General features: G+C 35.0%; 1 protein-coding gene across 1 annotated transcript; it reads left to right on the top strand.

The window, feature by feature from the left end:
- Positions 1 to 30,874: 30,874 nt before the first annotated feature.
- On the top strand, positions 30,875 to 71,823 carry LOC127838539 (LIM/homeobox protein Lhx3-like). The gene is made up of 6 exons (XM_052366358.1): positions 30,875 to 31,925; positions 35,730 to 35,932; positions 50,459 to 51,069; positions 67,413 to 67,551; positions 69,763 to 69,921; positions 70,697 to 71,823. The coding sequence occupies exons 1-6, from the start codon at positions 31,756 to 31,758 to the stop codon at positions 70,852 to 70,854; spliced, it is 1,440 nt and encodes a 479-aa protein (XP_052222318.1). The 5' UTR covers positions 30,875 to 31,755; the 3' UTR covers positions 70,855 to 71,823.
- The last annotated feature ends 266 nt before the right edge of the window (positions 71,824 to 72,089 follow it).

The following is a 72,089-nucleotide window of genomic DNA, read 5'->3' as shown; positions in this document are numbered from 1 at the left end:
TGTCGCGCAAAATATAGTGCGTCGCCGCGACTGTCGCGCAAAATATCGTGTATCGCTTCGTGTATCGTGTGTCGCCCTTGATGAAAGAAGGGCGAGATTATAGATGACACTATCCGGATTCCGTACAAACGAGCGTCCAGACTGTTTGCCATGCGTCTTTAAAGTCCGTTACCGCGCTGTACTAAAACGTTGGCTTTTGTTGTAGTTCTTCTACGAAACGCCACAGGTAGACATCAAGTAAGAAAATTGTCAACGTAGGTACGGCCGGATGCGATGTCATGCAGTTGATCCTGAAACTGTTTAATTCATTAAGGGTATTAAACGTTTAAAAAAGTTGTTTCGATCATCTGACTGTTGGTATATATACTATTTTGCGTCTTACATTTACTTAAAATACATGCATAAACTCAATTGTATCACTGACTTCAGAATCTACAATTATTGTTGAATTGCAATTAAAAGTCGTCACTTTCTTAATTCCAAGAGAAAGTGCTGTAGGAGTTACCAGTTCCATTATATTCGAGAAATGTCTGAAATCGGAACGATATGGCTACAGGCAAGTTTTATGGCCATATAAGGGTCATTTAAGGGTCGAACATTTCCCGTTATTTATTGCCGATTACGACCATTTCTCTGCCTACGAATAACCGAATGGATCCCATTATCCAAGTTTAAGATCTCATTTGTTTCTCGTTGCAATAACATGAAATGAAATCCAATTGGATTTCGAATTTTCGGGACTTTTTATGCCACCTAACAATGAGGGAACAGGGTTTCGATCAATGTAAAGGTTTATTTATTTGACAGGCATAATTTGGGCGAGCAATAATACTAACTGTTTATTTTTGTTAATTGTTCAGTTATTTAACAAGATCGCGTCAATTCATCTTTTAGAATTACATAATGAATACATGTACGTGTACACAATTGCATGTGTGCATTTTCAAAAACGAACTGATTGTTAACAATATATACATGTACTGTGAATGTTGTATTATACGTAAAGGTAATGGAAAACGACGTTTATGTTGCAATACTTAATGCATTGAAGATGAATGCAAATACATTTAATTGCCCTCTTGTTACTGCGATATAAATAAAAAAAGAAATAATAATAATTTAAAAACCGACTTGAATACAAAATAGTTTAATGCAAGAAATTAATATACATGTAGTCCTCTTCGTCCTCGTACACACCTCTTACGATACACGAGTTTCGTGTTTCAATATTGAACTTTCTGCACAACAGCCTTGAAGTGTTCATTCTCCATGGTGGGGCGCAAACTTCATAGTAAATATACATCTATTGTATTTATACACTCAGAGGTACTTCTTAACCCATTTATGCCTGGTGGACTCTCCCGTCCTTCTAAATTGGATCAATTTATTTCCAAAATTAGGGATGTTTAGTATATTTATTTCTAGTTTTAGAAATTTCTTACAAATATTCCTTTCAGCAAACAGCGTAGACCCTGATGAGACGCCGTATCATGCGGCGTCTCATCTGGGTCTATGCTGTTTGCCAAGTCCTTTTTTTCTTGACGCATGGATGGGATTAATATGTGATAACAATTTTCTGACAAGCTGCATTAAAATCTCTGACAAGCTACACCTTACCGCTCTTACTCTTCTTGACCAAGTGAGGGTGTCCTCGCTCTGCACGTGTCATTTAATGTCCGTGGACAATATATGTATGATTTTGAAGATAATTCCTGTCGTACGACAATGTGATCGAAAACAAACATATTTTTGTGTTCAGATTATGGTTGAAAACGCACAGCAGCAAGTACCAAGCAGAAAAACAGCATCATCAGCAAAAGTTAAATAGCGATTTCATTCTCAACAGTGAAATGCAGTGAAACAAAATGATGAATAATATAACGAAATAATGATTATATGAAAATAAATAAATGTATCAACAAGTTTGTAAATAAAATTATTATAAATTTACCTCTTTTTAGTCAACAACTGCAACTTAAATGTATGTATAAACACAGGCATTATAATAAAGGATGCAATTTTTGCATGATTACTCGATATAGATGTATTATTTCTATCTGTCCGTTAATCAGTTATATTTGTCGTTTTTCAAGGTAAGTTATCAATTTTATCGGCATATCTGTGCTAAACATTTTTTGAAATATCTTGATGTTTTTATTCTTAATATTTGATTTATTTAACTGAGTTATAAAAAGAACTAATCACCGTTTGCTTGACCATGCATAAATACCACGCCATCAATTTATATGAATTTTTGATAGACACTTGAGCATTTACTAAAGTCGATTCGAAATAAGATTTCACGATGATATATACAAGTAAACATGATGACATTTGTACATTGGGATAAATCACTATAAACGGTACGGTCCGCATTTAATCCGACTGACAGGGGATATTAGCGCATGATTAAGTGCTAGTGATAAACCGTCCCAGCTTTATGTGTTATTAATTGATCACAAATCAATCACTATTTAAAAATATGTTCAAAATATAAAAAAAAGCGTAATCCATTTGACAGAATATATTTAGAAGTTGATTTACGGGTAGTTCTTCATAGGCCGTGTGAGCATAATGCGATATTCATTATTTACAGTTCAATGCATTCCACTAATTTGGCGTCGCAAATACCGAACTGTTAAGTGTGAAGACATTTCACGATGGAAGTTTTGAATCGTATGTATTCATTAAAGTTTTGGATCGTTTGTATTCATGAAAATTTAGGATCGTATGCTTTCATGAATGTTTTGGATCGTGTGTATTCATGACAGTTTGTAATCGTATGTTTTCATGACAGTTTTGTTCGTATGCATTCATGCAAGTTTCGGATCGTAAGTATTCATGGAGGTTTTGGATCGTATGTATTCATTAAAGTTTTGGGTCGTATGTATTCATGAAAGTTTTAGATCGTATAAAGTCACGAAAGTTTTGGATCGTATGTATTCATGCAAGTTTTTGATCGTATTCATTCATGAAAGCTTTGGATCGTATGTATAAATGGTCGAACAAATGAGAAAAAAAGACAAATACTGGTATGTGTTGAACATTATTTTATCTATTCTGTTTATCGATCCTTACAGAAAATTCATAAAAGTGCATAAACACACATTAACATAAAAATTATAAATAACATAAAATATAAATTTTTGCGTTTGTTAAAACCTAAACGTTATTTTTTTAAACAATATATTATGTAGAAAAGGCTTATAGTTGTGTGTTTTTTTTTTCACACAACTGTTTCGTACAGGGCCCTATTGGCTGTACTCTTAGATGCTGTTTAACGTTTCTTTGTAACATTTTAATGTCCTTGACGATTGTTAGGTCTGTATTAAGACACAGCGGAAGACAATGGAAGATCATGTTGGCATGCAACCTAGGATGAGACAATGCGGTAGTCAGGCGGCGTAAATAACTAACATTTGCTGGCAATAAACGGAAAATTACCGAGAACATGGCGGTGCTTATTGCAGAGTCGTCAGTGAAAACGAAACGAAATCAAGAAATGTCTAAAGACAGCAGTGCTGATTAAGAAATTATACGTTACTAGGCGCTCGTAAAAGTAATCTCGCAAGTTTTGCACGCACGAAGAAATCGCAAGGCAAATGAAAAGTCGGTATTTAATCATACTTTTATAAGATTAGACACAGATGCAGAATGAGGCGAGACATATAAACGAACTCACCTTTTTATCATTGTATAATTATTTTAATGGTATATTAAAAGTGGTTCATTGCTACTCAATAACATACAGACGGAGCAACAAGCAGACATACGGACATAATGTTATATCGACCTAAACTTCACTTTTTTGTAATGTATTAATAGTTTAACTTATATCTATATACCCTACTGGCAAATGAAAAACAAGCTCGCTTTATTTACAAATGGTAAACATGCGACTATGCTGCAAACAGAATAATTATTATGTAAATAAAATTATGTCCTATACAATAACGATATTTAACACGAAACTTTGACCGTTTTCCTAGTATAACAATAATAACAGAATTAGTATCGAAAAATAACGAAACTACGCAATTTCATCTTTTAATGACAATATAATACAACGAAAACGAGTTGAAACAACCGAGGATGACCCCAACAGACCTGATTAACATCTGATCTTATTAAGACCATCAAAAATCACTTGCAGGCTCTTCAACAGCAGCCTTGTATCAATAAACGCTCGTGGATGAGGCAAAAGTACCAATTACCTCATTCATTAAGCCCCATAATAATAGGATAATAGTTAAAGTGCTCTCTGTTAATAATTTATATCTGCAATTGAAAGATCAGGGTGGACTTTTACGTCGACTTTGGAACTGGGTTTAACACACGTGAATAAATTAAACCATTTATGCCTTGCGTCTAGAAAAAAGGCCTTGACAAACAGCGTAGACCCATATGAGACGCCGCATGATGCGGCGTCTCATCAGGGTCTGCGCTGTTTGCTTAAAGGAATTTCTGTATGAAATATTCTAAATATAGAAATAAATATACTAGACATTCCTAATTTTGGAAATAAATTGATCCAATTTAGAAGGATCGGAGAGTCCACTAGGCATAAATGGGTTAAGATTTTGAAACAAGGCAAAGTGGCGTTTCATATACATGTAGTTACGTTACATGAGTAGTTTCTTGCTCGAGCGCTTTCACCTGAGTACATGCTTGTTGTCATGTTTAACGTTCACATAATTATGCTCAAAAGTCTCGTTGTTTAGCATTTTGCTTAAAGAGTGTTTCCTGTAATCAAAATAGAACTCCTTGCCCAAAGGTGGACACAGTTTCCAATAACAGTACATTGTATTTCTTATTAACCCACGATGATATGTTATTTAAAGATACATGAACAATAACTCGTTCAATACTGGATAATACAACATAATGACATAAAACATAGAGAATGATTCAAGGGGTTAGGGGTCACAGCCTTTGAACAGTCAATGCAAAACATTGTTTGGGAGGGGGGGGTCCGAAGCGGTAAATTGACCGCTGGCAGCATACAAGGGGTGACCGTTTAATTCAGGTGCAATAATGCTTGTTTTTCGTCGCGGGGAATCTTGACTGCCGGTAATTCCAAGTGACAGCAGATGCCAGGTGAATGCAAAGTCAGGTTGGTCTGTATATGTAAATTAAATAAATGTAACTTCTGGTTGTGTAATGCTCCTTTTATTGAACTTCTTTTACTTTCAAAAGTGTAAAATATTTATATGCAAATGGACGAATGCCCAGGCTTTTGGTTAAATTTCCAAGAAACTCTGGAGTAAGTTATATTTACTTTACTAGCCAAGTGATCATTCTATTCACATAATGGTTGAAACTTTATTTCATATCCGCAACTTACGTTTCTCTTAGATTAAATGAAGAGTTCCCTGAAAAGAGACTGATTAGTAATAACTAATAAGCGTTTTGAATTCACTCTTTTGGAGACACTATGAAGATACGATCTTTCCCCGATCACTGTCTCTTCAAGCATGAATATTTGTTCTGAATTCTGAACAAAGACACTTATTATCGGTCGTCCAGTTGTCAAACCATTAATGGCGACATTGCAGTTGTGGAGCAATTAAAGATTCGAGAGTGATTTAATCTGATGAAGTGATAATCTAACTGTCCCGCATTGACATTCATAATGGCCAGTGTATTGTAAAACGTTAAAGAATGGTGTCTATAATGTTGACTAAGAAGGTAAAAATGTTGCTCGGGATATTCATTACAAATGTTGCTGTTTTCTTAATTGGTTTCTACATAGTTATGCAAAGAAATTGTGACCTGTTGTAACAAAACGTGCTTATAATGTACGCACCTGTTGCGACATTACATGATTATTTCTTGCTCTAAAAATGTGTTATGCAAACGGCTCGCAATTTTCGCCTTCCCTATATGGTAAGAGCCATGCTTGGAACCAGTCGAATCTTTGCGCGGAGATATCGTACAATTGTGCCTAATCGTCTTAAAGTCAATGAGAAGTAATGCTTCGTACATTTATGATTTGAGCCGCGCTCTGAAACAAACGGGCTTCATGGATACCTCTTAAAGTGACTTGTTCACAGATTTTGACATGTTTTGAAAGATTTCATTAAGTGCTTTAAATATATAAATGTAATCATCGTAGCTAAAATGCTCCAGTATAAAACAAGAAAAAAAAGTTATCCAAACCTGGGCTCGAACCACTTACCCTTTGAGCAAAAGACTAGCGCTTAAACCACTCGAGTATCCGTGCTGATACTGCATATCTTGTATTTGATTCTGAATGTTAGTAATGCAGGAAGTGTCACAAAATATAACGATAACAACAGAACTCTCTAAATTATTCAATCATTTCGCGTTTGGAACGGTTTATAATGTTCAGGCTTTTAAATCGTAATAAGATGCATTCAATAGACATTTTAGACCACGGTAAACGTTCAGTATTATTGTTTCCGCGCAAATAAGATAGTTATAACGAATATTTGCAAATTGGAAACATTTTTGTCATTTTTTTTATTTACCAAAACGTGAACAGGTCTATTTCAAGTGTCGTTTCAGATTAGCGTATGCAGCCCGCACAAGGTAATCCAGGACAACACTTGCCGCTTGGACAGGAATTAAGTTTAGAAGAGACTTCCTTAAAACAAAAATTCCATAAAAGCATTAAAGCGTCGTCTCGCATTAGCCTGTGCTGACTGCATAGGCTAATCTTGGACGACACTTAACGCAATTGCATCAAGCCCGGTTTTCCCGGAGCGCGTCTCATTTGAATATACAAGTGCAATTGTGAGTTTGAAATCGTCGTAACAACTTTTATATAAGTGGCACGTTGGTTAGTTATTTATATTCGGCCTGCACGTGCTAGACGTTTTGCACTGAATTTCGCTTGAAATGCCCATGACTTCATTAATATGTATGTATCAATTGTTATAATGACTTATTAAAGTGTAATATGCTTTAATGATGATTTGTCAAGTTGTCTCTGTTATATCATATTCAAAGTCATCGCTTTACTGTTTTGGCTTGATAGCTGTCATATGCACAGAGAAAGAAATACAGGAGAAAAGTGCAGAACACTGTATTTCTTTTTTACCCAAAATAAACGTACTGTATTGAATCAGTTGAAATATTGTACCAATAATAGTCATTGATAGCAAACCAGGTTTTAAATACATTTCATACGACACATATGAACAAGATCAGCACAGTAAACGCCAACTGTCGTCAAGTTTGTACCGAATGCCTCGACGTATGGTTTCTCTTGTGTCCGAAATGCTAATTTTGGAATAGTTTTGACAACGAACAAAGACTTTCAGATGAGATATGATTTAGCAATTGCAACAATGGATTTTGTGGAAACAAGATCGATAAGTAGCAATATCTTTGAGATTGACCACGAAGATACCGTCAAATCCACATAATTCTTCTGGTGACAACAATCTATACTGCCAGCTCATGTATTGCTTTTTTGTCTGGTTATTTGTCATTGATGAAACGTTGATTTATGAGTTTCTGTTTATATTTTCTGGAAGTGAGTTCTTGGTCGGTCAAAAAATCGATTTTACACGAGATATATTTAATATATCTGAAACGCATTTATACTGTTTTAACCCAATAGGCGTGCACGAATTATTGTTCAACCAAAATATCCCCCATACAATATCTCGCCCTATTTCTGCAAACAGGTACCATGTGTTGTTTAAATTTAATGTCACATGGTCCCTTTTTGCACCCATTGGGCTATGAGTATAAAACATGTATTTACTGACTATGGTGGTGGTGGTGGCGGTTGTGGTGTGGTGGTGTAGTGGTGGTGGTGGTGGTGGTGGTGGTGGTGGTGGTGGGTGGTGGTGGTGGTGGTGGTGGGTGGTGGTGGTGGTGGTGGTGGTGGTTGTAGTAGTAGTAGTAGTAGTAGTAGTAGTAGTAGTAGTAGTAGTAGTAGTAGTAGTAGTAGTAGTAGTTGTTAGTAGTAGTAGTAGTAGTAGTAGTAGTAGTAGTAGTAGTAGTAGTAGTAGTCGTCGTAGTCGTTAGTAGTAGTAGTAGTAGTAGTAGTTAGTTAGTCGTAGTAGTAGTAGTAGTAGTAGTAGTAGTAGTAGTAGTAGTAGTAGTAGTAGTAGTAGTAGTAGTAGTAGTCGTAGTAGTAGTAGTTTGTAGAGCTTTGCATAGACTACAGACTACAAATCCGAGATTCTATAACCAGTTCAGCCACATCGTTTGAATATTGGTGAAATTATTTATACGGCAATCGATGTAAGTGTTCTTAAAACTTTTATAAAGCTTACCAAAATGTTGCCATGCTTAATGACCGCCGTGATATGACTGACAGACTAATCAATACCTCGGAAAGTCCAAACATAAAAACTACTATTTCTTTTAGAGGTTTACTTTCGTTCGCGGTACATTGCATACGGTCTATTGGCTATCATTGATGTTGCTGCAAGTGCCACTATTATAACTAGTTTTTTTGTACAACCAAAAGTCCACAATGCGTACAATACAGTCAATAAATTATTGTTTTCTTCGTCTCAATTTTGATTATATGGACAATCACCAGCGTCTGTATGGATTGCCAGAGCTTTAATGAAACTAAACACAAAACGACATCCGTATCCATAAAATAGCACCCGCTACCTCTCGCCAAACACCCTAAAGACTCGTTCCCAAGACTTCGGCACGAAGTCGATGTCAGTAATATTTAGCACGTGCTAAACCGGAACCGCATAACACGCGCACTCGCAATTTCATGTTCAGGAATAATATTCCCTATCGCTCGAATTATGCTCCGATCGATTGTTCTGACAACTCGGATATTAGAAGATTCCCTTGCCTGTCTTGAAAGTATGCTAGTAAAAACGTTCCCGCCTTGTCGGCACGCGAAGAAGTGTCTTTTTTTCCATTTTTTATCGTCTTTTGTTTATGTTTCCACATGTGCAACCATAAGAAAAAATTGTAATTACATAAAAAGTACGTTTTTACACCATAGTCACGGCGAATTATATGGACCGTTCTCTGTGAAAAGGGGGTTTAATGCATGTGCATAAAATTTGGTCTCATATCAACCTTTGCAGGAATGGTACAATCTGTCTCGTAACCGTATTAAATATGTGTTATATAACATGGTCAAAACTGTCATCCGCTCCCATACCTTGTTTCGATATCGTCCGACATGATATGATAGACATACGGGAAGTAAGTATTATTGCCTGTGTGCAAACTCATACAATGTACATGTGTATGCATGGGTAATGATTGCTATTATTATTTTAATTTTATTATAACTATTGAATTGGTATTTTTCGAATTTAAATACTTTGCAATATAAAAATGTTAAGAAAATGAAATATTTTTGCAAATCATTAAGTGTAACACTAGTTTGTACAGGATACTTTAATGTATAGTTTTTAACGTATTATCAGAACGCTTTCATTTAATATACTTATTTGATTGTTCATTTAAAACGAGGTTTTCAATTAGGCTGCATTGTATACTTAAAACTCCTAATGGCAATAATGCAATTGAATTGCATTGTAGTAATCTGACTTAAAAATAAGACATGTAAAACGATTGGTATATTTGTTTGCCCAGTCTTAAAGTGATAATTAGTAATAGGAAATCTGAAAAAAATCACATGCATATTAAAAATTTAATATTGTAAATGTTGTCTTTATTTAGCAAACCTGCTTGGATCATTTAATCAGATTAAATTGAGTAACTCCACTTGTGACATGGTCTCATAACGCCCGAGTAGTCCAGTTGTGAGGATAAAAGACAACTGTCAAAATAAGACAAGTATTTGACATGATTTGTACACAGTATATTGAATAGTTATTCATCAGAAAACACAGCTATTTGATTTCTCCCCATATTTGTCAAATATCAAATCAAATAAATTTTATTTTGAGTCGGCAAGACATATAACAAGTAACATTAGCTGCAAAGCTTTTGAACCGACTAAACAACAAATGTAAACAGTAAAACATGAGTAAAACAGCTAAAAAGAAAAGTCATATACATGTTTAAGGGTGAAACGCAGATTCGGACAATAATTACATGCAACATTGAACTAAATTTGACAATATTTGACTTTCCTGCTGGTATTGCACATGTGGGGGCGGAAAAAGACTGTGGCATGCATATAGGGGCTAACTGTATTATCATAACACTAATGCACACAAAAGCTGGACCAGCAGCAGAGTCAGTGTATGACATAATATAATTTCAATAGAATACAAAAGCACATCAAAAATCATATCAAAGCAAAAATAAAATCGAATAAAATAGGAGGCAATTAAAACTGTGTAGGAAGCTGCTGATCTAGACCTGCAAGTAGGTCTAAAAACTGCAATAAGACGGCAACGTAAGAAACTGAATTCAAAAAGAAACACGAAAGTGCGACAGATAAAAAAGTGCTAAAGACGAATATCACCTCGAATCAGATTCGAGATGAACTGATCAGCAGCTTTCTCACAACAAAATCAGAATAAACGCATGAAACAAACTATAAGCAAGCAACAAAATAGAAGCAAGAAACAACTATATGCAAACTAAAAGCAAACTAGAAGCAAGCACAGGCAATCAAAATAAAATACTTAATAATACATAAGCAAAGCAAAGACAGCAAAAGCAACTAATCACAGTGTTGCATGCAGCTCCAGAAAAAAATGTTCCTAAGTAACTTTACAGGCAGAACATTTACATTCTTTGCCATTCCAGTGCATCATTAAGCCTTTGAATAGGTAAAAGTTACTAGCTTTTCTGTAGCTTTCTGGTAAGGCATTCCATAGAGCTGGAGCCGCATGCCGGAAACTGTTAATACCATACTTAGTAGTCTTGACTTGGGGAATCTCAAGAAGATTGGTATATCTGAAATGATAACGAGATTCACGTTTGATAACCAGGTCATTTAGAACATGTGGAGATATACTATTTATAAGTTTTAAATGTTTCAAGGGCCATACCTCTGGTTCTTCTAATATATAGACTAGGCAAATTAGCTTTTGTCAGTAATTGGTCATACGTACTGTTGTAATCGTCGTATACAAAGCGAAGAGCTCTCTCTTGTGTTTTTTCAATTGTATCTGTGTTGCTTTTAGAGAAGAAATGCCAAGTAAGAGGGAAGAAACTGAAATTTGAGAGGATAAATGAATGGAAAATGGTCAATCTACTGAGACGACAGTGGTTTTTCCGTATTTTTTTCAAAATGTTAAGCTGTTGTGCTGCCTTACTACAGATGCTACTTATGTGGTTATCAAAATTTAGGTTTGAGTCTAAGTTTACTCCAAGAAGTTTGACAACATCATCACATTTAATGTTTGTGTTTCTTATATCGAAAGAGGGTTTTTTGGAAGCGGTACTTTTCCAATAGCTATAGTTTGAAACTTGTCGGGATTAGTTTAGCAGTCACATAAACAACCAAGCTATGTAATATGGGATTTTTACACCCATTATTGCTGCTTCTTCCTGTATTTGCGCGATGATTATCTGAGATATTAACTCTATGATTCTATATTCTCAAATCTTTTCTATAAAGAAGGAATGTAGTTGACAATTGTTAATAGTTTTATTTGATCGTTCGTCAAAAAGTTGTAATTCTGTTACTCTTGTATCTTCAATGCAATTGAGTAATTAAATAGTAATTAAATTGAATGCGTTTTAATTCCCTTTTATTATTGTTTAATTTGAGTTACAATGCTATGACGTTAAATTTTATTTACACTTAAATGTATTATGAATATTGCTGGGCCAAGTGTGAGGTTGAGCGCTCTATAACCAGGTTTAAACCCCCAATGCTTTGCATTGACCGTTCCAAGGCGGTGACCCCAGCTTTATTCATATTTTGTGTTTATGTTGGTTTGTATTGTGCTGTATCGTGCTGTTTTGTACTGTTTGGGCAATCGGTCACTTGCCTTAAATAAAGGACCAACTAATTGTTTTTAATGAAAATTCAATACTGCTCCAGCAGCTGGAGTTTCACTTCTTTATATTGCATACAATTAAAAGTAAACCAGTCTATTAGGACATTGCTTTCTTCTTGAAGAACTTTTACAAGGTAATCAAAATTTGTGGAACAATAGGAAAGTGTGTTAGCATCAGCATAGTTATAGAGTGTGCCCTTGTGAATAAAATAAAATATATAATTAACGAAGACATTAAATAGGAGAGGCCCGAGTATGGAGCACTGAGGCACGCCCTTGATAATATGAGCCCAGGAGCGTACAGAACTACATATTTTTATTTGTTGTTTCCTATGGGATAGATAAGAGGTTAAAATATCAATAGAGTTTTTAGAAAGACCGTAACATTTAAGTTTGCATAAGAGGATGTCATGGGGCAGGCAGTCGAAGGCCTTAGACAGATCCATCAGAACCGCAGCAACATATTGGTTGGAGTCTAATGCAGATTTCCAATCCTCGACAAGTTTCAAGAGTGTTGTTTGGCATCCATGTCCTTTTCGAAAAGCACATAAAAAGTTATTGAAAATCTTATCAAAGTGGATGGTAAGTTGATTAGCCAAATCCTTTTCGAAAATTTTTGAGGGAGTAGGTAATATACTCACAGGTCTATAGTTAGATTTAACTAGGGGATCATCTTTCTTGTAGACTGGGGTTACCTGTGCTTGCTTTAGTCGATCAGGGAATATACCAGAGTCAATAGAATTGTTTACAAAGTATGTATAAAAACTATTAGAAAGGGACCAGTGACTGTGAACCTAATTTTAAGAATTTTATAGATATTGTGTCAATTCCAGTAGCTTTTTTCGAATTAAACTTCCGTAAAATATTTGAGACAGTTGATTGTTCCACATGTGAAAAATTAAATGAATTTGGGGAAATATTTTGCTCTTGTATTTTGTCTATACTTGGATGGTTACGTTCATCAAAGGTAAAATCTTTTCCAATGTCTTTCGCAACATTTACATAGAAGTCATTGAAATTGTCAGCTACGTCAATATTATCCGAAATTGTCTTTTGATTTTCATTGAGTATGATTGATTTTGCTCTGATTATTTTTACACTTGTTAGACATATAAGGTTTTATTGTTTCCCAAAAATCTTTAGATTTACAGCCACCAGTACACCTTTCCTGAAAAAATATATTCATAGATTTACGTTCAGGTTTATTTACTATATTTCTATTTTTACGATACTGTTACCCGGATTTCGAATTTTTCATTTTGGTATACTTGTTATCAGACATTTTTTTAGTGTAAATAGCTTTTCTCAATTCCTTATTCATATAAGGTAACTGTACAGGCTTTCCGTATGTTTGTTTAAATGGAGCATGCGTGTTCATAATTTCGACAACATCGTTTTTAAAAGTGTTATACACAAAATCTAAGTTATCGGGATTACATGAATAATTTTCAACATTCAGTTTGCACAAGTCTTCATAATATGGATCAAATTTAAATTTTTAAAGCTTCTGTAAGTAATTGTCTGTTTCTCATTCCTCGGAACAGTATTGTTAATAACAGTGCTTATCATATTGTGACAGTCACTAATGCCGGTAGAGAAATTTAGAGTTCTGATGCATACATTTTTACTATTTGTCAAAAAGACATCCAGTAAGGATGGTGAACAGCCCTTTTAAAAACATGTTGGATTCTTAATGATGTTGGACAGATTTAAAAATTTCTAAAATATCTAATAAAATTTTGCTTTTAGTTTCACAAAGGAGATCATAATTCAGGTCGCCAATGACAGCATAATAATCAAAAACACATTTGTCTACAGTTTTGCAAAAGCTATCAGAAAAAGATAAATTGTTCATGCTTGGTGGCATATAAACACAGAAGAAACACCGTTTTGATTTATTTAGATTGACCTTATAAATGATATTTTCGAGGTTGTCCGACTCAAGGTCTTTACGTCTTCTAGACGGGATGTCATTTCTTATGTATGATGCTTCAACACCCCCATTAATGTCTCTGTCTCTATGTTCAAATTTGTAGCCGGGAACCTCAAAGATAGCATTGCGATATGAGTTGTCAATTTTAGTCTCAGATATATATATAATAGGTCAACAAATTCATCGTTCAATACTTCGTGAAGTTCAACAAATTTTGAATTTAGACTGTTTATGTTCAAATGCGCCACAATAAATTTGTGCGGATGTTTTTTTGCGCACACTTCACTTCAAGTTCTTCGAAGACTGATGTTATTGAGTTTGAGCCAAAGGATGAATTCATATCACTATTTATAGGGTTATCGCTGAAAAAAGAGTCCGAGAAATGGAACCTGGGGCAGTCGGCACATATCCAGGGGTCTGGTGATTTCTTAAGTTTATTGTATTCAGCCGCAGATGTGTTGGCACAATTTATGTGGAACCACTGGTAACACGCCTCACAGAGAACGACTCTATGATATGCTGCAACAGTTGTAGTTTTCTGCTTACAAGTTGTACTACCACACAAGTGCTTTAGCTTGGTGGTCGGACCAGGGTTTTGCGCAATGTCGCCTGGTAAGATCAGAAGGTAGAACCTGTAGCAAGCCCGAAGGTTAACGGCCTTTGATGGGACCCGCCGTGTGTGCGATAGGTGGAAATATATCACACTGTCAATATTTATTATTGAGTTCAGATTTGGCGCTTTTTTTGTATTGATTCTCATTAATTATGCTGGTCATACCCACAGAGTGGTTGCTTACGTCTCTCAAAACCATAACACGTATCGGTGAGTCGTCAAGAATGCTAAGATATATCAATGTTACTTGTAAAAACAGTATAGATGTTATTTTCATGGAGGCTGCCATATTGGATTTCTTCCTATTCCGAAAAACGCTCGTGTTCTCAAGATCAAGCGTTCAGTGACACTGACTAGGTGAAAAAGTTTCAAAATTCGTCAATATCAGTTCAATATTGCATGCGATGAATGAACATAGTTCTTTACAATGATTTTAAAACGTTTGTTGGTAAAATATTTCCTATATAATCGTTGGTAACTGTGGTTTTTCGTATTTTTCTCCGGTAAAAATTTAGTTGGCACTTCCCCTTTACTGCGCATGCGTTATGTTTGTCTCAACTATAAAGCATTTCCAAGAAGACAAAAAAGCAATGCAATTTGAGACTTTTTCGAGTTAATTTAAAATATATGGCAAACTCGGGTCACCGAAGTAGAACGGTCAATTAAATCCTTACAACGTGTCATATATGCATGTCAGTGACATGATTAATTATCAATACAACATTAATTTCTGCGCTCGAAATTGATATAATATATAATTTATTCACTATATTTACCTTTTTTAATCGTCATCTGCCAACAAAAAGAACTAATTCGTTTTGTACGAATTTTAGTGAACTTGGTATTGCAACTAATCGCCATGTGTTATGCGCTACAAAAGCAGGTAGGGTTACTTACCTGTATGCAAACTCATACTATGTAATAATTGCATAATGTAATATATAACGTTTTAATTGAGAAGCTTCACTTTTTACATGGACTTTAAGTACTGACCTTCTGAGTTGTCAAGTTGTCAGGAGTAAAAGACAACTGTGACATAAATGCATTCAATACACTGAATACTTAGTTATTTTTTATTTATTTAAAATCACAGCTATTTTATATATGTCTTGCAATATTCGTCAAAAATCTGAAAAAATGAAGACAAAAGCAAAACGATTTGAGATTTTTTCAAGTAAGTGTACATATCTATCAAACTGGTCAACGCGCACAGAAGGATTACCGGTAGGTCAAATAAGTACCTATGTATTTCTGTTTTCTTCCATTATGAAACAGTATTATACAGGGATGGTAGAACTCCAGAACATAATCAGGAGATAAAAAATAACAACTAATATTTTTTTAGTTATAGATACAACATGACATAAAACATAAACAATATTAAAGCTTGGGTAAGCGCCGTGGAATGGGCAAAGCATTTAATGTTAAAACCGGTCGAATGTCGGAAGAAAGGTCGGTGGTTTTGATAGAAAGTGTAATGGTTTTAACAAAAAATAGTTTTCTTAAACCAGCTTTTTGTAAACACAACAACGAATACAATGCGTCCGGTCGAAAAAAGATCTGCTCTAGTATGAAGGAATGCAAACATCGGCACAGGTGTTTTAATGAGTGATTTCTCTTAATAATTCGAATTAAAAATAAAAAAGAAATTCAACTATATCCAATCATACGTTAAAACGGGCTGGCATTCAAGAAAGATTTAAACACAACAACATTTACACAATAGCAATTGCAAATTCTGCTATCGAAAAGTGCATTATATTAACATCAGAAAAAGAAACCCATTTTTTGTCTTTGACGACATCCGTCCTTGTGTCATTTCAAACACAAATTTTACCCCAAAAAGCGCATATACTGTTATTTACTGTTACTCTCAAAAAGTCAACAAATATCTGTGTTAAAGAGATTGTTGTGTTGCTTATTTAATTATAAGTAGAAATCGTACCCTAAAAAATGACAAGACTTGAATGTGAAATTGTGCAATGTCTGGTGTAGGTTGCCCCACAGGGATTAAAGATCAGGAACAGGGTGGTTAATATAAAAAGACAAAAAAATGAAGTTCAACATTTGAGCGCGTGCACAAGAATAGAGTACAGTATCGTGTCAAAAATGCTTTCTCCTCACTATGGTTTGTTTGAGGTAGAACAAGTATTTAACCCATTTATGCCTAGTGAACTCTCCATCCTTTTAAATTGGATCAATTATTTCCAAAATTAGGGGTGTCTAGTATATTTATTTCTATATTTAGAATATTTCTTACAGAAATTCCTTTAAGCAAACAGCGAAGACCCTGATGAGACGTCGCATCATGCGGCGTCTCAAATGGGTCTACGCTGTTTGCCAAGGCCTTTTTTCTAGACGCTATTCATAAATGGGTTAATCCATCACGTCAAATATATTTGAATTAGTTACAAAAATATATTAACTACATAAAATATTACTACCGTCCGTGATTTTTATGTAATTTTTTACTGTTATAATTAAGTTTTTGTTTATTATGTTTATTTTCTGTATTTAGTAAGACAAATGCAATTTTCAAGGACATTAACAATGTATGTATAACATATTGATCTACTTTTCGTATTACAATTTTGAATACATTATTAGAACTGTCAAACAATGTTTGAATCATTTCCGGAATACACTGTTTACGTTTAAAATTCGACGCATATTTTACTTAAAGAACATGCTCATATTCATCGCTTACACGTTAAAAATTTTTGTGAGAATTCATGGATACATTTGAAGTGATTCCGATTAGAGGTACAATTTACCCAGTGCTCAAGCAAAGATTCCAAAATGTAAGCCAATTATCATTTCCAATTTCAAGGATAGGAGTCAGCTCTTGAAATTTGCCAATCGAAGCCTTGTAATCAATGGGTAATTTAGGAGTTTGGAGCGATGGCCACCAAGGAAGAGATTGGCAGGCGTGTGCCGTAAACAAACCACGGACGAGGATCGCAAAAGGCACCATGCGGTGCCATAGGCCATAGAATCGGTGTCAAATTTTGACAATCTGAAATATTAGAATATGAAAAAGCCAGAAGTCATTGGTGTTGAGTGTGTCTGTGGAAATAATTTCCTCCACAGTGTCAGCGTGTACTGATTTAGTGTAAATATTGAAACAATGAATAAATAATCGTCTATAATTATCATAGCGCTATTAATTTTAATGCGTTTTATTTGAAATAAAAAAAGTCAATTCTAGGTCTGCTAGCGATTCGTGTTCTCTGTTCAAGGAAAAGCGAAAAATACAACAGTATCGTTCATTTTGATTAATGCGTGATTTATAGACAACAGCACGTTTTGAATAATGAATGATCATTTTGGATTACACTATTGACACAAAACATTGATTAATTTAACAACCGTGCTTTCAGCGTAACTTAGTAGAATTTCAATATATTATATATTGTATTTTGAAGCGATTTTTCAACAACAAATTTCATGATTTATTTGGAATGTGATAGTTATGGTAAGGACGTACGTTAATCAAAATTGGCAGTTGACCATATGTTAAAAGACAGTGCATAATTAATAACATTTGAATAAGCCAATAAGAACCTTTCTATCATGTTTAAAAAATATATATTCAAAATGACGACGAATAGCGATCCAGTCATAAATTCAACATGCAAACCAGAAAAATAGTGATCCAGTCATATATTCAACATGCAAACCAGACAAATAGTGAACCAGTCATATATTCAACATGCAAACCAGGAGTGATCCAGTCATATTCAACATGCAAACCAGACAAATAGTGAACCAGTCAAATATTCAACATACAAACCAGACAAATAGTGAACCAGTCATATGTTCAACATGTAAACCAGATTCAGAGAAAAATGGTGAAAACGCCAAACAATGGTGAAAACGCCAAAGCAAAACAATACGAGACACAAATACATAACTTATATAACATTCGCGTACAAATGATTAATCCAACAAAGCCCAGCATAACAAAGAGACGTTTTGCTATTTTGTCGTTCTTTGTAAAAATAATAAGAAATGACTTGATTGGTGCTATTATGGCATTTCATTGGATGTAAGCGTAGGCGATGTTTAATCGGACGATAGTATATTTTAGTTGGAACATATTTTGGTAAAATCTTATAGGTTGAAAAGGTGCTGTACGATATTTGCAAATATGGTCATGTTTACTTCATGTTCTTAGAAAACTCTTTCTAAAGCAACAAATCAAACACCATAGCTAACACGCATTTAGTCAATGCTCTTAATGATTAAGCGTTTTGTTTTATATACCTTTTATCCCGGTATATGTTTGGATCAATATGAAGGCTATAGTCTAAGAAAAGATCTTGCAGTTTAGCCGTGGTGCACGTGGTACATGCAAACGGCTATAAGTAGGTCAACCTACTTAAATGCCAGGAATAGTGCTTAATACGGCAACAAAAAGCGACCATACGCAAAGCTGTTAACATCGTTTTAATGATCGGCCGAGAGAAAATAACAACGAAACTTTCGTAAACGGCGTAATACGGAAGCGTATATGGTACACCCCGATAATATGGCCATGCCGGATTAATTTATATCGACTTACTGTGAAATAACATGGTATGTCATCATAGTGTTGAAGGTTTTTCCCTCTTAATTGTACACGCCGTAACGACATTAAGTTAAAATCTCGATGTAAATGTTTCCGACTTTTCCCAAAAAAATATGTGGTCGACATGATCTAAGTCGAAAAATCAACATAATTTTTGGCGTCATGCTCTTGTGAAAATGACTTGCCATCATAGTTTTAGTCGACACGATGCGTTATTTTTTTAAGGCCATGACACCTTTTTCATATCATTTCGTCATAGAATGTTGACATCATCACAGCATCAGGGTGTACCTTATACGCTTCCATAGTGTTATAATAAATATACACCCATGTGCACGTAACCAGATAAACGCGATTATGTCATTTGTCAACACAAGGGAAGTCGTTATCATCTACTCAAATATCCTCGTATTTTCGTTGACTTGTTCTTCACTACTGAATATATACATGGCTTTTACCAAGAGGCGTATCACGTTTGCGCATATTATCATAGCACTGAATATACACATTTTTCGCGTCAAACTAAATGTCGGAAACGGCTGCAAAACTGTAATTATGTCCGGTGCGGAGCTAGCTAGACACATAATTCGAATATTTCCTGGCTGAAGTTAGCAGGATTTAGTTTCGAGACCATGACAAATCTGTCAGACCAGAGTGATAAATTGCCTTCGCCCCATGTCAGGCAAAATACTGGGCGAAACTATTCTTATTAGGGTAAATGCGACGACAAATTGCGGTTTCAATCATTTTTTAATCACGCATGGGCATTCGTACTTGATAGCAATACGGTATCATTGGACATGCGTCATGCAAAAGCCATTTTCAAACATTGCATCCAAACGTTGATTTACGTGCACTTTCTTGGCAGTGATACGTTTCGCAACAAACTTTAAAATACATAACTCGGAAATTAGTATTCTACATTATTGAACAAATAAAAACAACTTATTGATCTGATGTTAGACAAAATGCATGTTCGAGGTATGAGTTCAGATGGCATTATCATGAAAGATCTTTCCACGTGTGATCTCCTCTCAAACCTTTCAGTAATGTTGATAATTTATTTCTCTTCAAGCATTGCTAAAACAATAGCAAAGATTTCGACCCATAATATATTGCGCTTCGTCCATGTTTGGCAGGCGACAACTGAAAATAAGAAACCAAGGACTTCCGATCACTTTTGTGATTCCAACTGCATGGGACCACGGTATTTCAAGCGATCACGTGAGCATCTCGCGTGATTCCACGAAGTGTCGCTGCGATTTCCTTATTCACAGGCGAAATTATTTTTATTCCGTACCCTCATAATGTTCTGAAGCGACCATTTCCCAGATCGAATTACCATTGCTCGACACAATTGTCGGAACCGGCCGTGAAATAATTTAGTTACTTCTGACCTTATGTGGAAAATTACTGTTATGAAACCTCTTCAAATGCGATGCGAGGTGAAAAGATGGTGACAATGTTTTCATATCGTCTTCTCAATAGCATTTTTTTTCAGAACGTAATGGTTGCAGACAACAGCTTTAAGACAGCCCTTATAAATGTCTTATTTTGTCACCAATGACAATTACTAGTATTTTATGAACATATGGAAATATCATGAATATTTAAATGCATGCTTTTTTTTTACTCACATCAATTGATGTGGCGGATAAGCATAAAAATACACATTCCCAAAAAAGTTAAACAAACAAAGTATTTAATGTATTATTTTAAAACTGCTGCCTTTAGAATGAAATTTTAGAGTATTGTAATAAACTCTGGAAATCATATGTGTTTAAGCTTTTAAAAATTATTACTAATTTCAATTACATGACAAGTATATACATTGAACATAAATTGTAACATGGCTCGTGTATGCCTTTTTCAATCTACCATTTTTTTTACCAAAATCAGCATGAAGTAAAAAAATTTTAATACCATGGGGACCATGGTTGTTACACAGATGTCGGATGAGCAGATTATAGTGTGTGTGTGTCAATTGTTTTGTCAACAGCGGGCATTGATTGGTTCGATTAGCGCCCTGATACCCCAATCACAGCGCACAGGAACTGTGCCCTATTGCACCTGTCATTGCGGCCACCAATAAATTCACAGCACTGATTGAACTAGACCGTCCTGACCCGTAAAAAACGCCATTATCGGGACAATTGTAGGGTGTAATATTTAAACTAGAAGGCGATCTAATCCGGTAATGGCGATCAATAATGGCGGAAGGCATTTGTGTCGGAAGTGTGAAAATATATTATCAAACTTGTTAATCTCCGCAAGAAAGGTGTTTAACTTCTGTTATGTTTACAATTGTACTTTACAATCGGTTGATCCCGCGTGGCAGAATTTGATAAGAATACCGACATAAACGTTTTGTTAAACTGTCAAGCAGTAACACGGTCCATTGTTGTTCGAGGTACAATAAAACGCTTTAATTATTGCTTAAGCACTGCCCAACCTCAATTACGTTTTGTGAATCCACTATAGCTTAGATTCCAAAATTGCAACGTGCCATATATATATATAATTCTGAATGATCAATACACATTTACTTCGGCGCTCGAAAATGTTATTAAATATTACATATTCACTTTATATGCTCTTTTTTTCATCGTCGTAAATAAAGGAAGGTCTATCTCGTGTTTTAAGGAATCAGTTTATGCCACAAACAAAACACGAAGTAAAATGCGTGGTTAATGAAAAAAGAAATACAAATTTGCGTCATGGTGATAAAACGGGAATATCCGTTGTTGTAGTCCATTTTATAAATAGTTATCTTAAGTTTGTTAAAAAATCATTCACGCATTGTATCCTTATCAAATAATATCATTATCATGTCATTGGTTTTGAGGAGATTGGCCTTTTGTTTAAACTACATAAACGCGGTAAACCTTAAGTTGCTCTTTAAGAAAAAACTTATTATTCTCACAAAATGATACATGCGGCAAACGAAATCATAGCCATTGAGAACAATGTTATATCCTTCGAAATACCGTTCCAGCTTTTTCGTTAGGTCGTTTATCGAATCTGCCGGACGCATATTATCTTAATAACATTTGACCGCATCGTTGTCGATAGGAGTTATCCGGTCGATCCTCGTTACGTCACCGATAATTGGGTACTTGTGCGCAATTACGTCATCCATTCTGCAATTCTAATTTGCATGGACGTGTGAAATTCCTTGATTCACTGGACTGTTATTACATGCGAAAAAGATAAGATGATGTAGCCTATTATCCTATAAACATCGATACATATGTTGTAAAAGAGGCTTTTTTAGAAGAATATTTGCTTCGAGCGATGCATTTAACTACGAGACATTTACCTATCATTTGCGTAAAAGCATTTTGTTATAAAATTATGACTAACGATACATGTCTGATTTATAACTAATAACATAGGATATTAGAATTATGATAACTTAAAGCTTTGATATATAGAACAAAATAACATAGGGTAGTAGAATTATGATAACTTAAATTGAACACTCATTTTCACTTAAAGAATGGTCAGATTTGACGTATTTTCAAAAGTGGCGGTACAATTATTAGTATGATTATTAACATCAACGGAGTTTTTTTCTTCAATATAAATCTTTTTGTAAAAATATTGCGTGCGTTTTCTTATATTTAAAAGATTCATAATAATCATTTGGTTATTCACTTTGCTTTCTATTACTTGAATGAAATAAACAGGTCGCCTTTCACTGGTTTACTACACTTACTCGCCGCATAACATGAAAAGCAAACTACTTTTCGCTTTAATCAATTTGAAATGTTTCTGTTGTGTTTTGTCTGTGATCGCATGTTCGTCCGTTTCGTCCGCTGTCTAAAAGTCGGCTATACAGCAAATCGTGTACATGATCTATCCATTATCTACAAGCGTAGATCTAAGTACCTCCATGGAAGTCTCAAATTATGATTTATGATTATAAAATGTGATATTAATAGGGAAATACTTCGGCGAAATAATCCAAAGGCTTCATGAGATGAAGAGTCTTTCAGATGTGAATTTAGCACCCGTGGCGCGCCCCACCGCACGTTACATACTCGTGCATGACGCGGCAATTAAACGGTTTACGGTTGGCACGGCTGATCGGGTGCTGAATGCTGTAAATCCGGGAACCTGAACGTTTTCTCATCGACTGTTTTTTCTTTGGAACGCTCACAATCTATAAAAAAAAATACAGATTGGAATGTCTCAATGTGAGAGATCGTAAACGGTCATTGAAATAAGCTCAGTTTTGTGCCACAGCTATGTAAGCTTTCTTTATAGCCTGTATGTGCATCGTCATCCGTGCAGAGCAGTGCCACAGCTATATAAGCTTTCTTTATAACCTGTATGTGCATCGTCATCCGTGCAGAGCAAAAGTAGGCTCTTACTCGCACTCTACAACGCGCAATTTTTTTACATCAACTGCAGTCGAGTATGTTCGAAAGTTTTTTACATGGGCTTGAACGGATTTCTTGACTGAGACCATATCAAATGGCGAAAGCCTTTAATCGTGGATGAAAGATCAGATCTGTCAATCTGAATTTTGCTTCTTTATCATCAAACATGATTGTTGATTTCAAACCCCGAACTCATCTGACGTAAAACAGTGCGAATATCACAAAGACCGTTAAAGCACATATACATATGTTTAATCTTAATTCTAAGAATTAATAATCCATATATCATAAAACCCCGACGGTAATTGCACAACCTCCTACATACGAACAGCGCTAAGCTATTAATATTTTGCCACCCGCTGTTCACTTCTTGTGAGTTCTTTAAGTCGTAAGAATCGCGCAGGTGCTATTCTGCATCGACGCCGGTTTTACTACTACTTGCCTACGTTGTAAAAATACTAGCCATGGTTTATATGCACATTCGTCGTTCTACTGAAATAAAAATATGAATTTATTACATCTCCGAGAGTTTAACTAGACGTAATCGAGATATAAACATTCCTGTGTAAAAATAAGCCTATTGATTTTCAGGCCTGATAATTATATTTTTATTTTTAAAACTTGAGAAACATTCGATATAAAAAGCAAGAAACAAAAACATGCCCATCAATAATATGTAAAAAGTATTGTAGTAATAGAACATATGTGTTTTGAAAACGGTATTTCTGAATGACATTTTGGAATTGGGAAATAAACAACACGCTGAATAGCGACAATAAATATTTTGATTTGTACATGTGTGTGCATTAAATAGTGTTGTTTATTGTTACACATAAATAGAAAGAGGGAAAGCTTTCTACATATTGCACCCATAATACTCTTAATATAACAATTTTAAGTATGCATGTGTGTGTATTATTCGTGTCTTTTGACTAAAAGGACCGTGATCATTTCGAGAAATTATACAACAAAATTGCGGTCCATTGCACTTCAATGTCTTGGGGGACATGGGTCCATTTTACTGCAATGCATTAAGTGACATGTACTGCAATTCCATTTGGTACATGAGTCAAGAATATTTCAATGGCTTTTGCTACATGAGTTCGTTGTATTAAGTGGCATGTGACAATTGTATTTCAATGTCTTAGGTTACATCAGTTCATGCTAATGCAATCTTTGTGTCCTACTCCATGGTACAGCCATGTCTTTAAATTTGAGTGAATACTTATAATATTATACGAATATGTGTTGCATAAATGGTGTTTTTTTCTTACTTATGTATCATAATTCTATTCAACCCCAATTTAATAATACAATCTAAAGAACTTTCTATGTAACTGAATGTGCTCGCATCGCCACATTTTGTAATCACTTTAAAACAAAATGGGGTGCCAATTTTCGTGTTAAAGCCAATTATATATTTATTCTAAGAAGCCTCGTTTACTTGAATGATTCACTTCAGCTGCAATGTGAAGTACCAAGAAGTGCGCGTATTGATACCAAGGGCAAAGGACAGATGTCACGCGGTTGGTCGACTAATTCGAGAAGACGCAAAATAGTCCCCCGAGGATAGGGGCGTAAGGATATCATGTTCAGATCTGTGATATCGCGTTATAAGGAGCCTCCCGCGAGAATCGACGAGGCTTTGATCGCCCCATGACCTGCCGGGGTGTTAATTAATGATATGTATAGCTATAATGAGACGATTCCACCAATCTTCGCAGCAGTCATTCGAGTCGCAAATCGGAACGAAGCTAGGTGTGAAGTGAGCACCAGAATGTAGCTTCATTTGAATCAATGTGTGTACATCATGGTTCAAATCGATCATTTACTCGCCATGTGTATTAAAGTATATTCGCATGTGAACATTGTGGGTTTCTAGTAATGTTATCAGTCGCATCACAGAGATAATGGATCATATCTCAAAAGCACGTTTTACGTTCTTAAAACTAACACCATATATCGTTACTACATATTATGATTATGTGGTCAGACCAAACCTGTGGTGTAAGCTTATTCGTCTTGGTGTAAGAGGTAAAATGCTAAATGTTATACAAAGTATAAATCATTCAATTAAATCCAAAATTAAAATTCATAACACAGTTGGAAAAGACTTTAACTGCCTTTTGGGTGTAAGACAAGGTGAGTGCCTATCTCCATTACTGTTTTCTCTATTTTTAAACGATTTAGAAGAAACATTCATCTTTAATGGGTACGAAGGGGTCGACCTTTTGATGTTTCAAATATTTATTCTCTTATATGCTGATGACATTGTACTATTTGCGGTTACACCTCAAGCCTTACAATGTGGATTTGAAATTCTTAGCAGCTACTGTCAAAAATGGCAATTAAAAGTTAATGTTAACAAAACGAAGGTAATTGTGTTCCGAAAAGCGGGACCACTTGCAAGGAACATACAATTTACATATAATAATGAAAATATTGAAATTGTTAGTAATATATCTTATCTTGGAGTCGTTTTCACGAGTGGTGGATCTTTTAACCAGACGCAAATAACCTTAGCAGGGCAAGCAAGAAAGGCCATTTTTAAAATGAAAAAATACTTATATACCATTACAAATATAACAGTAAGCCATCAATTAGAATTGTTTGATAAACTCGTTAAACCAATTTTGAACTACGGTTGCGAAGTATGGGGCTTTCATAAAGCACAAAATATTGAACGTCTTCATACTCAATTTTGTAAAAATATCTTAGGTGTTAAAAGGGCAACTCAAAATGATTTCGTTTACTGTGAGTTAGGGCAACATTCGCTTATTGTAAGTAGATATTTTAAAATAGTTAAATACTGGTTTAAAATAATAGAAAGCAAAGAAAATAAGTATATTAAACTTATATATAACATAATGAAACATGACTTTGAATTAACACCGTCTAAAAAAAATTGGGTTAGTTCGTTGCATCAACTGTTGTCAAGTTTAGGGTTTTTAGAAGTATGGATACACCAAGGGGTAGGACAAAAAGAAGTTTTCTTGTCATTATTCAAACAAAGAATTAAGGATTGTTTTTATCAAGATATGAATTCACGATTAACGAAATCTAGTCGAGCCTTGTTCTACAGGCATCTTAACATAAACAATGATTTAAAAATGTACCTTACAAGCATCTCAAATGAAAGCCATCGCATTGCTCTTTCTAAACTCAGAGTATCATCTCATCGTTTAATAATTGAATCTGGCCGCTGGCATAAACCCATTGCTACTCCTTATAATGAAAGAAAATGTACACATTGTCAAAAAATTGATGACGAATATCATTTTATTTTAGAATGTTCTTTATTAAATGACTTAAGAAAGAAATATATCGATAAAAAGTATTGGTTACGACCTAACATGCAAAAATGTATTGCACTTATAAATTCACAAAATGCACTAACATTAAGAAAACTAGCTTCTTTTACATTTCTTGGTTTTAAAGTTAAGAATTAACACCATAATCCTTTATATAAGTAATGTCATTCATTAAATTAAATCTCCTATACATGTATAGCCTGACATATTTCATTACGAATTGTTTAACTTAACATTAAACTAAAGCTCCTATACATGTATAGCTTGACATATTTCATTACGAATTGTATAACTTAACATTAAATTAAAGCTTCCATGCATTTATAGCTTGACATATTTCATTACGAATTGTTTAAGTTGCTTATCCTGTTTACCGGTAATTAAAATATTCATATGAAAAGTAACTTATCTATGTTTTGCTGGTGTTCATAATACTGTTCTTTCTTACGTTTTCATGTATCCAATGTACACAGAAAATTATGATGCGTTAATATACTCATTCTGAGTGATCGGCAATTATATCTTGATCGCCTCTATTAAAGGCTCATCCGTTTATGTACTAATTATGTATGTTTTGTTTACTTGTGATCGGCAATTATTTCTTGATCGCCTCTTTTAAGCTCATTTCAGAAATTATGGGAATAATATTATTTTGTAATGTATTTTTTTATTATAATTATTTATCACTCATAATGGGCTTCTCCGCTTGTTTTCATGATTATTGTGTTGTCCATGCACGTTTTATGTATGTTTAGTTCACTTGTGAGTGTGGGCATGTGTGTATGGGAGTGGGTGTATTCGTGTGCGCGTGTGTGAGTGTGGGTGTATGCGTATGGGCGTGCGTGTGTATTATTATCTTTATTATTTATTTATTTTTGCATTTTGCTTTGCCTACGTTGTTGTTAATTTTATTGTGAATTTATGTTGTCCTCATGTGCCTACTATGGCGTATTGGATAGAAATAAACACCTATATATATTATGTTGCATACAGTTTAAATTTGAATGTTACAGTAATGGTTAACATATTTTTATGCAGTGTAAATGCAGTAATAGTATACTGTCATAAACATTGCTCGCTATCACATGACTGGTTATGTGATAAATAAATAAATATATATTGGCTAAAATGTGACGTGCAATTTATAAAACACATTTGTTTAGGATTTACTTTTGCGAATATTTATCACAAACAACATATACCATGTCACAGTGTTTGGTTAGAACTTGGCTACACAGTTAGCACTTCTCTAATAAAAGACAAAACACGGAGTATCTAATGCCTCGCGAATCCTCTGTAACACTTTGAATAGATCCAAATACAATGAGAAATCGATTTCTATTACGTAGCTTCATGACCTTTAGAGAAGTCGATTTAAATAAATCTTTTGTAGAAATGTTGGTTTTACTTATCTTATGGAGGGATTAGATCTGCTTGGATCGGACAGACAACCGGTATTGATAGTTAAAATATTGTAAGAGGAACAAAGGTGTTTAGAGGAACCGAGGCATGCATAACAAAACATTGGCAAAATATTGACATCATAATACACTTGAACCTGAGACGGTCATGAAATAATTCCTTATAAAACAATGCATGTTTTCGCGTGCGTTAATTCTGAAAGACGTACGAAAAGATTGTAAATTTTACCAGCAAAACTTTATCATACCCAAAATTAAAACACGCTGTTTTGTTGGTTTGGTAAAATTATGATTAGTTTTTGTTTCAATTAATCTTTAGAACATAACACAAAAGTGTTTGTAGAAACGATGATGTCCGGATTTCTAAAGCAAGTGAACAAAATTGGAGTGTATTTACATGAACCAACATTTCTCGACTTTTCTGGACTTTCATTATCCTGAGCAATTTTTTTATTTTGTTATTCTCGAACCCTCGTTAATTTCCTGGTTTTATTAGTTCTATTCGTAATAAAACACTGTTTTATATACATGTTGGTTAAGTTTATGGCACGATCGCGAAGGCTGAAAATGCGATTTTCTTTTAGAACGCAAATGTTATTTACTTTTGTTAAATAAAAGACGAGTTAGGCGCAACATGGAAATTCTTCATGTAACTTTCCATAAAACAATTTGTTCAATTATTGCACATTATCATTGAACATCGAAGGCTTACGAATATAAAGCGTGATCGAAATATGTAGACCCTTAGTCAAAGGTCCCTAAAATAAGTGGTGGGTCGATGGGTGGAGGCGTTCTTAGATTTTGAATTTAGAAACTATTTATTTTCTGTTTTTGCAGTATTTCTGCGAATAATCAGGGTCTAGCTTTTGTGTTTTTTCACTGGACCTCATAACCATAAGTTGCACTCACATTGTGCTAATAAATTTAGATGACACGCGCGTGGCTTCATATAAGCCGTGTAAGCTGCAGCCCAAACTTTTATTCAGAAAATAAAAAATGAAAAAAAAAATCAAAGACGGTTATTTGCACAGATTAGTGTTAATTTATTACACAATTCATGCCAATAATACACTGATAGAGTATTGATTTGCAAACAGTCCAGTCTCCGTGCCACATTCTTCTGAAACGTGGCGTTGTCTTGAAATGCAATGGACGTTTTTGTCACTTAATGATAAGCCTTCATCAATGAGTTTATTTTATTTCAATTAATAACATGACCTACGCTCCAGGAGTGAAATAATGTAATGCTCAATTTTGTTTATTACACGGGTGTTATTACACTAGTTGACGAAATGACGTCATTATTCCAGCGAATTTCTTCAGTTAAACTCTTTTACAATGTGAATAAACGGTGAAAAGAGCATAACATAAAAAGAACATTTGTTGGTCATGTTATAAATAGAATCTTAGATTCGAGGTCATTTTGTATTGAATTTATTAAACTCGTCATCTAAATTTAGATAAAAACTCGGCAAGCCTCGTTTTTATCTTTATTTAGATGACTTGTTTAATAAATTCAATACAAAACGACCACTCATGCAAGATCCTATATTTGGATAACAGAGCGTTAACATGATCATGGCATACAGCTTCTGAAAGTTTTGAATTATATACTTAGGTCATCATACATTTTGGAATGCTTTAACTAGAAATCGAATTTTTATTATATCACGTGTAAAGGTTAACAATTCTTAATACATTAAAGGAAACAACAGCAATGATTGTTTCATAAATTTAACTTACAAAATTGTTATATAATTATTAGTCTTATACACAAATTTTCCATCTAAATATGGCATCAGAAACGCAAGAACTAAAAACAACTTTGGTCGATCATACCACATAAACAAACTAAAAATTCTGCGTACATAGTTATTTATCTCAAGCTACGCCCTTGAATGGGATTTCCTGTAGCGGTAAGCATAATTATTGTTACCCACAAAAACACAACTAAATAGTCATGGCTGTAGCAAACCTCTTAAATCGCGATTGTAATAAAAATAATGAATAAATGAATGTTGGAGGAAGGGATGGAAGGACGGACGGACGGACGGACGGAGGGAGAGAGAAGATAGTGAATGAAGGAATTAATTAATTTGAAAATACATACATTAACAAAAATAAATATGTGCAAAAAAGTAAATGACCATCACGAAAATGACTTAATTATACATTGTCTAATTTAAGTTCGTGGGTTAAACGGTGTCCGTCTACGATGACTGATTTATGGGTGCTGCACGCATTGAAATAGCAGCACCATGTAAATTACTGTCAGATATTGTCGCAATTTTACAACTGTAAAATTTTATTGCAAAATAATTCCACATTTTGGAATAATGGATCAACGTTGCCTTCTCCAATATTGATCCTATTACGGTGCATAGACTTTTATAGACGAATAAGTTTACCACAACGCACTAAATATTGTTTTATTTGTTCAGTTTGTTTTCTTTGGTTTATCTAAGATTTACAGAAAAATACCGATTCATTTTATATTTTCGTAGCAACGCAAGTAGATGTTGAATGCACCGACAAAGTATACAGTAAATAGACAATCGCTGGACACAAAATCGTTTAAACTCTGTATATAAATCTGATTGGTTAAACTACTTTAGTAAGATACGCCTATCGTATTTGCATAACCCCGCCTCTTAGAATTAATGCAATAATCGACGCGTCGAATGCGAAGTGCTAGCAAAAACTCGTTTTCCGTATCCATGAATTTTAGCAACAACGTCGGTGTATACTCGCAAAATACGAATCTTCGACCTCACTAAACAAACAAACACTGACCACTGTCTGGGATATTTTTGCGATTGTGTTTTGGACTGTAAATCAAAGATTATGTGCAAATGCATTTTTGAAGATGCGATCATTTCATCGGAGTTGTTTTCTTTTTTCCAGTATTTATAAAATTAATATGTGAGAACATTGGAGTAATTAAGTGACTGGGTCAACGGAACTTTTGACTCAGCATAGTTAGATTGTAATGATATTTGTAAAAGAAGTGAAAACACATTTATTAAGCGTTTATTAAATATTTCAAATATTCAATTCAACCGCGATCGAGCTTTTGACGCATAGAAAAAAGCACAATCCACACGAGCATTTGAAATATGCCTTCTAATGATGTTTTAATTGTATTTGACTGGTGACAGCCTCCGACAGTCTAAATGCGTTTTATAGGAAGTGAAAGCATCTAAACAAAAAGCGTAACCACGGAAAAGGGGTTTGGGTCATTCCTTTTAAGGAACATTACTTGAGAAAGTCGTCGTTATTGTGATACCGTATTTGTAAGAAATAAAACCCCAACATATTACGCTAGAAAGAACAAACTCTATAAAGCAGAAAGCTAATTAATGGTTATCCGAATTTTGTGACAAAAAGTGAGGACCAGTGTTTATTTTTTATAGTGAATAGCGGCTTTTTAAGAATTTAAGTTCCGCATATTAAAAGACGAAGTGCCGAAGGACAAAATGACGTAAATCATCTCAGCCATCATATAATTATGATTTACTGTAGTTTCCAGTAGACAGAAAGTTTTATTTGTATTTACTTGTTTATTTAATTGTGTTGCGTTAATATATAATAGAGCTGATATATTTTCAAACTGGCGGTGGGAAAAGAACTAAGCGACATGCAGATTTGTTCGGGATGTGAGAGGCCCATTTTGGATCGATATCTTCTCAATGTTCTCGAGCGCACGTGGCACGTGCAGTGTGTCCGATGCACGGACTGCGCATGCGTACTGGCGGATAAGTGCTTTTCGAGGGACGGGAAGCTCTACTGCAGAAATGACTTCTTCCGGTACGTATTAAGCCTATAAATGGTGAGCCATACTCTGTGAAAAAGGGGTTAAATTCATGTGTGTAAAGTGTCGTCCCAGAGTAGCCTGTGCAGTAACCAGTTAATTATTTACTAGAACAGAATTTAAACATCTTAATAAAAAATGTCATTGACACGTGCATGAAATATGATTATGCCTCTAACGCTAATAATTAAGTTTTAACTTCATCATTTAAATTAAAATGAAATTACAACTTTCGCTTATGAAACAATCATTGCAATATCGACTTTTATATCGAGATAAAAATCAAATAGTAGAACCGTGCAGCAGATGTAATAGTACACACGAGTTCGAAACGACACAGAGCTGACGTAAACCATTTATCAAACCATACACATATTTTTTAACTGCAACACATAAACGTGTTTTTATACAATAATTTATTTTCATATTGTGATAATCATTTTTCTTATTCTTATTTAAGTGATAAATAAAAGCATCCAACAGCAGAATGTATGGAAAATAATGTTTCTGTTTTGCACTATGTGAATCCGAATATGGTATTGTTCTTTTTTCTTCTGTTGTTGTTTTTCTCTTTTAAAATTAATCGTCGATGTATGATGTTTATGCTCTTTATGTTGTTACCAACTGTAAAAGAAGGAACGTTTGAAGACAATCTTCGTCAAAAATCGCATTGAGGTACTTTCTTGTTAGTGGAATTTATTTGTGCCCCGAACATATTTGTAAGAAAGGCAAAGATTTCTATCCATGTGCTTTATTATTGTGAAAATAATGATTTTATCGGTGTATGCATGACTTACTTTAGCGACTCTTTTAATAATAAAAAGTTTAAGTTGGGTATCAGGAAAACATAATGCGCAATTTCTTTGTTATCAACAATCGGTCTTAATAAACAGAATTTATCTTTTGAATATGTAAACTTTCTTAGAGCGAGAAGTGTTTTGAAATAATAATAAAAACGATCACGGGTTTAATCGGGACACTAGCTTGCATGACGATCAACTTCGTTAATAGCATAGAACATTTATGGTAAAGTAGGAATAATAATAAATACTTTATAACTCTTAGTAATATTTCTAGTTCATAAGAAGATATTGCTGTTGCGTGATGAAAATGTAAAACATTCGATATAATAAAATCCAAACGTGAAATACTGTTATAACCGAGTAGAAAATGATTTACTCAAATATCAGCAGAAGAGAAAACTAAATATTAAATAACATGTACTAACTTCAATTATTAAAGACCGGTTATTTTGTTTAATGATTTTTCCAATGCTCATCGACGATATCGCGATTACTCTTCTGTCATCTTTCAACGCGCCATGAGTCAAAAGCATGACGACGTTAAAGTGACATATCCAATGAGCTTCAAATCTAAAAAGGCGGTAAACAACTAAATTCAATTCGTAAAATATCACGACCAATAATGATCTATTCTTAACACGTATTCTCCATTTGCATCTACGTGCATGTGTAGGATCTTGATCTTCGCTCACGGGACACTGTATATCTGTTTTTACAAATTGCACTCCTGGATGTTCTTATTAAATCTACGATTACTCACACACAATATAAATAAAATAGAATATTTCTGCATCGGGAGTGTAAGTTTGCTCTCGTATTTGTAAACAATATTTTTTTGTAAAAAAAAACGCACCACTAACTGTCCGGCGCTCCTACTTGACCATTTGAAGCGCGTTGTACGAAAACTGGGCTTAATGCATTTGTTTGAAGTGCCGTCCGAAATAAGCCTAGGTATTCTGCACATGCTAATTAGGAACGACACTTTTCGGATACACTAGATTTTTGTTAAGAAGAGACTTCCAAACGAAAAAAATCTCCCAAAATGGTAAACGTCGTCCTTTATAAGCCTCTACGGACTGCACAGGCTAATCTGGGAAGATAGTTTACGCACATGCATTGAGCTCTGTTTACCCAGAACGAGACGCATTAAAACCGTTTCAATGGCTGCTCTATAGTGTGTCAGTTACTTTAATGTCATAAAACGTCCTCGTCCTTGGTACACGACTTTTTTCTGTGTTATCCAATTCTTGCATGAAGGCATCTCGACTGTGAAAGCGGCTTATCACAGAACGATCTTTGAGTGATCACAATTTTTCGATCTGCATCGATTAATATTGACATAAATGGCGCGGAAATAGCTCACAAGTTTAACTGAACGTCGTGTAAATTTAAATAATTAATGTACTCTCTAAACAAAGTGTCTTCGGCGATTTCTGTTTTCCCTGAACGCCGATAACAATATTTTATTCATTGGGCCTCACTTTCTCGCCTCAATGACCTGTGTTAAAACTTCAGTGTTGATCATTTTAATTGATTTAAAATGTTTAGATGTTAAAATTATGATGTTGAAGTATTAATACTGTTATATTAACGAATATATTAATGTGAATATTATGCATATTAAATATGAACATAAACTTATGTCCCGGACTTATGTAGTTTTGCATTTTTTTTAATTATTTCAATTTTGAAAACTTTTATACCCGTTTTAAATTGTCAAAAAAACACATGGCATATATAGTGAACTATGTGTTATTATTAATGCTACATATTATCATGAGCGACAGAGAAATGAAAATCAAAAGTTTAAACATGGTTGGAGTTTTTTCTCTTTGTAGATAATAAAAATGTGATTACAAACTATATCGAGCAATTTTAATACACATTTTTTTGGTAAAATAATATCTTCGAATAAAAATAATGAGCAATAGTCAGTGTCCTCATACGTAATTAAACATGTAACAATACAATGGTACGTTGTGGGTTAAATAATATATAATTCCTTACATTTCATAACTAAGATTGAATAACCACATGTGTATGATTATGCATGATTTCCGAATTCATATTTAACACCATATCTCAATATAGCTCAAGAATACAGAGTTCGCAATCATAATATTGCACCCAAATGCACGCATATTATATCAACGCATGGCCATCTTCCGTCTTTGCATACAGAATTATGAACATACTCACGCACACCAAGAGATGACGGTTGTCTCCTAGGATTTCAAGAACATTATATCGAATACAATCATCATCTTAACATCTTTGAAGAACATAATTATTTTGTCTCAATGGAATGTTGTTTTTCTACGCTCATATACGAATTCATAACACGGAACAATACGGATACCTGTACAATTGTATTTACTCACGGATTCAATAAAAAATTAAAAAAACAACGTATTTACGGTCATTAAAAATTCATGAATTGCTCGCCCAGAAATCTGCGTGACAGGATATCAGCTCTTCAAACGGTTCATACATTTTAAACTACTCATGTGGATATTCCCTGAGGGTCCCCCACTCAAGAACCCATGTGAATCTTTCCCTTGGGTCCCTAAGGTTTGTAAGTACTATCGGGCCCCTCAGTGAACATTCCGAAAGGGTCCCTCCGGAAACTTTCCCATAGTGTCCCTCAGTCAAGTAACTTTGTGAATAAAGTTGTAAATGTCTCTCTCGGATTCCATCAATGAATGTTCCGCTAGTATACCAGTGTCTATTAGCAAAGCACTAATGCGAATGTCCCCCCATGGACTAACACGCATTTCTTGTTTAATTGTTATGTGTTATAACACCATATACACTTCCGTTAGTTCAATACTGCAGATAACAATAGACAAATATAGGATCCATGTAACAGTCGACCTTGTTTGTTGTAAAATAACAATATAATAAAAAATAGAATTATAAAGGAAAACTATAATAATATTCAAATACACAGATGTTACATAGACACGTGGCCCATATGTTACTTTATTTCATTTTCAGGCGCTATGGCACCAAATGTGCCGGATGTGGACAAGGCATATCCCCCAGCGACCTCGTGCGTCGTGCACGTGACAAGGCGTTCCACCTGAAATGTTTCACGTGCATGATCTGTCGTAAGGAGCTCTCGACCGGAGAGGAACTATATATACTGGACGAGAACAAATTCATCTGCAAGGAAGATTACATTGCGAGCAAACTATCTGGTAAGTTGGTTAGTTTGTGTCCTTAAAAGCGTGTTCGGCGTTTTACGGAACCCTTCGTAAATTCCGTTGTAGTTCGAGTATATTCGAAGCTTTCCGGCGAGTAATTATAGTATACGGCAAGTTTCGGTATTTCATTGTGTTAATAAAAAAACATTGCAGTGTTTTGCCAGTAATGTTTTAACCTTTAAAGTCTCCCAACTTAGGACGGCACATATGTAACATATGCATGTTTTCATTCATGTGTTTGCACGACTTCGTAACTCGTAGGAATGATAAAGACTAGCACGTTGCACGTGTTAATAAGTCGTGGGACCGACGTTTTAAGTCGCTGTTTAAAAGACATGTTGACGTGGAAGCAACTAACCTACTCGTGGGAACATTAACTGGATCGAGACAACGACGCATATCTAATTGGAACGAGATAGGTAACTCGTGAATACGACATAATGGAAACCAAAATCCACAAAATTTGAAAAACATTTTAAAAGCAAGCCATTTTGAAACATGTTTCAACAACATGCATTTTGATGTGTTGATAATGTTGATAGTGTCGCTAACACGAGTTATTTATCTCGTTTACACGAGCAAGTCCGTTTAACGAGTTACTAAGTCCTGCTGATCACTGTGACTAACATACTTGTTGCCAGGAGTAAGTTATCTCGTTCCGATGACTTATTAAATCGTGTTAATTAGTAATTTAGTCATGGAAACGCGAAATTATGTCGTTTCAAGAGCGATTCGTTACGTTTTGTGAAGAACTACCTCAATAGCCGCAACGATACGTGAAAAAAGGAAACTGTCACATCTGTGTCACCGTACCAACTGACGTTTAATGATTCATTCCTTGAATTCACACGGTGGCTCAGATGTTTCATATGCTTGTTCGTATTTATGTCATTCACACGACAAGTCATTCGTTTCAACGATTCAGTAACTCGTCTCCACTTCCTAGTAACTGGTTTCCACTTCATTACTTCATAACTTATTCGTGCGAAAAAGGTACCGGTAAGTCGTGGTCATGACCTAGTATGTAGTGGGAACGAGTTACTTAATCGTTAATAATTCGTAGGAACGTTTGAGTAATTATTGGGATCGAAAAACTAAATCATTTTAACGACACAAGGAAGCAATCATAAAACATAAGTTTGAAATGGATTTGAAATCGCCCAAGAGTCAACCATTTTGAAACACGCATTAAAAATATTTATTTTGATTGGTTGGTTATGCCGTTCGCGTTTCCATTTCTCAACAACGCTTTTCTAAGTTTTCCAAAGATGTCGGTGTGGTCTTTTGTTAAATTAAAACATTGAGTCCCTCGTGGTGTTCGAAAATGAGGTAACTGGCAATGATTGGCTAAACTCGATATCATTCTGCAAATCTATGATTGACATTTCTGCTTATTGTGGAAAACGTTCTAAGAACAGTAATAAGAAGTATCGTCGCTAATTGGTCAACATGGGTAATCGACGCGGATCTTTGAATATGTTACAGATTGAAATCGGTTTATTCATGTCCGTATATGAAGAGCCTTTATCATTTATCAACTTAGGCTCGTATCACTATAATCACACACAGACGGCACACATTTATGAAGAAATTAACTCCATAACAAATTGACTCTTGATGAGTAAGTGTGTCGCTTAATTGGTTCAATAGATGTATCCCGACCATTATTGTTTGTTATTATTATGCATATTTATGTATTGAACTATATTGGTAATATATATATATATATATATGACGTAAGTTTACAATTATAAACTTCAACAGAGATTGCGATTGACTTTGGTAAACTCCACTAATCCCTCGGTACAAAAAACGCTTATCCACTGATGGTATCTTCATTAGAAATACGTTTTATTAGCTCACCTGATTGCTAATGTGAGCTTTTGTGACCGGTCTTTGTCCGTCGTCCGTCCGTCCGTCCGTCAACATTTGTTCGTTAACACTCTAGAGGCCGCATTTCTTGTCCGATCTTCATGAAACTTGGTCAGAAGCTTTGTCCCAATGAAATCTCGGTCGAGTTCGAAACTGGGTCGTGTCGGGTCAAAAACTAGGTCACTAGGTCAAAAAAGAAAAACCTTGTAAACACTGTAGAAGTCACATTTCATGCCCAATCTTCATGTTACTTTGTCAAAATGTTTGCCTTAATGATATGCTGGTTGAGTTCAAAGTGGTTTGGGTCCGTTGAAAAATATGGCCGCCAGTGGGCGGGGCAGTTTTCCCTATTTGGCTCTAGAGAAACCTTGTAAACACTCTAGAAGGCCCAATTTTTGCCCAATCATCATGAAAGTTGGTCAAAACATTGGTTTTATTGATATCTCGGACGAGTTCGAAAATGGTCCAGATCGGTGAAAAAACATGGCCGCAAGTGGGCGGGGCATTTTTCTCTATATGTATATAGTGAAAACATGTGAACATTCTAGAAGTCACATTTTTGGCCCAATTTTCATGAAATTTGGTCAGAACATTTGATTTCTTGATACGAGAGTAGAGTTAAAAAATGGTTCCGGTCAGTTGAATAACATGGCTGCCGGGGGGAAGGGGGCAGTTTTCTTATATTTATATAGTAAAAAAAGCTTGTAAACACTCTAGACGTCACATTATTTGCCCAATCATCATGAAACTTGGTTAAAGGTTGTTTTAATATATATCTCAGACGAGTTCGCAAATGGTCCCGATCGGTAAAAAAACATAGCCGCAAGGGGGTGGGGCAGTTTTCCTTGTGTGACTAGAGAGAAACCTTGTGATCGAACACTATAGAAGTCACATTTTTTGCCTTATCATCGTGAAACTTAGTCAATACATTGGTTTTATTAGCTCGACTATTATATATGAAATATATATAGTGGAGCTATCCTACTCACCCCGGCGTCGGCGTTAGCGTTCCCGTTCCCGCTAGCGTTATCGTGCAAATGTTAAAGTTTGCGTACCACCCCAAATATGTTCATTGTCCCTTGACATATTGCTTCAATATTGTGCATACTTCATTACCAACATGACCCCAACCTATAAACAAGAGCAGACAACTGTATCACGCATTTTGTAAGAATTATGGCCCTTTTTTCACTTACAATATGCATATTATTGATAAATCTATGTTAAAGTTTGCGTACCACCTCAAGTATTTTCATTGTCCCTTGACATATTGCTTTCATATTTTGCAAACTTCTTTACCAACATGACCCCAATCTATAAAAAAGAGCAGACAACTGTATCAAGCATTTGAAGTCCAGGGTTCGATGCCCGCGTTTGGTAAACTCTTTCAGTCAACGTATCTTTTTTTCTGCTTCTACAATTATAGTGGGCTATTTAATATATTTTAGTGTGTTTTGTGTGTAAATAAATACATTGAATGACATTTAAACAAATAATAAAAGGGTGAACAAGTCCATTTATTTTCAAAGTCAAAATTCTCATCGTCTTATACAATTTACAAAACGTATTTTAAATTTTAATGTTATGTGAGTCATTTATTTCTGATATGTGTATGTACCTTAGATGTATTTTTTGTTACGATATGAGTCGATTATGAACTAACCATCATGTTCACATATTTAAACATACATTTGCAGAAGTGAACTATTTGTAATAGAAACTATGTTATTCCGAATATAAATGCTTTGGTGAACAATATGAACGTAGCAATACGAACTATTTCGTAAGCAGTTTATTATGCTCCCCCAAATTTTTTTGGGGGGGAGCATATAGTCGCCGCTTCGTCTGTCTGTCCGTGTGTCCGTGCGTCCGTGTGTCCGTCCGTCCGTGCACAATTTTGTCCGGGCTAATTCTCAGCAACTAATGACCGGAATTCAATTAAACTTTATGGGAAGCTTCATTACCAAGAGGAGTTGTGCATATTATCAGCCGGTTCTGGTCGGATGATTTTTCACAGAGTTATGGCCCTTTGAAATTTTCCGTTAACTGTACATATAGTGCAATTCTTGTCCGGGCTATTTCTCAGCAACTAATGACCGGTATTCAATGAAACTTTATGGGAAGCTTCACTACCAAGAGGAGATGCGCATATTATCAGCGGGTTTTGGTCGGATAATTTTTCACAGAGTTATGGCCCTTTGAAAATTTCCATTAACTGTACATATAGTGCAATTCTTGTCCGGGCTATTTCTCAGCAACTAATGACCGGAATTCAATGAAACTTTATGGGAAGCTTCACTACCAAAAGGAGATGTGCATATTATCAGCCAGTTCTGGTCGGATGATTTTTCACAGAGTTATGGCCCTTTGAATATTTCCATTAACTGTACATATAGTGCAATTCTTGTCCGGGCTATTTCTCAGCAACTAATGACCGGAATTCAATGAAACTTTATGGGAAGCGCCACTACAAAGAGGAGATGTGCATATTATCAGCCGGTTCTGGTCGGATGACTTTTCACAAAGTTATGGCCCCTTGAAATTTTCCATTGTACATATAGTGCAATTCTTGTCCGAGCTATTTCTCAGCAACTTATTACGGGAATTCAATGAAACTTTATGGGAAGCTTCACTACTAACAGGAGATGTGCATATTATCAGCCGGTTATGGTCGGATGATTTTTCACAGAAATATGGCCCTTTGAAATTTTCCATTGTACATATAGTGCAATTCTTGTCCGAGCTATTTCTCAGCAATTTATCACGGGAATTCAATGAAACTTTATGGAAAGCTTCACTACCAACAGGAGATGTGCATATTATCAGCCGGTTCTGGTCGGATGATTTTTCACAAAGTTATGGCCCTTTTAAATTTTCTGTAAACTGTACATATAGTGCAATTCTTGTCCGGGCTATTTCTCCCCAACTACTGACTGGGATTCAATGAAGCTTTATGGGAAGCTTAAATACCTTGAGAAGATGCGCATGTCATAAGTGGGTTCTGGTTAGATGAGTTATGGCCCTTTAAAAATTTTAAGTTTCTAAACCATCCATCGTATTATTTTGTCCAAAGATATGCCCCTCAAGACGTTTCCTTTAATCTGAATATATAGTGCAATATTGTGACAAAAAAAAACTTTGGGGAGCATCACCCGTCTCCGACGGTTTCTTGTTTATATAGATACAATATGTTTTATGAGTTTATCCAATTTATAAATTTCTTAACTGCATCTAGGTGATGGCATTTTAATTTGTGTAAACTTGGGTGCTCTTGCAATTTTTATTTGGAACTTAAATTGTTTTTGGTGAAACTATTTTTTTTATTATTCGATCAAATATTCATAATACTAAATGTATATGCTCAGAATTTTTTATTTCGTGATTTAACAAAAATCTTTTTTTGCGTATGACTAGAGATTTATAATTGAATTGGTTTTCTGAGGGAAGATAAGAACACGTGTGTGCTTATATTGTATTATTTGATACACCTTATTTACTATTATAAATGTACATTAAACGCATTTATGTATAAATATTATACCAAACAGGTCTTGCTTTATCAATATATTTGTTTCTAAAAGTGAAATTTGTATCTAATGGCTGTGATAAAATTGGGATTATTATTGGGGTTTGGCAAGTGGAATGTCTGAGAATCCTTTAATTGTTCGTTATTTTTTTCGTTAACTTCTAATTTGGATGCAAAATAGGAAACTATGCGAAGAAAGACCAGATAATCAAAATGTCGTATTAAAATTCTGAAACCGTGAATGGTTCAGTTGTGTATGTACCACCAGAAGCATGGATTTTGCCTAAGCAGCTCGGATTTCCAGCGGTTTTTGTCGTGTCTAAAAATGGTTAGCCGACTATAAGACTGACCCCCATACACACACGCAGACTTTGTAGAAGCATGGGAAAAAAATGGTATAAGCATGGTTCTCGTTAATATCTTGACAGAGTTAGGGCAAGGGTGTTCTCTGTTGAAAAAACACGGGGGTGAGGCAGCTTTCCTTCGATGAAGTTAGATAGCTGATGATTTGCTTGGAAGCAGGAGACAATACGTACCGTTGCTGTAGTATTTTTTCTCTTAAACGAACGTTAGGCACGTAAAACGTGCGTCTTAAACTTAGGTCATGATTTCGTTTAAAGGGACCTTTTCAAGTTTTGATAAATTGACAAAATGTAAAAAAATGTTTCAGATTCGCTAACTTTCGTTGTAGTTATAATATTTGTGGGGAAACAGTAATACTGAACATTTACCATGCTCTACAATATCTTTTATATGCATCTTTTGAAGATTTAAAACCTGAAAATTATAAAGCGTTGCAACGCAAAACGTTTAAAAAATTTGGAGAGTTCTGTTTGTGTCGTTAAATGTATATATTGTGACAATACGAGAGCTGCTTATATAATGCATTAAACGAGGTTGCAATGGTGTAGTGATATGGTGTCCGCCTAGCGATCGGGAGGTCACATGTTCGATCCCCACTGTGGGAGCGTTCTTTCGATTCTCCCCTTAGACACCAAGTACTAGTTCAAGTCCTAGGAAACGGACTCGAGAGGGTTTCAAATAAGCCTTAGGTCAGGTTTCCATGCATCCGTGTCCGCGCTCCGCGTCCGCGTTCCGTGTCCGCGTTCCGTGTACGCGTTCCATATACGGACACGGAGTATCTATTCCATGCATCCGCTTACTATTTAAGCCTCTCCGTGTAAAAAGCTCATTCCAAACGTGGTGGTACTTGAACTTAGATGTCGTTATTAGAAGGGCACACATTTTTTATGATGACTGCTGCGGCAGTACTGCATGTTAGTAGACGGAAACTCAGACATAGGTACTGGACACGGGCCATCACAACAAACCGTCAAACTTACGACACATACTACCATCTTGTTAGAGAATTAGAGGAGCTGAATTAATGAGAATTAGCATAGTTATATTGATAAACATTACTGATTTATTCGTATTAGACATATTTCAAAACTTATATGTGAACTCCCATAGACAAAAAGAACATAAATAGCGACTTCTTTTAGCGTTATATTTTGTTTGAAATATATACTGTGTCTTTTTAAAAGCGATTATAGAGTGTACAATATGCAGACGATATATATTCGCATATTACTATTCTCACTTACCTAAAACCCCATTTCTTTGGCTATGCTTTGCCAGATGTATGATGCAATATCTTTGTCTTTGTATTCTTTCATACGTTGGTTGTATATTTCAGGGTGATCACTTACTAAATTTATTATTTTTACACTAATATCTATGCTTTTAAGTCGACCTTACATGTTGACTGCCGTCCGTGTACTGCGTCCGCGTCCGTGAAAAATCGCTCAACAAGCGATTTTTCACGGACGCAATACGCGGACGAAAAATGCGGTCGCGGAACGCGGATACATGGGATAGCTCCAACAGATTTCAACAAGTTCGTTTTTTGCGGACACGGACACATGGACACGGAACGCGGACGCGGAGATATGGAAACCCGGCCTTAGGCTTTCTATACAATCAAGCTAAACTAAATTGGTTTAAACTAAAGTATAACATACATCATTCTCAGTTTAACCTCAGGAGTCAGTGGCTCGAGCCCAGTTGAGAGTTACTTTTTTTTCCTTTAATTTTATTCTTTTTTTTTTTAATGGAGCTTTTTATATCCAGATGTTTACATTTATCAATATAAAGCATTTAATGATAAACTTCAATACATGCTAAAATATGTGAAAATGTATCTTTAAGACTTTGCGACCTGGACGGTTATGCATTGTTATTTTATTGTCGAAGTGATGCATAATACAATAAAACTATGATGAGTGATTAGATGTGTAAAATGTGCAATAGTAATTAATTATCGATGGCAGAGGCCGACCTTTTGAAATACAATCGCCTGTTGCAAATTATACAGCTTTTTCGTATTCAGAGTATCAGTTTCCTTTTGACGCACCGGTGCTCAAGATTTTGAAGACCCACAAAACAGCGCTGCATAGCAAATTAACAGCTGACATGAACGTATCGCATGTAAAGGCAAAACGACAAGGGACGTTACAGAATTACCTATGATAAATGAGTGTATGCTAATTCAGCAGATAATTTGTTGATAACCCAAGAATCGTATATCGTAAGGTAGAATCGGTTGAAATCTGAGATAGTTTTGATCCGGTAAATGAAACTGTACAAACATGCAAGCGGCCTTCAATTAAGTCTCAACATGCATATAGCGTTCAGATAATTATTAATTATAAAATTCATTAAATAATTTATTCTTTTGAGGTCTATTATATAATATGATGCCGTTTTTATTAAGTTCGTTTACATTTAATAAATGTAAACAACACCCTATAAAATTCTTGTGTTTCTATTGAAGTATGTTTCGCTGAATACTGCGATTCATTTATCGTTTCACATTGTGTATTGTGAGTTGTAACAAATATGTGACATTCATGAAATTAACCGTGTTTAATATGCAAATACAAATTTGACCGTTTATACGAAAATGCTTATTAAACTGAAGACACATTCTACCGAAATAATAATGAATACGAACAGATCTGATGACAAAAAGCAATAAAAGCTATTCGAACCACCGTGATGCGCGGATTTGCTCTGCTATATTTAGAAGATATTTTAAGACTGCCGGGAAAATGTTTTCCAAACATCGACTTTGTCGTATGAAATAATTGTAGAAAACATTGATTGATAATTTCAGTTATTTTGCGAGCTCGAAGGTCATTGAAATAACGATGTATTTTTTTTTCGCTGCAGACGTTGCCCTGGATAATATTGCTTCTTCCGATTATTACTTGTTAATCGACGAAGATCTCGAGTAACAACGGAAATCACGTAATACTGTCCCAATAGACACTTACCTATCGAGTAATTTTTGACGCTAACTGAGTCCTTTTTAAAACCAATAAAAGTGTTCATACTTTTGAAACAAAGAAACTCGGAGAGCGTTTAAGGATGTAAGGGACTTGAAATAATATGCGGGCTGATTAAAATCCACGATTGCAAATTCAGCTCCGGGTGTCGATTAATGATAAACACGTTTGTCAGCGCCTTCTTTCGTCTGTATTTGCCATCCGACGCTCACCATCAAAATTCTCCTGGACTAAAATTAACTATGTGCTGACACGGTTTTAACGCCATCTTATCGTCCGTTAACAACTTGTTCGCATGCACGCCATTTTGAAACTCAAATAAGCGAATCAATCCGAGATATTCCGAACGAATTAGCGCGATAAAAGTAAATTGATTTATTGGACTATTTTATACATCGGCGCATGCCACCGCACGAACGAGTAGATACATTTGGGGGTATACTGTGCATTTAGATGATATAATTAAAATCAGAATGTACACAGAACTACTTTCTACATATGTTTTTCAATTTTATTTCCGTGAAGATGAAAATTTGTGACATAATTTGAATACATTTATTTGAAAGCGCACGATTTGTAAATATAATATATTACACAAGCGTATTTATTTTATTTAACTGCATGAACTAGAAAACAAACATTCTCTACACCATCAGTAATAATATATAATGTTTTCACATATGTTCAAAGATGTTAATAGTTTTGTATTATTTTACTGTTTTTATTGCCTGAAAACGAAAATACATAATCGAATATATAGAATTAGAAACATAGGACTAATTTGCAGAGAATGTATTAGACATGATATGTTTCTGTGAAAAGTAATAATAATGAGTACATAATTTATAAAAAAAAGTTTTATAGTTTTGTATAAGTATTTTATAAGAATGCCCGAGGTTCACATATATCCTATAAATTAGTTCCCGGAGGTCACTTTATCAGACTAAATGTTTTACCCATTTGACCCACGTCATGCAAAAATGGGTGTTATGCCATATTCGTCCAGCGCAGTTCAAGACCAGCATCCGCTATGAAGTCACGCAATGTTGCTTGGTCTTATTAGCTGAAAGTATGTTAATATTGGGGTTCTCTTGCCGCCTTTGGCTTAATACCCAATTTCGCACGATGCTGCTCTACTAGAACCATTCCAATATTGCACTGGCTTTTATGAGGGGAATGTGGGTCATATGACACTTTTAATACTCGTTTTGTTTTTTCATTAACCCATTTATGCCCAGTGGACTCTTCCATCCTTCTAAATTGGATCAATTTATTTCCAAAATTAGGGGTGTCAAGTATATTTATTTCTATATTTAGAATATTTCATAAAGAAATTCAATTAAGCAAACAGCGCAGACCCAGATGAGACGCCGCATTATGCGGCGTCTCATCTGGGTCTACGCTGTTTGCAATGTCCTTTTTTCAGGACATTAGGCATAAATGGGTTAAACTGGCAATTTATTTAAAATGAACGCAACACTGATCGACTGAAAAGTTCAATAAATCATTTAAATATTACGTGTTGTATTTGGTATTTTTCCTGAGTGTGTCATCTTATCTTTATTTAATGCTCGACTTAGGTCAATATATGTAGTAATATGGATAAAGAAATGCCAATCAGGTGTTCGCCTACAACTTGTTTCTTGACATTGACAAAACATTCAATATGATAAATCATACTCTTCATTAAAGTTTTCAACATGTTCTCAACATTGTATAGAAAACATAAATTGTAGTATACCCACACATAAGCAAACTTAATTGTTGGGCTTTGTGCTATATGTAAGGTCTCAACTCTTTCAGACAGCAACGTACGTGTTTACAACAATAACAACATTCTTTTTAGCAAAATAGCTTACAATACAGCTTCTTGCATACACCAGTGAAAATGTGTCTTCATTTCCACTATTAACATCGCCAAATAATACGGTTGGAAGGTTTGTCAAGCTTCAAATGGCAAACATTCTTCAAAAATCTTCTACATTTTCGTTTATGAAATTGTCGATTATGTAATTTTTCTTTGGCCAATATGACCTAACATAGTAAAATTGACCAAAAACTAAACAGGAAATGCCATGAGATTGGATCCAATACTAGCGTCGGTCAGGTCAGTGGAAAGGTGCTTAAGAATTAACAACCAGGCTCCGTATGGAACCAGTCCGTGCTTCCGTCGATGACACGTTATCGCCCGTGTGGCGGCCATGTCACATTTGCATAGTCAAATCCCTTGTTTTGTAAAATGGTCCTTTTATGCAAATGTTTCTAAACCGTTAGCTCTAAAGTAATCCACAGGATAAGGATGCTGCATATTTTCAACCAAACCCGTTCGAGGTACAAGCAAGCGGAACGTTTTTGATAACTACTTCGCTTAGGAACCGTTCAAGACAATGAGCCAGGATTAACGCACTGCATGGGGGCACAGTTACGAAAGTTCTTGCATATAGGACAGGTTTTTTATGTTCTTCTTCTTATTATAATTATTATTAGTTCGGCTGTTTTCGGAGAAAACCCGAGGTATTGTCATATCTAGCTCTTCGTCCGCCGTTCGGCGTCCTCCATCCAGCGTCTGCCGTCCGCCGTCTGCGTCGTGCTAAAACCTTAACATTGGCTCTAAAATCATAGTGCTTCCACCTACAACATTGAAACTTCATATGTAGCTGAACCTGTATGATTTCTACATGCCACACACATTTTTGGGTCACTAGGTGAAATGTCAAGGTCACTGTGCCCTCTAATATTCTTCTGACAAGCGTTCATTTATTCAAAACTGCACCCAAAGCCGAACGTTGGCGCCCGCTATGCGGTGCTCTTGTTATTATTATTATCATATTTATGTTATTATCATTTTATCATTATTATGATAAGTAGTAGTAGTAGTAGTAAGAGTAGTAGCAGAAGTAGTAGTAGTAGTAGTAGAAGTAGTAGTAGTAGAAGAAGTAGAAGTAGTAGAAGTAGTAGTAGAAGTAGTAGTAGTAGTAGTAGTAGTAGTAGTAGTAGTAGTAGAAGTAGTAGTAGTAATAGTAGTAGTAGTAGTAGTAGTAGTAGTAGTAGTAGTAGTAGTAGTAGTAGTAGTAATAGTATTAGTAGTAGTAGTAGTAGTAGTAGTAGTAGTAGTAGTAGTAGTAGTAGTAGTAGTAGTGGTAGTAGTAGTATAAAATAAAATAATAATAGAAATAGTGTTTTCACAGTGTTAAAGTGTGAATAAAAATTTGAAGGAGTAGAAAAGTGAAAATGTAACATCGTCCACGAAAAAAATATACCATTTCATCACGTACCAAATTGTTGATCTATCTTGAAATTAAAACAAATAATACGATGCGTCACAACATCAAATCTTTATCAGTTTACTTTCTCTCATTCTACGTACTAGCCGATTATTCCATTGATGAGCAGCGAATGACCCCGTTCATACGCAAATACCGTCGACTGCACGCTTCCGGGCGACCAGAAGCTTTTCTCGGCGTGAGATCCGATTACATGTCAAAAGAATGTAACGCGTTTAGGCGGCGATTCCTGCCTCTAAACATATTAACGCAGTTTCAAATAGGACTAACAAGATCAGTGGAAACTTTATATGATTTGTGGGCAGATAACTGGATTTGTCGCCAAATGTTGGAACGAAGACGAGCGTTTACGCGCTCAAATGGCAATGGGAAAACCTCTGGCTAAATGCCTGGAATTTAATAAAGCAAAATAGAATTATTTGATGCAACAAAATGGGCCAAAATGTTACAGAACAAGTTGAGGTGAAAAGGCCATAAGCCTCTCTGAATTATTCGATTGAGTGATTTGCATGCGGTCACATTGGCGTGCGTTCGAGCTTGTAAATGAAAGGTGTCTGAACACCACCAATATCATTTTTAACCCATTTATGCCTAGTGGACTCTCCCATCCTTCAAAATTGGATCAATTTATTCCCAAAATTAGGGATGTCGAGTATATTTATTTCTATATTTAGAACATTTCTTACAGAAATTCCTTAAAGCAAACAGCGCAGACCCTGTTGAGACGCCGCATCATGCGTCTACGCTGTTTGCCAAGGCATTTTTATAAACGCTAGGCATTAATGGGGTAAACCTGAACTCTGAGCAACTTTTCCAAATTACTTCACATGTTTTGTATTTGTGTTATCCTTCAGTGTTGGCATTCCGTCGTTGTCATAAAGATTTGTTCAAGCTTTAAAAACATCAATTAAGGCATTTAGTATAAGCAATATGTGCCTTATTTCATTTGAGTGTCCAGTAAAAATATGCATATCAAAAAGAACAATTTAATTATTATTGACATCCTTAAACATCACAAATGTATATTATTAGTATGATGTTATAACATATATAATATTTATTCTATTTTATGATGCTATGACATATTTAACATATAATATATGTTTAGCTGAACAGCGAGTGGGCGTGGTAGATTGCGTATGTTTTCAACAATAATGATGTTTAGAAATACAAAATTTTATATAAAAACTTGTTCATTTATTGCTTCCATCGCGCAAGGGTAGTCTACAACTTGGATTGAGTTGTTAAATATGTTTTTCCGCCACTATAATGTGTTTCTTCCACGTAAGAACAGCTTAGGAATAGACAGCAACTGTTAACCCAATAATACATGTCACAATACATCACTTTTCGCAAGGAAAAAATATTTACTGTCACTTTCAGGCATTCTGCGCATTTAGCAAACAACTTCGGCGCGTTTCATGAGCGTTCAGCTACCAAGACTTTCTCGTGTATTTGTCCATTCCGCTGAACGCTTTACCTGCTATGGCGCCACAAATGTGTCTGCCAGTAGAAATAAAACACGACGTCGTCGACAAAAACAGAACACAAGACCGGAGCTTAAAACAGCTTTTTTAAAAATAATTATACGCATCTGGGCCATTCCGTTGATGATGGCTTTTATGTTGGAAATTATATGGTTACCTTTGTCTGTATTTTTATACAATAAATGAAATGCAAAAAGAAACATTGTTACTTAGGCAAACTTTAAATGTGTGTTATCCTCCGTACTGTCGGTAATATAGTATATATCCCCGGGCATTCTATCAGTTAAGGACCTTGCAATTCTAACGCAATATAACACACCGATTGCAAAAAAGCTTTTAATAAATCACGCCTTATAATGTATTCCAAAATTCAAGTCTGCATTATTTATAACATAGAGTCGCACACGTTGTATATTACTATATTTATCTAAATTTTATATTAATTATATATTGGATTAAATTATTATTAAATTATATATTTGATATTTTATAATGCAATTTGTCATCATTATGGGAAAAAAATAATATTATAAAATGCACTTTCGCCGATTGCCATTAAAAACGAAATCTAATTTTCCTCTCAACTTCGTGTTCAGAAATATTAAGCTCCTTGTGATAAATTGCACATTCTTAGTAGAAGTAGAACAGGAATATGCAGGAAGACCTATTAATTGTTCTCAAGTTCTCATTTATCATAATTTTCATTCCAAGCTTGCTTGATTGAAGCGTCTTTCCTGATGTTCGGATAGCCTTTGTCTTAATTGTTAACGCACGAGTATCCGGTATAGCTACATAACAGAATACTAATCCACTATCTATTATTGCAAAAGATATTCCGATTTTAAAAAATGGCGAATACCTAATTGTTGTTAAACATATTAATATTAACCCATGTGTTAGTATGAATACCTTGTTAAATACGCAGATGTCTGAATCTATAGGAATGACTTAAACTATAGAAAATAAAAACTTACTTATTTTTGATAATAAATGCGTTTCAGGTTCCGATGTTGATGACGAGGGAGACTTTGAAAGCGTGTTAGACCAGAACGTTAACGATTCCGACTACATAGGCGCGCAAGATGATATTTCCAGGGATCGCGAAATGTTCAACGTATCTTCAGATTCTAACCATTTATCTCCGGAACAACATAACACTAGTTTACAAAACAATGTATCCCGTTCATCAAATAATTTATCTCACAATTCAGTGGGTCTCAATTTATCGACGTCCAAAAATGCTGCCGAATCTAAGTCCGATTCTATAATTTCGGATAACTACGTAAATACGGAGCAACCTGGAAACATAAAAAGTGAACACAAAGACACGTTATCGGACTCGTGTTTGAGTCCAATGGGCACGGATTCACAACTGACTGTGGATGGGAATCCGGGAAGTAACTGTTCCAGTATAGATAACAATGATTCTAATAATAATAAAGACGGAGTCGCCAATGAAAAGGGTGGTAACAAACGTCGCGGCCCGCGGACCACTATCAAAGCCAAACAGTTGGAAGTCTTGAAAGCGTCGTTCAACGCGACCCCTAAACCAACACGTCACATCCGGGAGCAACTTGCAGCAGAGACGGGGCTCAACATGAGGGTTATACAGGTAGGCTTTTGTGCTTCGATTCTTTGTTTTTGGAGTCTATGTTTGATATGTTTGAATCACATAACCTCCATTTAAATTTAAGTATTCATGATTTCAAACGGAAGGAATAATCGCGGAACAATGGTACTTGTAATGAACAGCAGTGGTTGGAATGGCAGAATGTACAGATTGTTACAAAGTTGTATCATTATATCAGTCATAAAACGACACAAACATTATCCACATCTCGCATGCATCAAACACGCGCGGCTCTGAATATTTTACGACCCAATAAATTAATCATTGAGTTCGATTTAAAAGCAGTGCAAAGACATTCGTTTTGTCTTACATGAGATCAATAATTAACAGAGTCGGAGCCGAAATGGCCTCTTATCCGCTTTGAAAGAACCACCTTAAGGGTTCAAGTTAGCAGTCTTGTGCTTTTCAGTGGGTCCTTTTATGTCCTTTCAGCCATTAGTGCATGTCATAGGAAAGAAACAACCATCAAAACCTGTTTAAGGGATTGTTTAGCAGTCAAATTGCACATTGGATTCAAAACATTACAAAACGACAAGTGCGTATTTATCGATTATCTGTGACAATGGTTAGATGACTGTAGTACAACATGCGATGAGCAACTTTGCATTAAAGACTTAAACGGTCTCAATTGAACACGAACGACGACGTTCGTAATGAAAATACATACTTTGGACGGAGGCACGCCCGTGCATACTATGCATACTAAAATATTCCGTTTAACAGTTTATTGTTGTTGTTGTTGTTAAAACATTATTCTTAAAATTCGAAATAAAACATCTTTGCAAACAATAATACAAATTATTTAAGTAAAAAAGATAAGTGTTGACAAGTCTTCGAAATAATTCAAACGTGGAGAATTTATTCATTCTTGCAATAATCATAAAGACAAAATGGCGTCGAACGTTAATTCGTAACAACTCGGGCGTGTTGTGGGTCAACATATCGCATCCTCCTCCAAGATCACCCTGATTGACGTGACATATCGTTCATTCAAATCTGCATGAATAGCTATTAATACAAAAACATCTAATCCACTTCAATAACTTCACAAGTTTATAATTTTTAAATACTTGCCCAGCGCTCAATGCTCTCTGTTTAATATTTTCGCTCAAGTGGTTGAACAATAATACGAATCACTCATGGAACGAAAATAATAATTCCTTTTTTATGCAAGGTGAAAGCCACCGACTAGACCCGGTTCATTACTATGCGCGCGAGGTATTTTCTTTTGCATGGTTTCTTTTATTTGTTGTCAAAAATGTTAAGCCGCAGATTTGCAGCTACTGTAAAGTCTGAGGCCACCTGGTGGTAGATTTCTTAATACCACTCGGATATCCGACGGGTATGAATATTAATAAATGTTGACGAATATACTACGTAGTGTTAAATATCGTGACTTAAGCTGATGGATGAGGAATTGTAAACATGGATGCCGGCTGTCCTGATACGGTTTGTGCAGATCTTAAAGATTGATGGATGGAAAGATAGACAATGGGGACATAACTATATGAGCGTTGTCAATGAGGTGTTTCGGGTAAAAAGCACCCCGCGCGAAAAGGATATTGATAAAAAACGTTATTGCGTTAAAAAAGATCGCGAGGTTGTGCACAGGTTATATCATGCTTGTTCAAATGAGGGATTTTTGTCATTTAAGATTCCTATGTTCAAATTCGCTTTGAAATCTTTTGATAATAGACTAAGTTTGCATGTTCCTATGGCTTCGTTGAACGCGATTTCCTTGTTATGCACAAGTCCATATTGTTAATAATTTCTAAAAAAATCATGTACAAAAACATCTCCGGACAGTGTTCATAGTCGGATCGGTCTCGTAAGTTGATTTTGAAAGGTTTTGTTGTCCTTCAAATGGCCATGAGGCTTTTTAAAGGGCAAAATATCCGATCAAGGCTTTATCAAAATGAATGGAACATACATAGCAAATCACAGAATGCATTTAAAACAAATGGTGCCATAAGTACCGTGGCTGTGGACCTATCCGACCAATTGTGAGCTTCTTTTGTGTCCGAACGGTCATAAATACACATACAAGATGAACATTTGAGGCGGATAAAAACCTAAATAATAAACATTTGGTGTGGATTACGACTAAAACCATAAATTTCTCTATTTAAAACGCATATCAGTTTTACTTTTTTTCCAAAATTGAAATAAACCTAAAGGAAGTCATATGAACGACAAAAACCATTGTTTTCATTTATTCAAAAGTCAAAACTTCTGTGTATGCAGCCTTATGTTGGTTATATGTTGATGGTTTACATATGCGTGAAGATTGGAAGACAAATGAATCCTCTATGCATTTGTTGGCATTATTTTCCGCGAAGGTACCATCACTGTAGCGTGTGTGGTTAAACCGAGGCTATTTTCTGTTTCTACCGAGATATTATGTTGTGTTCAAACAGAAAATATTTAAGTTTGGTCAAGGTTGTCTGAACAATCAAATTGACACGATTCAAATAATACATCTTAAATTTCCGATTAGAGAGAGCAATCATTTTTATGTTCATGGTTTATGTTTATCACGTACATGTACATCTAAGAGATATAAAGATCATCAAAAAACTGTTTCATTAGTTAAAATCATAATTGAATAAAATGTATTCTTTATCGCGATAAAGAACAATTATTGACTTCGTGCTTAGGAGAGTTTAAACACACATTTTTGCATGAATATTTGCCTGTCGTGACCAATTTTCAATTTATACTATTTCCATGGTGGCGGAATGAAACGCCGCGAAAGTTTGGAACCCCGCCGGTCGACCATTCAAATCATTTTCACAAATATGAAACAACATTTATTGATATCAAAGGCGAAACCGAAAACTGTCTTAAAGGATAAACGTAATAAAAATGCAAACGATAATATATCTTCACCTGTTTTGAAATATGAAAACTTGTCAAATGTCGTTCAACATTTTTCGTCATGATTGTGTTCCTTTTATAAAATCACAAGCATTATGTCAATCGTAGACGTCATCATCATCATCATCATCATCATCATCATCATCATCATCATCATCATCATCATCATCATCATCATAATCATCATCATCATCATCATCATCATCATCATCATCATCATCATCATCATCATCATCATCATCATCATCATCATCATCATCATCATCATCAACATCATCATCTTCATCATCTTCACCATCACCATCGTCATCGTCATCATCATCATCACCATCACCATCATCACCCTCATCATCATCATCATCATCATCATCATCATCATCATCATCATCATCATCATCATCATTATCATCGTCATTATCGTCATCATCAATATCACCAACAGCAGCAGCATAATCATCATCAACAACAGCATTCCCAACTAACTCCTTCCCGTATTCATCGTCATCATCATCCCTATGAAAATCATCATTATTCTACTTGTACTTCTAAATTATCATTAACAACATTATTATTATCATGAACATCGTAAAAACCGTTTCTTTCTTGTATGCATTTCATTAAAATTCGTTATTTATTATTTAATAAGCAAAATTTGAACTCATGAAAATATTGAAAGTGTAGCAAAGTTTCTCTGATAAGACTCGTGTTTAAGAAAGGAAAACAACTAAACAGTAAAGTCAAGTACGTTTTCTTCGGAAGGGTACACATGGTACAACGTGCGTCGCATGCCAAATTGCCTTTCCGAAAAGGTGCCCGGTATTCGCAGTATACAGAACATGTAAATACTGCAAATAGACTCTTAATCACAGACTAATCAAACACAAGTGGTCCCAGGATCGCGACGGACTTCAAACAAGAGTCTGCAGGATGCTGTACCAAATATCGAGACGCGTTTGTCTCCGAATGTAACTTAGTTGTTAAAGATGGTTTGAAGAATTCAGCGTTGCTTGAGATGCATGCTATCCTACATGAATTGTTGGTATGCACTAAAATATCTAAGACATATATAATACAACTTCAAATTTATTGATATGATTATCGATACGGCTTGAGCTTTATTGGATTTAGTTTATGTACAAACGCAGATTGTAATAATAAAATAAAAAAGGAAAGAAGAAAACGAACGATCGAATGGGAGCAATCAATTAATACATGAAATTCTACGATGATTGAATGTACAGATGGACAAGCGAACGATCGAATGAACGATTAAATGAATAAACGAACCATAAGGTTTAGGCGATACTCTCTGATTTTATCCCTTAACTTCAATCATACAAAGACATGCGCGTCAATGTTGTTCGTCAACATCGCCTCTTAAATCGCGGAAACGTGTTGAAACGCAATCAGTGTTGTATATACTGAGGTTTATTTATTCTGCTGCTGAAATAACTGCGGGTATGCCAGAGGGGGCCGATGACAAATGTATTCCAGATACCTACCCCGTCGCTGAATCAGTCGCACAGGTGGATATGAATACATCCAATCGTCCGAACCCATTGAGTCAAACGATTTCCGTGGAAATGGAAATTATTTCAGAATTTTATGAAAAGTGTCTTATGTTTACAAAACGATGAATGGTGAACGATGATTTTTTTCTTAATTTTTATTATTTTTATTTTACTTATAAGAATTATATTCATAAATGTAATTAAATAATAATGAAATACTTACACAAACAATAATAACAATAACTTTTATGTATAACTATAAACGACAACGTCATAATCATATCGAGTACAACGTTTTACAGAAACACGAAAATACAAAGGCTTTGAAAAATGCACAACCTTTCATTAACCCATTTATGCCCAGTGGACTCTCCCATCCTTCTAAATTGGATCAATTTATTTCCAAAATAAGGGGTGTCAAGTATATTTATTTCTATATTTAAAATATTCCATAAAGAAATTCATTTAAGCAAACAGCGCAGACCCAGATGAGACGCCGTATTATGCGGCGTCTCATCTGGGTCTACGCTGTTTGCAATGTCCTTTTTTCAGGACGCTAGGCATGAATGTGTTAAATATATAATGCAACACTGGTACGTGTACATTTGATATCAAACCCTTGAAATCAAGAGATAACGTATTTAATATGCAGGGACAACGCGATCAAAGATACTGACACACAGAATTTCAGCTGGTGCCGTATCTCAAAACATTCTCCCAGCGCGATTACCAGACAAGAACCTGTTAAACGGTCCCCTTTGTTTAGCCCGCTCGTAAACACATCCAACTAAAAAGGGCCGATTGGGCGGCATGAATGAAATCCAATCACCGGTGCATCTGACCCCACAAATTAGCGGTATGCAAATGCTCTTTTATCTTCAGATTTATGTATCTAGGAGTTAATTCGTGTTAAAATTCCGTTTAAATTGAAACTGATAGGCGCAGCCGCTCGACATGCGCGGTCGCTTTTGTAATGTCACTACGTCGGGTTTTCATAAACAACCACCCACAAATGTTATAGCAGTTACAATAATAATTATAACAATAAAATGATAATAATATTGATAACACTGATTATGGTAATAGAAAATTAATAACAGTAAGTTATAATAATGTTTAAAAAAAGTGTTTGTTCAAACTATTCAAGGCATAACTAACTGTTCAAAGTATAAAGGGTACACTGCAATTGCATGCGTAGCAAAGTCTGAATTAAGCATTATATAGCATTTTATCCCGATATTGGGTATTTTAAATCTTAAAAATGTTATTATAAATAATGTTTACTGGCAGTTGCACTGTTCAAATATTTAACTAGCATGACTTATGTTAACATCATATATGCACGTACATTATGTTTAACTATTTCCGTATTTATTACATTACCCGTATCAAATGACACAGCCATTAATAACTCGCTCTAACAGTCATAGGTTTCGTTCATGTGGGCTCTGTACAAAACGCATCTTTTTTGCGCCGACAAATAAAGCTGCGATGATCATTTTTCAAAGGAGTGATTAGGTTACAACGTTGTCATCACCACATTAATAACGGCTCAACGGTACCAGAATTTCCTTCCCTGGGGAAAACGAACGGGTTTGGTCGCTATATCAGACTTAATTAGTTCCAAAGTTTGCATTTAATAGTTTATTGAATAAGCAGTTATAGTAGTACTAGTAATAGTAGTAGTAGTTGAAGAGGTAGTGGAAGTAGTAGTGGAAGTGGTAGTGGACGTAGTAGTGGAAGCGGTAGTGGTAGTGGTGGTGGTAGTGGTGGTGGAAGTGGTGGCATTGGAAGTGGTAGTGGTAGTGGTAGTAGTAATAGTAGTAGTATAAAATACATGTTGAAAACACACATAATATCACGCACGCACGCACGCACAAACACACATACACACAATATTTATACAAAGCTGTATGCAATAACTTTCTTGAAATCGCGTAATACGTTCGATTTGCACCTCGCCCTACTGTTTTCCAACATTCACAGCGCTCGATAGATAAAGATCAATCAAATAAAAAGCTAAATGCAATTTATAATACGCACAAGTTACTTTTAAGTCTTGTCTTAACACCGTATCTCACGTTACATCAACGATAATTCCCGTTTTTTACATATAATCGCGTTGTAGGAAGTTACGAATACACAAGGTTGTGCTGGGACTTTCGGATTAAAATCGTGTCTCCGGGACAGATCAAAATTACAGGCATGGTTAAGCCACCATTTATTAAATAATTCACATTCCGTGTTTTAACAAAATCTCCCTTGGCGGCGCGAACACATCGGAAGTGGACTCGTTGACTGATTTCATACTTTTTCTGGGCGTTTCCGGTCTTATCGTGTACTTGCACTGCGTGAATTGCGCGGTTTTAGCGCGACGATGTGCACTTCTTGTCGGTAATTCCTTAGACTTCGATCTAAAAAAAAGGTCTTATGACTTAATGGTCTTTTCCATTCACAGCCGCCGCTGATGTTCAAAGAAATCATGCGCTGAAAAGCAAAAGGCAATAATTTGTAGCCAACTATATATAACTTTGGTTGGTATTTTCGGAAAACAAACCTAATCCGAACTTGTTGGCATACAAATACTAATATGCCGAATTTCGATAACGTGATAGGACTACGTGAGATTCAAAGGGACCAACATTCTCGCTCGAGTCCACACAGCATTACCTTCTGAATGTTATAGGTTTCATAATCATCCTTTCATATACTGTCCGTCTATTAAGCAGCTGTCGCCAGCAACCTCCGATCCCCAGTCGCACTGTTTCAATTACCGCTTCTAATTAAACAGTGTACAACACCGCTGGTCCGTATTATTTGTTTTCAATAGCGATAGGAATGCGTTTTGTTTTTCTAGTGGTAACATTCTTCGGTTGCAGTAACATGTATTGTGTAAGTTACCATGTGAACACATTGCTTTTGTTCTGCTTCCAAGTTCTTTCGTTCTAGAAATTACTAGGCTTCATCGTAGTTACAAATCACGTAACATTATTTTAATGCAATAATTTGTTTGAACAATACTTGAGTGTGCAACATGTTTATGCAAGGATTGTAACAGTTTAAGCGATGGAAGTACATATAATCATTCTAGTAAACTAGTATAAGTATTGTAGGCAGGTAAAAGCAGTAGTACTGAGCCGCTCTCAGCAAACAATAACGACATTCACTCTCATATAATATTGAAGCTATTAGTGCTCGATTGGTCATTGTCGGCTCGGGAACTACTTAAATGTACCCCCCGGGTACTCTTGAGTATACTATAATGTACCCCGGGTACGGAAAATATACTAAAATGTACCAAGGAAATCTAACTCTAAATTGGTCGTTGTCGGATTTTGTTTCTAAATTAAATATGTTCATATTTAGGTCAATATTCTGTAAAATGGCCTCATTGTTATCGAAACTCCTACTCAAAAAAGCATATTTAGACCGGTTGTGTTCAAATAAAATTAAGTTTCGTATTCCGCAGCGCCATTTAAGACATCCGAATTTTTGCGGGAATAAAACTCGGGCACAGTCTTATTGGCAGAATACGTGTTAGTATATTTTCCGTGCCCGGGGTACATGTATGTATACTTAAGAGTACCCGGTGTACATTGTTGTAGTACCCGAGCAGACAACGACCAATCGAGCGTTATTCGTAGTGTGATGAAGATGGTTTTGTAGCAGTTATTGTTTTCATAATCAGTATCATTATCATTATTGTCATTATTACTATTATTATTATTATTATTATTGTTATTATTATTATTATTATTATTATTATTATTATTATTATTATTATTATTATTATTATTATTATTGTATTATTACTATTATTATTATTATTATTATTATTATTATTATTATTATTATTATTATTATGATCATCATCATCATCGTCATCATCATCATCATCATCATCATCATCATCATCATCATCATCATCATCATCATCATCATCATCATCATCATCATCATTATTTCACAATAATAATAACAATATTTTAATCTATGTGATTAAAATAAGTTTATGTCAGTACCTCATAATAATAATAATTATATTTTCATTAATATTATTGTTGTAACAGCGAATATGTCTAAGCATGTGTTTTTGGCGCTAATTTTCGTCGCTTCCCTTTTAACGTCATGACGTCATTTCCTGTTTTTTTTACGTCAATATACACTTGGTTTTAGTAACAGAAAGAAAATGTATCCAATTTGTAAATAAAAACTCTGAAGAAGCCTTTTACGATGAAATATATCAGGAAAGAGTTAAACTTGTTCTGTGCCAAATTTACTTTTATCCCTACTGTATACGAAACTGAATAATAACGACATTGACATGTTCAATACAATCCGAAGACATTTGTACAAATGAATTGTTCTAGAAATATTTGAAATTGTCCCACCCAGGAATCAACGATACTGTTAAGTATTCTTTTCTTAATTCGGAAATCGGAAGTACGTGATCCGATCAGATCAGCGCATGCGCGCGGGTTACGGAGATCAGTGAAAACATCTCCTTGGAGATCAGATCCGTCACATAACAATGAAGGTTCGATCCATCTTGGAGAAGCGGTTGACATTATCAGATGGCCCGAGAAAATCTGTGGGCACAGGAATACCAGATAAAGGGATATTAGGCCTCCCGGCATCCGAGATTCCAGATAGGACTCATCGAAATGTCGTCTGCATACCATTCATGCGGAATGGTGCTGCGTTTAATGTCCATAAAGTTAGACAGTAGGAGTCTTCAAATGTAGTATGATTTTGAGATTTTTTCTCGCGTCGCGATTAAAACGGCATGGCTTTTCATGGAAAGTAAACGGAACAGAGTCATCTTGAAAACATGTGACATGAGATCAGAGTCCAAGTTGATGTTGAATGTTAAATGTTGAACTGTTTCAGTGAATTACAAAACTGAGATAGACGACGTTTTATTGATATTATTAAAGCTTATTTATGCATCATGATGACGCAAGGATATATGAGTTAGCTATTGAATTACAACACTATATTTTAAAGAAAAAAATGACCAGGATTTTGTTAGGTGAAGTGGCGAATACTTGGCGTTGGTATCGGTTCGTTTTATCTCTTACATTCAAGTGTCATGTAATTACTGAACATAACTTCAGAGATTAAACGGGCACATAATGATATTTTTATATTTAGGCACATGGGTAACTCTGAGTTAAAAATGTAGGCACACGAGCACCTTGTGCTAAAAGCCTTTTTGCAATACAATTTGAAACCACGATCTATAGCTATAATAGAAACGTACATAACATAAATACAACTGGTGGCGATATTTGTGTTATTTATTCCTGGCGATATATTACTTAAAAAAACAATAATACACCAAAGGTGTTACTCTTATGATATACTGATACGTTGTAAAAATTATACTAATAAAAAATGCAAAATTATATGTTTCTTAACATTTCTTCGTAACATCTCGGAAAAAATCAGTGTGAACTTATGATCATTATCGTGGAATACAACAAACAATGAATGTGTCATAATGTGCTTCAAAATTGTATGATTGTCAAGCGATTGGTCAGAAGAAATAGATCTTGCTGTGAAATCTTAGTCACTGCACAAGTTGACATGTGCAGAAAAATTGAGATTAGGGACCTCCATCGAATCGACTTTTCAGAGAGTTCAAATGTGTTTAAAATTACAGTTAAAGTTGTCATTACTTACATATATAAAAAATTGTATCATGACATAACGAGTTCAGAGTAACGCGCAATGTGATTAACAACGTCATAGAAAAACCGGCAATTAATACTGAACAGGACAGTTATATATACTAGTATGTCACAGTAAAAGCGCAAACACTGAAAGTAATAGAGGTTCATATTTAGCGAAAAAACTATTTTAAGGCACAACAACTATACCATAGCAGCACTAAAAGAGAAGCAATGAAATAGCCCAATGTGTTTTTCAAATACAACTTTAAAAAAAATTACTTTCACCATCCGGTTGTAAATGAAGAAAGCGTATCGTCCCTCAGCGGCTCATATCTGTTGTCCGCAAATCTGTTTTGAAAATTCCAAAATCAAACAAGATAAGTCTCATGACCTTTTGACTGCTTGGATTATTTGGTAGATTACAAATATTTGATTTGATTTGTATCACTTCAATGAACACTGCCACTTGCAGAGTACCCGAGAACGGTACTTAAGTTATATAGCCGCATAAAAACCGGTTTTTATTTTCAAGTTTCATTGTGGTTCAAGCTTTAAGAATAACACTTGCACAAAAGAAAGCACAATGGTATAATGGGTCGTCTACGATGTGTTTTCACTGCAATAAAATTCTATCATTTAACACCGACTGTTTACAGTTATCCGTTATTTTACACCAAGGTGTTACGAGCCACAACAATAAACATCGGCGATCAAATCTTTAAGTTCTTTTTAGTTCGTCGCCGGTTCCGCTTCTCTTTTCATTTTGATAACACATTCCAACGAAACCTGTGTTTTATTGTTTGCAATGGTTGACGTTTGTTTTCTTTTTAGTCACCGAAACGAGCGTTTTCTTTACTTGAAATTAACAAATATTGGTTTTCTTAAGATTCGTAACTGATTTATTCCTAAAATTGTATAATAGCGATATGTATTGCATACTAGGAGTACATACTACCTCTGCCATAGTTACTATCAAATTTGGTATAAATTGCGAGTGAATTTTTTTAGGTCGACTTACGCTTTTATATAATCTGGTGGACTAATAGATACGCAAAAAAAATCTTGTTTCGTTTAAGATTGAATGAAAGTTAATTCGAACTTTCATGATCAGATATATATCGTCAAAATCATTAAAACAATTTATGACATATACTGTCAACAGTAGTTATAATATGTTGTATGCTAGTCAAAGTTCAAATCATCTTAGGCGGCTCTGTTATTTTATAAATTGCGAACAATATTGCACAAGGATGTGTATTTGTGGTTTTCGAACAAGAAAGTCATATCTATTTACTGTGCTTAATAAATGATTCATCTATTAAAGGGGCCTTTTCACAGATTTTTGCATGTATTGAAGTTTGTCATTAAATGCTTTTTATTGATAAATTAAAACATTGGATACAAAAGTTTCAGTAAAACCAACAAGAATACAATAAAATAAAATAGTAGTAACCCACAACTGTGCTCGAACCACTGATCTCTGGAGTCCTGAAGTAAAAAGTCTTCAGCTTAGAGCACTCGGCCATCCGTGCCCATGCTATGAGGGAATGAATTTTTTTACCAATATAAGCAATCCTCCTAGTATCACAAAATATAACGACAACACAACTCTCCAAATTATTCAATCGTTTCGCGTTGCACCGCTTTATAAGTTTCAAGTTTTTAAATCGTCAAACGATGCATATAATGGATATTTTAGAGCATGGTAAATGTTCAGTTGTACTGTTTCCTCACAAATATTATAACTATAACGAAAATTTGCGAATCTGAAACAACTTTTTTTTTCAATTTACAAACACGTGAAAAGACCCCTTTAAAAACTTAAACATACTTTTTTCAAATATTCAATGTATATTTTGCCTTTTGAAATAATATTTAGTATATATAAATATGGCACTTCTATTGTTTTGTTTTTTTTTCCCGTTTTTAGTACTTTATTCACTACATAATATATGCACATACCATCATTTTACACAGGGAAAAGTACATATATATATAAACATATGGAATACATGAAAATGAAAAAAGGTCAAGGTCACAGTGACCCGAAATAGTAAAATGGTTTGTTTCCGGATGATTACTCAAGAACGCTTATGCATAGGATCATGAAACTTCGTAGGTAGATTGATAATGGCTGGCAGATGACCCCTATTGATTGTCAGGTCACTAGGTCAAAAGTCAAGGTCACGGTGACCCGAAATAGTAAAATGAGCACAAACGAATACAAGTAGAAAAGCATATGAAGTAGATATATTAACATATTTATCTTCTTTTTTCCCTGAAATTTAAGAAAACAGAATTAAATCACAAAATTATTCCATTTCTGAGTATGTTTTTCAGTTTTACCCTTCCAGCTTGCGATAATCTCTTCGATTTTTATTTTGTATTTAAAATATTCCAAAAAACTTAGAAAAATTGGTGGACATCGTTGATATTTGCATTTAAATATAAAATATTTTCCTAGTAATACAATAAAATTGATACAGTTTGAGCAGCTTCTATTGTTTATGGCGTTTTAATACGATCCATTAGAGGCTCATCAACTTAACAACGATATCATTATTACCACTGTTTAATTGACTGCCCATAACCATCCTAATAATCACCTGGTCAGCAATTTTCCCAGTAATATTTCTAATGGTTTGGAATTCGGACATTTCCCAAATGATAAATACATCTGATTGAAACGCGGCAACCGGTTCTGTATTCAATTAAAGAAACTGGTATTTCGCGGACTGGGCAGGTATACTCTCGGACGTCCATGCAAGAAGGCGAACTCTCGTGAGGTTTCGTGCAAGAGCAACCGGAAGAGTAATTTTCTTTTGACGTTTAGAGGGCAGACGATTAACAAAACAGTTTGACTTTAGCTTGAGTCGCCTGTTTTAAATAATTGAACAAGAAGTTTTATTGGTAAAATGATAACCTTATTGCGTGTTTTCTTTTTTGACCATATATATTTAATGAAAAATGATAATTCTGATTTCGAGGCGGAGTAAAGTTGTATATGCTGTATTTCTGCAATTTTAAAATATATATAGTTGTTCCCGATTGTGCTTTAATGTAGAAATTAACGACGAATATGTAAAATTTCACGCAATGTAAGCGAATACGTACTTGTAAATGATGGACTCGCTCACTCAAAATGTTTCTGTTAACTTGACTGTTTGAGTATTTACCTTTATTTTTTAATTTTTTTTTAAGTAACATTCATTTTCTAAGATTTCTAAGAATGAATAATTGTAGCGATGACAAAAATTGTTTGTTTACCGGAAGCAATAACTTAACACATGCGAGTTATTAACATTTTTTAATCCAAACGAACTTAATGATAAATATACGAACAAAACCAGTATTAATGGTCTGTCGGATTATATGGAAAATCCGGTAGATGCCTGTATCTATCTTAACAAGTCTAGAAAGCAGACCTGTAGATTTTAAATTCTAGTAGTTGTAAGGACTGCTTGATGTTTTATAATCCAGAAGATAGATAATATCGCACTTATCTAACAATATAACATGCACATTGTGCCATATGATTCTTCTTACCCTCTTCGAAGCCGAATAGTGCATATCACTTGATATTTATAGTTCATATGGCATATATATGATACACTTGCAACTCGCGGCCTATTATATTTCTAAAGAAACAAGTTTAAATTATTTGAATTTATGCAGCTTATCCCGAGTTCACACATGGGTGATAACTCATCCCGTGTCGGCCAATAACTATTAAGAACGCGATTATTCCAAACAGCCCGGCGCATGACGGTTTAATGACGGACATTTATAATTATTCTCTTGAAACTATTATCATGTTCGCTTCCACCGGAGGGATTGCATTAAGGAGGACAAATTAGAGCACATAAAACCCGCATGCTGGCCGCCGTTTATAACCCACAACTGTCAGGAAGCTGTATCCGAAATCAGGGGATTCCGGAGACTGTTCTTCTGTGTGCTTTTTCGCGGACAACCATATTGTTGGCTTCATTCTAACGCCAAGACGCATTTGAACGAAGTGATGTTTGGTAAGCTATTTTTTGGGCCGTACTTTGGTTTGAACCCAACTTTGGTGTTGAACACTGGTACGCTCATGTTGAACATCAAAGTGTGTGACCTTCGGAATGTACGTTGGTGAATTGAGCATATAAACCACATATAAAAAAATCAGTTAAAAAAACACTACAAAGTAAATTCATTTCATAAAAAAATGTACATGTTCACAGAATTCAGCGTTAACAAAAAAAAATTACATTGATTTCATATTAAACGGTGCATACATGACAAAAATAAACGTTGAGGTTAAGAAAAATACAATTACCTCATTTCTTAAGCATGTAATACAGTAACTTGCTTAGGGTCCCTTTATTATTACTATTTAATAGTTTAAACAATGTATGCATACTTTGCCCTATGAGAAGTGTTTTGATATGTATTTGGATTAGTCTAAATAAAATGGACATTTAAGTATATTGTGATGTTCATCTTCTTAATCTTTAAGACTACTTAAAGTACAAATTCTTTACTTTCTGATAATGTTATAATGTCTTCCAGATTCAATTAACAACTTTTGTGACGATCGAAATATTTAAGCAAGAATGGTTCTATGTTTTAATTGCCAATGACATTTAAAACAAGGGCCTTTCAAATATATGTTTAAGTTCTTTATAAAGTAATAATAAAGTTGATAAATCAACATAAACTCTCCACTCACATACACACTGATTAGATCTCTGAGTCTAAACTTTAACAAAAGAATAAAGCTTTCAATTATAACTGACTAAGGCAACAACCATACATCTGTAAATCCTGTTTGGAGAATTTTGGAGGACCAATTAACATCGTTATGTTGTGTTTCATCGAAACTTTAAATTTCTAATCTTTGCATATAAATGACAGTAGTAAGGATACAATGTTCTTGTTTCTATAGATGAAGTTAAAAAAACAACAATTCTTAGGGTATCTACAGTTGTATAAAGAAAATCGACCATCTTCAGCATAGAGTGAAATTGAATATGTTGACAGTTTTAAATTTAATAGTCTTTTACAGAACAATCTATTAATACGTTCAATATGAGTTGGCGCAAAAAATCCCCATACTTCGCAATTATAATTAAGGATTGGCAAGACATATGCAAAAAACAACTTAAACACAATATTCATTTGCACTTCTATATCTTTCATAATTCAAAAGGGGGAATTTATCGCCCTTGCAGCTTTGCCATAAAGTGTATTTGTGGCAGGTATAAATGAGCCCCCACATGATATAACTATATCAAGCTGGTTAAAATTGCTAACTATTTCAATATATTTTTCTTGATAGGTCCATTTGCAGTTTTTGCTTAATGCGCCCCCTTTTAGGAAAACCATCATTTTGGTTTTGTCAATATTAACAGTTACATTCCATTTATCGCAATATGATTCTTGACTATTTAAAGACTGGAGTTCGTCCCTAGTTTCTGAGAAAATGACAGCATCACGTTCCATGTCCGCATCATATACGGCATCACGTTCCATGTCCGCATCATATACGGCATCACGTTCCATGTCCGCATCATATACGGCATCACGTTCCATGTCCGCATCATATACGGCATCACGTTCCATGTCCGCATCATATACGGCTGATGTTTTGTTGTGATGATGTTGGTGTGCATGGTGAAGATGAAACGGTAGATAAAGGAAACGATACTACGATGATGGTGACGATGATCTGAAAATGATAATACGATGAGTTGATAAGATCCTGGTGATGATGATTATTGTTTGGAGGTGGTGTTTGTGGGTTTAACGATGATCATGATACACGTGATGTTTTTGATGGTTGAAGTAGTGATGGTGACGATGGTGATTGTGGTTATGCTGGTGGTAGTTGTGTTGTTGGTGGTGTAACAGCAATACCAAAATAAGGTTGTGCAGAAAACTACCAACGTTTGTTCCGTTTTAAAAATCATACGTTTCATTACAAGGCACTTCGGTGTTGACCAAAGCCGAACGGACTTTGGTGTTGAACACCAAGAGCGGCACCATAAACGCTCATAAACGCATCACATATTCGAGTAAGCAATCATACGTTAATAACCGTAACCGTGTCAGTAAACCCGTCTCATGGATTACATTGTTCTAGACAAAAACAATTCCGGCAAAACACTAGGATCAAGATATAAATAATAATTTACTAATGCGCTAGTATATGATTTTCAACTTATTTAAATTTAAATGTGCGTAAGAGAAAGACAGCTAAGGTTTATTTTGTTACTTTCAGGTTTGGTTCCAAAACCGAAGGTCCAAAGAGCGGCGAATGAAGCAGCTGTGCGCAATGGGTGCAAGACGACACTTCTTCCGCAATCCAAGGCGCATGCGCGGTTTACGGGGAGAGCTTGACGATGGTTATGGTTATTACGGTAAGTTGAATTTGTTGGGAATAAGTTTATGTCAAGTAAGGTGCATAATTTAATCACCGCCACCGTCACCATTATCATCACCATCACCATCACCACTACACTCATTGATGCATACCTAAAAGTACATCATTAAATTTACCTACAGACGCGATAAAAAATCATCGGTAATTACGATGATAATGATATGATAACACGTAGGTGTATCGTAAAAAGAGAGCTCAATAAGAGGGCCTTTGTCAGCGGTGAAGACTCCGCCACTCGTTTAGCCGTCTATGTGTCTCGTCCAATCATCACAGACCACACATGCGCAATGACGAGAAGATACCTTTATACTAACGTTTAATGTTGAATTGTATTTTCGTAATTTAAAACACATTAGCGATGTCTGAGCGGTGTACTGTTTATTTCTAATCAAGAATTTTCATCAATATAGGTCGTTTTTCAAAATTCCTTTAAAGTGTCAAAACAACCTTTGATGCTCTAATTTTGGTTGAAATATCTATACCGATCTTTAGTTTGTATGCCTAAAATAAAATTCTTTTCGATTCACATTTCTCCGTTAGAGAATCTTGTGTGAATTTATATTTTACGACCTATTATTACTGAAACGAACACATGGATTTTAGTTGTTGTTTTTACTTTGCGCTGAAAAGACGTCAAAGCGATGCTCTTGTTTCATTTACAGTTTCTATGCTTTGAATAACTGTCCATTGAGATTTCATCAGATCTATCGTAAAATTTAAATCAGTATATCAGACAGAATGACAAAAAAGAATTTGCATTCATAAACATATAAGAAGATCCATTTTTTTCTAAATATAAAAGCTCATATGAAAGTAATCGAATGATACTATTGGAATACATGTGCATTTCACTAAAGAAATGCTACCGATAACTGTAAATGGGAAATAGGAGTGAATCAACACGTGTTTTACATGGTTCTTTGAAATAAGAACACGCACCCTCTCTCCAGTGTCAAGCTGTAAGTTTTTCGTTTTTTGTCGGCTTTTCCAGGAAATTAGAACTTTTCTTTTTCGATATAAAAGCGCAATTGAATACTCTTCTTCTTTTGATGAGTTTAATACTCTTTAGATGGAGGTAAATTTCTCCGGAAGGAAAGACAAGATACCGCCATGCTTTCGCGGCCAGGGGCCAAGAGGGCTAGTTGTAATTATCTTTGGAAATAACTCACGATCTTTCTTGAAATGTAGTGGCATTTTCAATTTCCCAAAAGTAATTGAAAATCGAGGCCCGTCTCTCGATCGATATCTCATTTCGTAAAGGGGATGGAACTTACTCACTCGCAACACGCGAAACGAATTTTAATGATGAACATTATATAACGTTGACTATTGTTTTAAACATACTGAATTCATCACCACCACCACCATCATCATCATCATCATCATCATCATCATCATCAATCATCAATCATCATCAATCATCATCAATCCTCCTCCTCCTCCTCATCATCATCACATCCTCATCCTAATCATCATCATCATTAAGCAAATACAACCGAAAGATAGAATAACAATACATTGTTTATCATACCATGTAAATACAAACAGAGTCCGCGTGCTGTAGACCACACATCGATAATATAAATTTATGCGATAATTATTTTTTAATGATATGAACATAATCGTACATACTATTCAACAAGTCTTCATATTCATTGGCTAGTAATTGTTGATCAAACTGCTTAAAATGATACGCGTAAATATACCAATTATTCGAAAATAATAACCCATCATAAATTATGAATTCCGTTTTCTTAATTCTCAAATGGGAGCATCGACAAAATATTTTTCTAAAGATTTACGTTTCAAACCTTTTATAATGTGTTTTAAATAGTCCTTATTCTTAAATGTTCACTTCATAAAACTTGTATAGTTTTATATCATTGTGTTAATTTAAATGCTTTTATTTTAGAACTGCCTTTGTTATGTTTGTTAAATGACGTACATTTTATTAATGCGTGCGTTAAAAGAAGAATGTTCTACTTAAATTTGATGAGCATATTTTATTGCATTTGAGTCTATTAAAATTCTGATACATTATGATATGTTTTAGTCACAGGATACAACCAATTTTACAAGCCTCATACTCGACCTTCAATCGGATTGATGGACCCAAATATCCGAATAATTCTACGCTTCTAATTATGTTATTCTAAAAATAATTTCTGTATTATTTAATGCATTTCAGACAACGGGGTTGACTTCTACTCCGGCTTTCCGGGCCCAGGGTACGGTGACTTCTTCCCGAGTCAGGGCCCCGATATGCCCCCGGGGCTCGCGCTCTTGCCTCCTCACCACGGTCGGGTCACGCCGCCAATGGGTATGGAGCATCCCATGCAGCATAACGGTAAGATGATCACCCTAAATAGACATATGCACCCCCTCACACACACACACACATTCCAAACCTTATAAACGTAATAAAAAGGGTCGCGTACCCAAACTTTAGCTTTGATGTCGCAGTAGGAAAACTAAAATATATTTAGTATGTGTTATTCGTTAAAAATCAGTAATAAGTTTTTGGAATAATCTCAAAAAGAGTTGACTTAATGCCCGCACTCGGAAATACGGGTATTTACTACTTTTATTTGTTATCTAATTATACCCCACAAACGAAGTTTAGGGGGGTATAGAGGAGTGAGCTTGTCTGTCGGTTGGTCGGTCGGTCGGTCTGTCGGTCGGTCCGTATTAAGTGTCCGCTCTCTTAATCAAGTAGTTTTCATCGGATCTTCACCAAACTTGGTCAGATGTTGTATCTAGATGATGTCTAGGTCAAGTTCGAATATGGGTCATACCGGGTTAAAAACTAGGTCACGGGGTCACTTAGTGCGTTTTAAACATTGAGCATGTTGGCCGCTATCTAATTCAAGTAGTTTACATCCGATCTTCACCACACTTGGACAGAAGTTGTATCTAGATGATGTGTAGGTCAAGTTCGAACATTGGTCATGGCAGGTCAAAAACTAGGTCACGGGGTCACTTAGTACATTTTAAAAATTGAGCATGATGTCCGCTGTTTTTTTGAAGACAACATGCAAAATATTCTGTGTCAATGCGGAATGTGGGGGTATTCGTCACGTCTGTGACAAAGCTCTAGTTATACATTGTTATGTAAATTTCAGGGACTCCGGTGGGCCACGACGGATATCTGCCCCCACAGGACATGATGGCGCCATCCTCCCCGGAAACCCTCATGCACCCAGACGACCAGTTTTTGATGACCTCACTTCCGCCGCGATCTATCCCACAATTCCAGCATCACCCGGGAGAATCTTGGTGACCCATATAGGATCTGATTAAAATCTATTTGTGAAAATTATGAATCTCATCTGTTTGTACGACTATGTTTATGTACCCCTTTTATTTGCAAACGCTATAATGTGTATTTAATTTTCCTTATAATAACTTTTAAAAGGTATTATAAAAGATGCTATCTGTGCAAAAGCTATTGAAAATCAAAATTTACAAGTAGTACCACTATTTTTCAGATGTTTATATATAAACAGATACAAAATATAATCTAAACCAAAATTATTTTCCTGTTGAAAATTGATCTAATCATTAAATATACCGTAAATGTTTATTTTGTTTTTCAATTCGCACATTTTGAAGTATAAGAGTTCACACGATAATCAGTATTGTTATCAAAAAAGAATCTCAGTCTTAAGAACATGACTATTGTTAATGTATATCTACTCAATACATTAACTTTCACATGTTTAAACCTCCATGTGTATTTTATTTATTTATTTATTTATTATGTTCGTATAAAATATGTATACATATATTGACTTTGATTGTTCACTTTTATAATGAAAACTTTTTAATTATTACCTTATTTATAAAATATGATTTTGTTTAAGTTGATTATTAAATAAAGTCTTATTTATTACTATTGAGCACTCAAACATTCTAACACATAGTATTTATTTCCAAATACTATAAATAGGAAATGCATTTACGCATGTTCGTCATGTTGTTTCAGTATTTAATTTCTTTTTGCATTGATATAACACTAATGAATATGTTACGATTCGAGTCATTCCACTAGCTATTACAAAATCAGGGAAGTGACAAAGCTATATATTGTCGCAGCGATTTTCTTACTGCAATGATAAGAAAGTGGCCATTTTTTTCATGCAATGTTTATGTAACCATCTTAAAAATAGAAAACTTAAACTGATTATGTGAACTGTATTCATGTTTATCTATTTCTGTCTCTACATATACATTATGGGCCGTGCTCTGTGAAAAGGGGGTATATGCATGTGCGTAAAGTGTCGTCCCAGATTAGGCTGTGCAGTCCGCACAAGATATCAGGGATGACACTTTTCGCATAAACTTGATTTTTGCTAAGAAGAGACTTTCTTCAAACAGAAAATATCAAAAACGCGGAAAGTGTCGTCCCTGATTAGCCTGAGCGGACTGCACAGGCTAATCTGGGACGACATTTTACGCGCAAGCATTAAACCCCCTTTTCACAGAGCACGGCTCATGTAATTGTAATTGTCTTTG

The sequence above is a fragment of the Dreissena polymorpha genome, chromosome 1 (genome assembly GCF_020536995.1).
Source record: "Dreissena polymorpha isolate Duluth1 chromosome 1, UMN_Dpol_1.0, whole genome shotgun sequence".
NCBI lineage: Eukaryota > Metazoa > Mollusca > Bivalvia > Myida > Dreissenidae > Dreissena > Dreissena polymorpha.
Note: the sequence above shows the minus strand (reverse complement) of the source record. Positions and strands in the feature narration are given on the sequence as shown.

Excerpts from the sequence above, each read along its gene's own strand:
- LOC127838539 (XM_052366358.1), top strand. The coding sequence starts at position 31,756 with ATGCAGATTTGTTCGGGATGTGAGAGGCCCATTTTGGATCGATATCTT. Across the intron at positions 35,933-50,458 it reads CATTGCGAGCAAACTATCTG|GTTCCGATGTTGATGACGAG; the intron begins GTAAGTTGGTTA and ends AATGCGTTTCAG. Across the intron at positions 69,922-70,696 it reads GCATCCCATGCAGCATAACG|GGACTCCGGTGGGCCACGAC; the intron begins GTAAGATGATCA and ends TGTAAATTTCAG.